Source organism: Urocitellus parryii, chromosome 10 (genome assembly GCF_045843805.1).
Source record: "Urocitellus parryii isolate mUroPar1 chromosome 10, mUroPar1.hap1, whole genome shotgun sequence".
Classification (NCBI taxonomy): Eukaryota; Metazoa; Chordata; class Mammalia; order Rodentia; family Sciuridae; genus Urocitellus; species Urocitellus parryii.
In genome coordinates this window covers 87,959,209-88,031,297 of record NC_135540.1, presented here as the reverse complement: position 1 = coordinate 88,031,297, position 72,089 = coordinate 87,959,209, and the positions used below count along the sequence as shown (strand labels likewise).

Here is a 72,089-nt window from a genome sequence, read left to right as displayed (position 1 = left end):
ATAAAATTTAAAAAACTGCTGCCCTGTAAAGGAAACAATAAACAGAGTGAAGAGACAGCCTACAGAATGGGAGAAAACTTTGCCAACTATTCATCTGACAAAGGGTCAATATCTGAAATGTATAAGGAACTAAAAAAAAAAGAACAATACAAAGAACAAATAATCCAATAAAAAATGGGCAAATTATCTTAATCAGTATTTTTCAAAAGAAGAAATAAAAATGGCCAATAAGTATATGGGGAAAAATATGCTCAATATCTTTATCATGAAGGAAATGCAAACCAAAACTACAATAAGCTCCCACTTCACCCCAGTTAGAATGGTTATTATTTAAATACATAAATAAATAAATAAATAAATAAATAACAATTGCTGGTTAGAATTAGACAGAAAGGAACTCTAAATATTGTTGGTGAGAATATACAACCACTGTGAAAATCTGTTTGGAAGTTCCTCCAAAAACTAAGACTAGAATTGCTGTAGGATCCAGTTGTCCCATTCCTGAGTATATATTCTAAGAAAATGAATTCAGACAAACAGAAGTATCTGAATACCCATATTTATTACTGCATTATTCACAATTGCCAAGATATGGAATTGGCCTACATGCCTGTCAATAGACGAATGAATAATGAAAATATGGTATGTGTGTGAGTGAGTATGTGTGTGTGTGTGTGTAGATAGATACATACATGCATACATATACAATGGAGTATTATTTAGACATTAAGAAGGACAAAATCCTGTCGCAACAAAAAGGATGGAACTGGAAGACATGATGTTAAGCAAAATGAGTCAGACACAGAAAGACAAGTTTCACATTTTTCTCTCATATGTGGAAACTTGAAAAACAAAACAAAACCCTGAAAGTAGAAGAAGGGCTATGAGGGACTAGGAAGGGGTTTGGGGGAGGAGAAAGAGGCAAAAGGGAATGAGGAAGAGGAGGGTGGGGAAAAGGTGGCAGAATGATGGATGGACATGATCAATGTACAATATACGCATGCATGGAAATATCACAATAAACCCATTGACTTGTTAATTAATATGTATTAAAAGTATAATAAAAAGGGGGTGGTCTGCAGTAAGAATATAACCCCATCTATTTTCCTATTAGAAGTAGCATTTAACTCTGCAAATTCTTTGATAAAACTCTAGTTCATACATTTAGGGTAAAGTACTAGAACCCGATCAAGGACTTATTTTGTCTGCAGCACCCAGATGGAGTAAAAATGAACACTGGATATAGATAGGAAGTAATTCATCTTAGGAAGGTGAGATGGAGGCTCTGGGTGGCCATCTGTGATCTTCCAGAGAAGCTTTGAAATAAAAACAGAAGATGACAAGACAAAAATTTGTTTGACAATTCTTGGCTTTGCAATTTTGCTTAGAGAACCCTTACAAGAATATGACTAGGTTAGTATAAAGATGGCAAAACTCCCCACTATAAATTCAGCCCACATTTCCCAGTCAAGTATGGTTCCTAACTAAAAACAGAGAGAAAGGAGTTAATTAAAAGGAGAAAGAAAAGAAAAATTCTAGAAATTACTACACACACACACACACACACACACGGGCAGATGATTATTTAAGCTAATTTTTCACCTCTCTCTCATACTTAGTTTCCAGTATTTTAAAGACATTAGGGTTTTTATTCCTCACCCTTGCTTTATATAATTAGCATGCTATATATCCAGAATTTGATGATTCAAAACAAAAGAAATGAGACCGACGGTTCAAGATTACCCACAGGGGGGGATTTTGAGGATGCCTTTAACATTAAGATAGAATGTTTTATAAAGCATTCCCTGAACTGATACCTACATACATATGAAGTTAAAATAAAAATTTAATTACCAATTCTTATTCATTTTTCTTCCCAATATCTTTTGAGTCCAAGCCAACTTCTCAAATTCCACTGTCTCCATCCATATATCTGTTGCCCAGAATATTATATAGGCTAACTAAAAGGCCACCCTTAGCCACTCTCTTGCTCATACACTCCAGATTGAATCCAGCAGGAAATCGCATTGGCTCTACCTCCAAATGGAACCACTTACACTGCTGTCTTCCTATCTTCAGTCACCTGAAGGATTGCAATAACTGTTCAGTATATCCTAAGCTCCCCTATGTTTATTCTTGACACATTTTCCATTGGGGTCCTTTCAAAAATAGGACTGGGACTCTCCTACGTTCAGAATCCACTGTGGACTCTCCTGTCACTCAGTTGATGTCCAAGCTCTTAGAAATGAGTCACAAGGCCTTTGTGATATGGCTCCTGCTTACCTCTCTGACATCATTTTCCACTGGGTTTTGTGCCTTGCTCACTCACCCCAGCCATCAGGGGCTTCTTACTATTCCTTAAACTCACAGCAGTCAAGTTGCTATTTTAGGACTCTTTATATTCTTCCAGGGATTCTCTTCCACCAGGTATCTACCTGACTAATCTGTCTGTCCCTTGACATCTTTGCTCACATTTCCCTTCCCCATTAGAACTCCTTCAAGCTGGCTCCTGGATCCCTTTTGACATACCCCTCTAGGGTTTTGAGCACTTACTTACTTTCTGGCATAAGGAACTCCTCTAGGCTCATCTCATACTTCTCTTCAGCTGCTCTCAAGCCTTCCTCAAAGGGCTGTCTGTATTCCTGCCTAATTCAGCATGTACATATTGTCAACCATAAGTGATGACATGGGAAAGTTGGGCATGAAGTGTCCAGCATTTACTCCTCCACCCACATATGAAGATATGATCTTTATTTTATTTGTTGTTTTTAGGAATACATGACAGTATGGTGTATTTTGACATTATACATACATGGAGTGCAACCATTAAAATTTTGGTTCCATTTTTGTGTTGAACATGATGTGGAGTTACATTGGTTGTGTATTCATATATGAGCATAGGAAAGTTATGTCTGATTCATTCTACTGTCTTTCCTATTTCCATTCCCCCTCCTTTCACTTCATTCACCCTTGTCTAATCAAATGAACTTCTATACTTTCCCTCCTTATTCTCCTTTGTTATGGGTTAACATCCACATATCAGAGAGAACATATGGTCTTTGGTTTTTTAGGGACTGGCTTATTTTTCTTAGCATGATAGTCTCCAGTTCTATCCATTTACCAGCAAATGCCATAATTTCATTCTTCATTATGGCTGAGTAATTTTCCATTGTGTATACATACCACAGATTCTTTATCCATTCATCTGTTGAAAGGCACCTAGGTTGGTTCCATAGCTTGGTTATTATGCATTGAGCTACTATAAATATTGATGTGGCTACATCACTATATTATGCAGATTTTAAGCCCTTTGGGTATAAGCTGACGAGTGAGATAACTGGGTCAAATGGTGGTTTCAAGTTTCCAAGGTATCTCCATATTGCTTTCCAGAGTGGTTGCATCAATTTGTAGTCCCACCTGCAATGTAGGAGTAAACCCTTTCCTCTACATCCTTGCCAACATTTATTGTTACTTGTATTCTTGATAATTGCCATTCTGACTGGAGTGATGTTGAATCTTAATGAAATTTTAATTCACAGTTCTCTAGTTGTTAGTGGTGTTAAACATTTTTTCATATATTTGCTGACCATTTATATTTCTTCTGTGAAGTGCCTGTGCAGTTCCTTAGCCTATTTAATACAAAGGGTCATAATCCAGAACCCCAGGAACTCATAATGCCTACATATGCACATTTAGGACTTCATTTGTTTTTATAAATATTTTATTGAATGAGTCTGACACACTTGCCAGTGAAATCTTTTCAAAATTGAAGGCAGGGTATGAATATTGCATTTGAATCCACATTGATATCCATGACATTAAGTGCATTCCTGAGTGTCCTCCCAACATTGTGTGGTGTCTTGGTATCCTGCATTTTATTCTTTCATATGTAAAGTCACAGATCAGAGTATAGTTTCCAATGTTAAGTAGGCTCTTAGTAAATATTTGATTAGGGAAAGAAAGAAATGGTCATCTTAGCAATTCTATGAACAATTTAGAGGAATATATTGAATGATATATAACAAGTTAGTGCGTGGCAAACGGCAGGTGTATCACCTGTATATTTCTGAAATCTGCTGGTTCTGAGATACATAGCAGGAAAAAAATTTTCATTTACTACATTTTCCAACATTCCCAACAACAACATTACAAAGTGGTTAAAATTTATGGAAAAACACATTGGATGTTAATGCTGCTCAGTCTCAAGTTTTGACCAGTTTTGAGACAACTACTTTTATAATATAATACTAAATTGAGTTTTCTTGATTGAATCAGCACAAAGTCAGTGAGTATTATGAAATTGTGACTAACTACTAAATTAAAACCACAACAACAGCTACTGACATCTGAGCAGAAAGTATAATATGTGGGAATTATGCTATCATAATTTTATATTAAGTTTATGATGACCAAAACATTAATTTGTTTTTAACAACTAAAGCATTATTATACAAAAAATATTTTTCTAGGGAAATAGCTATGCTTCTCAAGAAACAATGAATCAAAGTTTGGGATTATAATTAAATTAATTAGCAGCAGAGGAACAAAATAGTGGAGAAGCATGTAAGATTCACTAACACTGGTGAACACTGAGTTCCAGTGTTCATGCTGCAGTCGTGGGCATTTGTGTTTATTGTGCTCTTTACTGTACTCCATTCTTTACATCTTTGGTGTTTCTTTTACATCATCAATGATTGCATAATAAAACAGTACATACACAAACATTTTTGGAAACTACTGATTAACGTATCAAGCACTTGATACTTCATCTTTTAAATAGGAATGGTAAATAGTACTAGTGTTATAAAATTGCTATTAAAATTAGATGACCAGTGACTCAGGAAGCTGAGGCAGGAGGATCACAAATTCAAGGCCTACCTCAGCATCTTCACAAGACTCTCAGTAACTGAGCAAGACTCTGACTCTGTCTCAAGATAAAAAATGAAAAAGGGCTAGAAATGTAGCTCAGTGGTAAAACACATCTGGGTTCAATCCTCTGTACTAAAAAAGAATACACGAAATAATATATAAAAATATGCAGATGGACTAGGGAGATAGCTCTGTGGGAGAGTGCTTGCCTAGCATATGCAAGGCCCTGGGTTTAATCCCCAATACTGAAAAAAAAAATAGCAACAGGGTGTATACATATGTATATACTCACATACACGTATATACACATGTGTATATCTATTTTATATTTACACACATACATGTGTATATATACACATACATATATATGTAACAATACACATATACATGTGTGTATATATATATATATATCAATTATCATGTATGTATTCAGGTATGTATATATCTCAATGCCTATGTATGTATTCAGGTAGGTATGTATACAACCACTTACGGTTAGTTTTTCTTCCAACTTTTAGTCTTTAAATGTGTAATTTAGCTTTTGGTAAGTTTCAAGACATCAGGAATAAATATCACATTTGACTCCACCTTGAAACATTTCAAGCATACAAATACATTCTTGATGAAAGTTGTTGTGTCTTAACCATACATTTATACTGGAAAATAAGAACTTCACAGTTTTTTTCTAAAATGTGTATAAACCTGTGTTCTTCTAGTTTTACAAACGTTGTCTAAGGCCTTGGTCTCCATACATAGCTATTAAAAACCCTTGACTTTCATGACTAGGCAATAAAATTTTAATATTTTTAAATTAAACAATAAGCTGGAAATTTTGAGTACTAAGTGAGTCAGTTAATTATGAGTTGTGATTTTCTATACTACAATTAGATGGTCTAATTTTACCTTCCTATTTACCAGACAGGAGCATGAAAGATTTCTAAAGATTACTAAATTCAACAATCCCACATTATTTCTTCTTATGTTCTCTGAGATAAAAATCAAAATATGTAGTAGAACATGCACAGTCAAATCAAGCATCTTTGGTGTGCTTTTTTTATTATGATAATTTTTGTGGTGCTAAGGACTGAACACAGAGCCTCTTACATGCCAAGCATGAGCTTTACCACTAAGCCACATCCTTAACACCCTGTTTACTTTTGAAAGTCTATGAACACAGTAAAAAATTTTGATGTTCTGTATTTGGGGCTAAAATACATCCTCAGACCATTTTACTAAATTCCAACCTGTGTTGTTCCAAGTTGAGCTATCACTTCTGACCACAAAAACAAGCAGGCAGACTTGGAAGATGCTGGACCATTTAGAGCTGGTATTTGAATACCAATTCAGACTAAGTCAAGAAATATCCCCAGAAATTTGTTTGACTCTTTCCATTGAAAATTAAATTAATTCGGGCTGGGGATGTGGCTCAAGTGGTAGGGCGCTCGCCTGGCATGCGTGCGGCCCGGGTTCGATCCTCAGCACCACATACAAACAAAGATGTTGTGTCCACCAAGAACTAGAAAAAATAAATATTAAAAAAATTCTCTCTCTCTCTCTCTCTCTCTCTCTCTCTCTCTCTCTCTCCTCTCTTAAAAAAAAAGGTCCTTCGAAAATTAAATTAATTATTTCCATTATTTCATTGCATTGTGAGTGAAAGCAGAGATGATAATAAAATGTAGCATTAAACATGCAATGTTCATGCTATTCCAATTCTCACACATGCACACACCACACACCCATGAAGCAAATATAATTATCTTGAAGTGACTTGTCCAAGCTACACTACCACTGAGTTAAAGCAGAATATCAACCATCTACATTAATTATTCTACCATTTATTCATACAGTGCCTATCAGTTGCAGTCAATCATCAGGCATTTCTTCTAGTATTGCATTACTAGTCTAGAAGGCATTTTTCCCTGGAGAAAAAATGTTTGAGGATCTATCTTAAGACAAGGATTCGGAGATAAAAGGAAGAAGTACTAAATTAGTCATGATCTTGTAAGACCTTTAATCTGAGATTTCCTGACAGGATCTTACATGATTTACAATCTACAGTTTTTCCCTTATATTTCAGGTAGAAGAAGATAAAGAGGGTTTTGAAACTCTTTTATAAGAATTTATCAGGTAAAATGAAAAACTAAATAATTGCTACAATAGAAGAAGGAAAAGGTAAAGATTTTCAGATTTTTCTCAGCCAACTTTGCATATTATTAGGCCATATACTAACTGAAACATTGACCAGGATGATTTATTTACTACTTTTATTGAGACTAGTTTAAGAAAAATATGTAGATGTGTTTAACAGCTTTCTTGTCCATTTCAAACATATAGGGATTTTCTCTCTTCTTCTAATTAAATGAATAACTGCTCATCAAGTGGCCTCCCTACACATTAAATCATTGTCACTGTGGATTTGGGTGCAGTGCCTTCTTCTTGCTGTTTGAGTTCATTTCCATGAATGCAAAGCAGTGAAGAATATGGATTTGGAGCCACCTTGTGACAGACTTGGAAAAGACTTTTGGCTTCCCTTCCTACAGGGTGTTACTTTCCAACAAATATATTTTGCAAAAGGCTAACATATGGTGATGCCTGATTTTTACTAATGAAAAGGTGATTGCCTTTATCACAATACAGTGATTTGTTTCTATGTGCCACCACTGCAATAAGCCATCAACGTAAGTAAACACTCATAATAGCATTTGACACTGAATGATCCTATGAGGTAAGTGCCATCAAATCTCCATTTTAAGGATTAAGCAACAATGTTAGTCATATTTCCATTACTGTGACAAATTACCTAAGATGAACAACATGATTTATTTTGGCTCATGGTTTGAGACATTCAGACTGTAGGTTCTTGGCCTGGTTGCTTTGGGTCTGTGACAAGCCAAAACATCATAGCAGGAGAACATGATGGGGTGAACCTGTTGATTTCATGATGTCACCATTGATCTAACTTCCTTCCATAGGGCCCTCCTCTTCAAAGTTCCACTACTGCTCAATAGCTTTGCCAGTCTGATGACCAAGATTTTAATATATGGCCTTTGGAGACTTTTAAAATTCAAACAATCATAATAGCAATTAAGATTTAGAGAGAATAAACAATTTGGTCAAACTCATGCAGAGAGCAAGTTAAGCTCTGAGGAAGGCTCAAAATATTCCACTGGAAATGGGGGAACAGGGTGGCGGTGTTCTGCATGAAAGTACAAAAATTATATTAATGTATTAACAAATAAATCAACACATTTAATATTTAGTATAATTTTAAAGCTTTAAATTTCATTTTATGAGCATATTCTGAATTGGAGATATGAAAGAATATTATAAGAACTAATATATTAGTACTCCTATTATATCAGGCTGTCTTATACTACTATGACAGAATACCAGAGACTGGGAAGTTTATAGTCAACTGAGGTTTATTTCTCATAGTTCTGGAGACTGAGAAGTGCAAGATTAAGAGGCCCCATCTGGTAAGGTTCTACATGATGCATTCTAATATGGTGGAAAGCAACACATGGCCCAAAGAAAGAGAGAAAGCAGCTGATCTTGGACTTTTTAAGGATCCCTCTCCTGCAATACTGAACCTACTATCTCAATAATGGCATTAACCTATTCATGAGAACAGATCCCTTTTGATGTAACTACCACTAACACACACGTTCCACCTGTAAGTGGGATTAAGGTTTCAATATATGAACCTTGGGGTTCATATTCAAGCCATATCACTTATGATCTTACTCTTGACCTTTAACTATGTCATATTAAACAGAATTTTTCAATTTTGTGCTTAAAAAGAAGCAGACATTATTCAGTTTAACTTAAAGCTAAAATCTTCCTTGAATTATGCATCCTTTAATTATTCCTTTGGGTATATCGGGCAATATCTTCAAAAGTAAAATTGTTACTTTTTCTCTGTGCTGTATTCTGTATTTATTTTTCTTTTGTGTGCGTGTTTTGGGGGGTGACTGGGGAATGAACCCAGGGGTGCTCTACCACTGAGCCATATCTTCAGCCTTTTTATTATTATTATTATTATTATTATTTTGAGAAAAGTTTTCACTAAGTTGCTGAGGCTGGCCTAGAACTTGCAATCCTCCAGCCTCAGCTTCCCAAGTCACTGGGAGGACAGGTGTGAGTCACCATGCACGACTGTAGTCATTTCCAGTGCTGGCATCTTGTAGATCCCCTTTTGAGGAAGATTCTGCTGTTTCAGCAGCAGAGAGCTGTATTGCCCAAGGTCACACCCTTCCTGGGGTAGTCTGCCTCTATTATCCAATAGGGAGAAGGCCAGTTACTTCAGCTTTATTCAGGGGACAACAGTATTTGCTCTGGGTGGTCTTTGTCAGACTTACATTACAATTTGACTATTCTCTACCCAGTCGTCCATCCTTCCCCTTTCCTTCCTAGGTTTTAATCCCAATTAATATCCTTAACACCAAAATTCATTTCATAATCTTCTTCTTGAAGACCCAGTCTATGACAATATTTTATTTAATGATCTAAATCCTTGTTCAAGAGTTTTGAAGTTTTTCTTACCTTTTGTGGCAGTACCCTAGCCAGGTGTGTGGTAAAAAATTGTGATAATAAAATATTAGGAAAAATATAATGCAGAAGATTTGCAATGATCATACTCTTTTTTTATTTAAGCATTTAGGTTTTTCTTTTTCTAGACCTCAAGAGAAGTAAATAGGAATTGGTTGTCAACTCAGCTGGATGAAGAAATGCCTAGAAATTGCTAGAACACAATTTTATAAGTATTATGTGTTTCCATAACAATTAGTATGTAGATGAGTGAACTGAGGGGAAGATCTGTCCTGATTATAGGCAGCACTGTCCAATAGGCGGGGCCCCAGATGGAACAAAAGGGTGAAGAGGGGCAAAGCTTACCTGGGAATGTGTGCTTAATTCTTCTGTCGCCCCACTGACAATAGACTCCAGATTTTTCAACCTTTGAACACAGACTCACACCAGCAAATCTCTAGAGGGTTTCCAAGATGTCAGCCTTGGACAGGGGCTGCACCATTGGTCCCTCTTTGAGGGACTTCCAGCTTCTTGGACTGAGTAGCTACTGGTTTCCCCAGATCTCCAGCCTGAATAGTTACTATGGGACTATCCAGTCTCTTAATGTATAAGCCAATGTAATAAATCCTCTCTTATAATTATCTGTATACTCTCTTGAGTCTGTTGCACTAGAGAACCCTTACCAATACAATCAGCTTCTCAGCAAGGTGAACAGTTTATGAGGGGACATGGTAGCTAAACATTTTTAGCCCTAGCTATCCAACAGAAGTCCTGTTTTTTTCTCAGGACTTTTTTTATACTATGACAATTTGTTAGACATTCTGACAAAGAGATTCTATAATAATTATATAGGCCCACTGTTCTTTAATAAATGCTCTCAGATCATTGGTTTCTAACAAAATCAATTCTCCACGGTTTGTAATTACCTTGAGTTACTCAATGTTATAGTCTCATGCTTTCCTTATACACATCCAGTATCTTTGAATGTTCATTAGGGTTATATACTGTGACACTAGCAGAAAGATTCCTCTCCAATCTGTGCTTTGGTTTCCCAGGTACCAGAGCTTTCTCTAAGTAAAAAACTGCTTTTTTCTAATTTATAAGGTTTTTGTTAATGATACCCAAGAGAGAAAAGGAGTGGGCATTACTTTTATTTTTTTTCCTCATCCCTATCTTTTGTTTAGGTAATTAATTCTTATTAGCCTACTGGAGCACTAATGATGATGCCACTAATTTAGTGCACTGAAGTGGGCTTTTAGTCTGTAAGAGTACATGATTGGCTTGACCCATGGAAAGGGATCCAACTACTCACCATCCCAAGACCTTAATCCGTTGTCTGTGTTCATTTCAGTGCCTCCCACCAGGACCAGGGCCTCAGGGATGACTTTATAGTCTAGTCCTGTTTGTTTGTTTGTTTAATATGTTTCTAATATTGCCTCTCTCCTCCTTAAATTCATATTGTTAATATCAAAAATTGGTATAAGGTATTCAGTCAACATTCTCAATCTAATTAATTTTCTACAAAACACTTAATTTCCATCTTTTCCTACTTATTCTAAGCGACCATACCTTGACAAATTCTCCATTTTACCTGAACTGCCTGCAGCAATAACTTTCTGGCATCAACAAAAGAAATAGATTTATATACATTCATTTAATTAATATATGTGTGTTTTGATTATATATAACATATAATGACTATATTTTTATAAATTTTATATAATTTATATATTTCATATAAATTTATACATATTATACATTGGTATCTAATACATCTATATATAAATTTTTAAATTTTAGGCAATTTAATGGCAAGTATGAACTTCTATGACTTCAAAAACAAATTTCTGTAATGATAGCATACAAGAAATAAAATACTTAAAATTTTCACCCATTTCAACTTTGATTAAAAAATCCAAAAAGTTATTGGAGATGTATCTTTGAAACCAGTTTTGAACTGTGGTAATCACTTTATATGAGTTTAAACATATTATCAATGTGTAATCCATTGAGCCACAGAGCCAGTTTATTCAAGTATTTTCAACCAAACTGCCCCCAAAGTTCAACCTGGTAATTTTAATTAGAAATATTATATTTATATGTACACACATATGTCTGCATATATATGTATATATGCACATATATATGATAAAGCAAAGTCAATTGTGATAATTATATTGGGGTTTTATTTATTCAATATATTTTTATATTTTTTCATTGGTATTTCAATATGGTAAATTACACTGTACAATTTTCATGCCTTAAATCAATCTTGCATTGCTTGCTATATTTTTTAATTACTGATTTTCAGATTTTTAGTACTATATTTTTAAAAGAAAATTTTCACTTATTTTTATAATTGAGATTCACCTGAAAACTTTCTTTCTGAAACAGTTCTGAAGCAGTTGGGGACCCTCACAAAAAAAAAAAAAAAAAAAAAAACTGATCTTTGGCATTAAGGGATTAAAATCTCTCAGGGGAAATAACACAGCCACAGCACACTAGCTCTCAGTCTTATGGAGTTAACAGCCATGCCAGAAAAACAGGAGTAGAAAGCTACAGGAATAAGATAACACTCTAGGAGATGGAAGGCTGAGAAGTTGGCTCAGCTTTTGAGATTATGTGGTCAGCAGAAACACCACAGAACTGGAGCCAAACAAAATAAAATCATTAAGATAAAGCCACTGACCTAGGGAAACAGTCTGTCCTGTTCTGAAAATAATGTTTGGGGTTTTCCCAGATGATAAGGAGCAACTGCAGATGGTAAGGGGCAAACACAGGCATAGCACAGTCATCAGAGTAACCCACAACCACCTTTACCTTATTAGAGTAGCAAAATACACACCTTTAGGTGAAGACTTAAGGTGGAGGGACACACGGGTCATATGAAGAAGCACAAGGAAGAGCACAGGTGCACCTATAACCCCACCTCTCCATGTGATGAGATCAAGAAACTGGGGCCCTGCTACCCTGCAGATGTCCCCAAAGCTGTACACCTTTGTACTCTGAGCAGGCCTGACCCCTGGTCAGTGCTGTTTCTCTTCTGGACAAGCTGAATCCTCCAAGGAGGAGCTTGGTTCCTGTTATGCTGTTCCTCTGCCTGATTCTTCTGGCACACAGCACAAACCCCCACTGTCCCGGGAACAGTTCTTATCAGTTTTTGATATTGAAGATATACTAGTCATAAGTAATAAGTTGTAGAAGGTTCTACCATTTTAAAGAGGGGGACAAAAAGGGGAAAAGGCTAAGAACAAAAAAGTCAAAGTCAAATGGAAAAAAAGAAGCTTCGGCCACCATCCTTAATAAAAAGGGCTCTAAATGGAGATGCTTAGGCCAAGAATGCAGGTATGTTTTTTAGCAGGACTGGTGGGGAAGTAGGGTTTTGAGGGAGTGAATAGTCCTTTACAGAAACGCCCTCCACAAAACAGCAGTGCAGGAGCTATACACCCAATCTATATGAGGAGGCAGCGTCCTCCCATGAGGCCTTCCCAGCAGACTTGTCCCTGCCTATGGTTGAACCTGAGAAAGCACACTTTCACTTTGGTTTGCAGCCAGATTCCTCAACTGCTAACTACCAGCCCAGAATCCCATCACACACAGTTCTTGACTTGAGGGTGGGTTATGGTTTTGAGTCATGTCGTGTACAAATGTACATGACAAACTTATGTGATGGCTCACATGTCTCTAAACATTTTCAGGCAAGAGTTCTTTTTTGTCCTTTCACTTATCTATGTTCAGTGCAGACAATTTTCCTTGCACAACCTGCAATGACTAGATCCCAGAAATTAAGGGTAAAGGCTTTCGTGTTTAATCTTTTATGAGGGGTGGTAATATTATTCGATTCCCTTTAAGGCCCTGGACATTGTCTTCTTTGCTCATATCTGAGAGGAATGGAAAATTGGTGCTAAACATGTGATACATTTAGTCATTGCCCAGCTTCAATACTCTGTTTACCTCATAAGTCTTCCTTTTGATTTTAAGAGTTTACTGATGGAATCAGAAATACTTTAAAATAATTCTCAATATAGCTTTTAAAGTTATTTATGGAGACCATGCTTGTTCCACTTGATGGAAATAAAAATTTAATTGTGTATCATATTGAGACAGGGCAAGGGACCAGTAGCTGATTATCAAAGAAAAGGAAAAGGAAATGGGAGATAGCCCTCTCCCTTCAACTAGTTGCTCATACCTCTGGGAGAAAGGAAGGATCACACTTTCCAACAAAAGGGATTACCCCCTGGGGCTACTCTTTCCTTCCTTCTTGAAAGAAAGGAAGTGAGGGTCTATAAAAATGTAAGACACTTGGCATTATATTCTCCAACTCCAGCCATTTACCTGCAAATGCCGTGATTTTGTTCTCTTTTAATGCTGAGTATTATTCCATTGTGTATATGTAAATGCCAAATGTCTTCTCTGATATAAGGATGTTGATTCAGAGTGGGGATGGAGATGGGGAGCATGGGAGAAATAGAACTTTAGATAGGGCAAAGGGGAAGGAGAGAAAGGGGGACCATATCCTGGTAGGAAAGACAGTGGAATGAGATGGACATTATTACCCTAACTACATCTATGAAAACACACATGGTGTGACTCTGCTTTGTGTTCAACCAGAGACATGAAAAATTGTGTTGTATTTGTATAATATGAATTGAATTGCATTCTGCTGTCATAGATAACTCATTAGAATAAATAGAATAGAATAAATTTTTAAAAAGAATAAAGAGAAAATTGTTAGCATATAAAAAAAAAAAAGGCAAGATGCTCCCAGTCCCGCAGGTACTAGCTCTGGGACCCAGGCTCTACTCCAGAGAAGTCTCTAGTTCTTGCTCTCGCTTTCACTCTCTCTCTGATCTGTCTCTTAAATAAAATTTACTTTCTACTTTTGCCTCAGTGTTTCTCAGGTATTTAATCATCTACACAGGGGGAACAAGGACCCAATCCTGACTTGCAAGACCTGTATCAATATTTCCTGAAGGCATGACAGTATCCACTCTTACAACCTATGGAAAAGTTAGTTTATCTTTAGGATATGAAAAACAAGTATGAAGAAAAGTATCGTTCTGGTTATTGAAAATGGTTATTCAAGTATACCCCTAATCTTTTCCACCCAATCCACTTAGGACAGTATCTTATCTATCTGAGAGAAAGTATATATATATATATATATATATATATATATATATATATATATATATATATAAATATAATGAGACCCTTCCCTTCCCAAAGGTCAAGAATCGGCCCCCAAACTTTAGGGAAAGTATATAATCAAACTGAAGAGGAGTTAGATTTCAGGAAGAAGTGATCTGTTTGAAGCCCATTTGTCAGTAGAAGTTACCACATGGCCGTATTTTTAAACCCTGGTTAACCATATATGCAATCCCTTTAGCTGTCTTTTTTTTTCTTTTTTTTTATTGGTTGTTCACAACATTACAAAGCTCTTGACATATCATATTTCATACATTAGATTCAAGTGGGTTATGAACTCCCAATTTTACCCCAAATACAGATTGCAGAATCATATCGGTTACACATCCACATTTTTACATAATGCCCTATTAGTAACTGTTGTATTCTGCTACCTTTCCTATCCTCTATTATCCTCCCTCCCCTTCCCTCTCATCTTCTCTCTCTTCCCCATCTACTGTAATTCATTTCTCTCCTTGTTTATTTTCCCCTTCCCCTCTCAACCTCTTATGTGTAATTTTGTATAACAATGAGGGTCTCCACCATTACCATGCAATTTCCCTTTTCTCTCCCTTTCCCTCCCACCTCATGTATCTGTTTAATGTTGATCTTTTCTTCCTGCTCTTCCTCCCTGCTCTGTTCTTAGTTGTTCTCATTATATCAAAGAGACTTGGTATTTGTTTTTTAGGGATTGGCTAGCTTCACTAAGCATAATCTGCTCTAGTGCCATCCATTTCCCTGCAAATTCCATGATTTTGTCATTTTTTAGTGCTGTGTAATACTCCATGGTGTATAAATGCCACATTTTTTTATCCATTCATCTATTGAAGGGCATCTGGGTTGGTTCCACAGTCTAGCAATTGTGAATTGTGCTGCTATGAACATCGATGTGGCAGTATCCCTGTAGTATGCTCTTTTAAGGTCTTCAGGGAATAGTCCAAGAAGGGCAATAGCTGGGTTGAATGGTGGTTCCATTCCCAGCTTTCCCAGGAATCTCCATACTGCTTTCCAAATTGGCCGCACCAGTTTGCAGTCCCACCAGCAATGTGCAAGAGTACCCTTTTCCCCACATCCTCGCCAGCACTTGTTGTTGTTTGACTTCATAATGGCTGCCAATCTTTAGCTGTCTTAAAATAAACAATAGGAGGAGGCAGCAGTGAGGACAATGAACTCTTCAAGTGCTATGGATCCACAGTCGTCAGAATCCCTAGCACCATCAACATCCTTGATAGTCTAACAAGGTCTACATCATACCAACTTGCAATCTGTATGATACCGTCCAGGTGTCCTGAGGTAGCAGTATAACAGCATGGTGTTTAGAACTAAACATACTGAGGAGACTCAGTATTTACTTTTTGTTTGAGCTTCTACATGGCTTTACTATTCAATTACTACTCAGATATATAACTAATTACATAACAAGTTGCTGAACTTCTTTGAGCCTCAATTTGCTCAATAGTACATAATGAGAATATAATAATATACTTCATGGCCTTATTATGAAGAATTAGCAAACAAACTGTGACACAAACTGGATGCACAATAAAAACCAGTAACTTTGCCCTGAGGGTCTTACAGCTAGAGGATTTCTTTTCTTTACTTCATATGTGTAAATTTTGTTTGCTTATATTTGGCTCATAAACTCATCCTCATTTGCATCCCTTTTTCCCTACCACTGAGAGGGAAGAGAGCTAACTCCTGCTGAGAACAAGTCATCAGTTGATCCATAGTATGAAGTCAGCCTAGGAACAATGAGCCTTTTTTTTTTTTTTTTTTTAATGCTTGATAGTAAGGACTTGAGTGAGAAAACATTTCACCACTGAGAGACTCAAGTATATAAATTTAAAAATTCATTCTGGTGGAATTCTGTGTTTTTATATAAAGGTTTTAAAAATTCATAGAAAATTTTAAATTTCATAATTTAAAATGTGATAAATAAAATAAGAAGTGATTACTAAAATTTGCAGTTACCAGGAAAGAAGGGAGAAAAGAGTGAGCAAGAGAGCACATAGAACAAATATGTTTATTTCCAAACTTCCAAAATGGTAGGGGGGAAAGAAATCTCTCTTTGAAAGACATTTTATTTAAAGTGGAATAAATAAAATTCAGTTTGGACAAAATATTCACTTAAATAAGATAATATTGGCCTATGATACATTTGAAATAATTTTGAGCAGTTATTGTTGAGAGAGTCTTTACTATTTTGTTTTTCAAATCTAATGAAACTATGTTAGGAATGGTGCTCTAGCACAAGGGTCTAACAGTTCAAGCCTTAAATGAATAAAAACAAAAGACAGAGTAAGCAAAGTACCAATAGAGAAAAGTCAGAGCAGCAGCATTGAAAGTTCTCTAATATAACATTATTGTCTAAACTAAATATAAATATTCCACCAGGTTATTAAAATATTTTCTTAAATTTTTCTTTCTACTTTGTCTATATCAGCATGCAGTATCTCTATATGAGTATATTATATAATTTTTAAATTAATTTGCATTTGAAACTAATATTTTATATGACTCTTTAAAAACAATTCAAAAACGGTTTTACATGGCCTTTCAATACTCCTGCGTGACAGAAGTGCCACATTTCTATACCAGTTCAGAAACATAAGAGAAATGAAAGGTTGATTTACAGTTCCACAAAGTAGTCAAAGCTGTTTTCTTGGTTTGGTGTCCCATAAAAACCACCAGATATGGATTACAGTATAAGCTGTCTATTGTGGAAGCAATTTTGGAATTTGTGAGAAGGGTTATGGTAGTGGAAAGAGAAGGCAATCAGTAAAGTATCGGGTAAGGGACTGCTGGGAATGAATCAGAGCTTCCTGGATATGTTCAGTACATGCCTCAGTATTGTCCCATCTGAGGAAGGAAGTTGGAACACTTAACACCACTCTAGTGGATAATTAGGTAAAGTCTGCTTCTAAGGAAATTAATTTCCCAGAATTTTCATCCTGTGGCCCTGGTTGTATAAGGAACTCTGGTGGCAGGAGAAAGTCCTTTGAAGAAGAACCTGTGAACAAGCACTGAAGAGGTACAGATGGGGTGAAATGGATCGGGGACCACAGCAGAGGCTACAACTCTGAATTTTGTTTACTTAAAATTTTGTTAGCACATTCACTAAGGAATTTGAGGGAACCATGGAATAATTGCCCTTATAAATTTTTATTATTCACTTTTTTCTCATCCCTAAAAACAAAACAAAAAATTGTAAATTAATAAAAAAAAATAAAGAATTTTTAGGGGGGTATCAGGGATTGAACTCAGGAGCACTCAACCACTGAGCCATACTCTAGCCCTTTTTTGTATTTTATTTAGAGACAGGGTTTCACTGAGTTGCTTAGCACCTCACTTTTGCTAGGGCTGGCTTTGAACTCAAGATCCTCCTGCCTCAGCCTCCAAGCCACTGGGATTACAAGAGTGTGCCACTGTGCCTGGTGAGAAATTTTTATTATGCTTTTTTTTGAGAAATTATTACTCTTTGAGGTTTACTGTTTTTTCCTACATTTTCAGTTATTTAGAAAGAAAAACTGCTCCTGCTATTTTTTTCTGTTTAAAATAGCATACGTAAAATTATTGAGCTTACTTTTCTTAATATTCTCTATTAGTTCCATGACAAAGAATTTCAATTGAGGAAATGAACTCACCTCCTCAGAACTATCTGGCAATCTTCCACCTGCAGGTCCAGGCAGAATTCTCTTCATGAATAAAATTCACACTAAAAAGAGAAAGAGACTATTGAGATTGTTTATCTGGTTTAAGATTTCCATTTGCCATTAAATCATGGTCCTTTAATGCTGTGATAAACTGAAGAGATCTCAAGAGGATCTCTTCCCAATTTTCTCAGAGCCCCAGGTACCTCACTTACAAAGGCCAGTGGATCCCAGTATCATAGTGAAGTGGATTCCCAAGGTAACTATAGTCAGATTGCCAGGGTGAGCCAACATACGCCTAGATCTGCTTCACTGGAAGTAATTCTCAATTTGAATTTAGTTATCACTTCAAAAACTTTCTCCTGCTTCTCTAATTGCTTTAACTCTGCAGAATGTCAGATTAGTCAGTTTCCCGAAGTGCATTTCAAGATCTGCTTATATCAAATAAATGGAAGGTTTGTTCCAAAATTCAGAAACAAAGGGGCCACAATAGCTAAAGGGAGATGGATGATAGATAGTACCATCTTAAATTTCACAGACATTTTATCTTGATGTTGTTTTACCCCTGTATACTCAGTACCTGCTCTATATTTGCAGGAGCAATATGAAAGCATTTACATGATATCTTGATGTTTATAGTCTGATCCACTCTGAATCATTCTTAGTTCTTTGATAAATTTGGCATGGAAAAGTGTGAAGAATGTGTTGGATACACAAGCTTGTACTCACACTTGGCACAGTAGCAGTAGTAAAAACAGAAATGGATGAGAGATGAATTTTACCAAAGGACACAATTCTACTAGATATTTTTTAGACTCAAACATGGTGATTTTGAGGATCCTGGGAAATGTCTTAATTTTAAGAAACAAGTGACTAGAGATAGCAGACCTAACATTAGGCCAGCCTTTGATATTGATTGTCTTTCTTACTGTTTTGAATAACTTCCTATATAAACAATAATATTTATAGTTTTTAAAGTTAATATTGAATTTCCATATGGCACTTTTTTTCTTTTTGATTTTTGCAGTTCTTATACTGTGAAAATACAATGCTATTTAGAGGAGGGAAACTTTAATTTCATCAACAGAGAAATTACCTTTAGAAAGACTAAATAGAACACTGAGTATGACATAGAAATGCTCCCAAACCAAACAAACATACAAACAAACAAACCAACAAAAAACTTCAGTGTTGACAAAAGAAAAATACAAATAGAGAAGCCTTATGCTAAAACCATACTATTTGTGATAAGTAAAATTCTCTGGATGGTCTAGGGGTCATCAGGGGTCTTCAAAACAGGAAATTATTATTGTCTGAGTCTTTATCAACAGAACACTGAGTAAAAAGATGCAGGCTTTCTGGTTCACTGTTCATAAGCAGTAATCATCAACTGCATACTCCTAATGAAAGATAGTACTCATAAATGGTTATAAGATATGTCATGATTTATAGGTCTTTCAATTTGGCTAACATTTGGACATATAAAATATATGTGTTATCAAACAAGCTCTGAATTGTATTAATCATGCCTACATAAATTCAAACATTTTATTGAATGGTATAGATGTGGGAATAAATAATTTAAAATTTAACACAAATCAGGACTGACTTAGGCATTAGCCATAATGCCTATAGGACCTGGGGCCCACAGTAATTTTAGAGGCCCATGAACATTTTTTTTGGTGGGGAGACTGGGGATTGAACCCAGGGGCACTTTACCACTGAGCCACATCTCCTGTCCATTTTATTTTTTAATTTGAGGCAGGGCCTCCCTAAGTTGCTTGAGGCCTCACTGAGTTGCTGAGGCTGTCCTCAAACTTGTAATCTTCCTGCCTCAGTCTCCTGAGTTACTGGGATTACAGGTGTGCACCACAGCACCTGGCAAAAGATGCTTCGATTTTGCCTAAAACAGAAAAAAAAAAAAATACATTTTGAAGTATTATGGTGGAAGGGTCCCACAAAGGTAAAAGTATCCAGGGCCTACAGAAGTCATTTTGCATTTTGCAGTCCTGCCAACATTAAATGAATAGAAGTAGAAGGTTTTGTTTTGTTTTGTTTTAATAGGCAAGTCTCTAAGCATTTTGGATAGCCTTGGTTTTTGCAAACATTGTTAGATAAAAGAAAACATTGATTAGAACATTGTTCTACCTCACAAAGTGAGAAACTGCCAAGAGAACAGTTGAGCAGGAGCCATTTGGGAAGTCATGTTAGGCTGGAGCTATTTTTCACTCAGTTTCCCACAGCCTTAGACATTCTTGATATTCTCTGAGGACTGTGCAGGCTGAAGTGCTCCTGAGACTTTTTACATGATTGCAACACTAAATGTGTGTGAGCCTTCATCCTTGTACTGCATTACTGGAAATTACTCAAAATCCAATATGCACCCTGCACTTTGCACCTGTACCTGAACTCACTCTGACAGAATTAAATGCTTCATGGTCTTTTAACTATTTTTCACAAGCTCAAAGTTTAACCTGATTTAGTATTATATTAACTAGATTGTTCTATGTACATACCTCTCAGTTTGATTGTTTTCATAATTTATATCCATAATTTTAATAATATTTTGAAATGACTTTAAAATTATAAAAGTTTAAGAAGAGTATAAAAATTCCAGAATACTTTCACCCAGATTTCCCAGCATTTCCTAAGAACAAGAAAATTCGCTTAAGAAACCCGAGTATGATTATCAAAATTAGTAAATTAATGGTGATATAATAGTAATTAATTTATAGTGCTTATTCAAATTGTGACAACTATCTTTATATAGATGGATGAAAAGCTGGATGAATGAATGGTTTGGTTGGTAGGTAGGTAGGTAAGTAGATAGATATAGATAGATAGACAGATAAAGATAGGGGATGGACTGTCCCAGGATTCAATTCAGGACCGCATATGGAATTAATTTGTCTTGTCTCTTTAGTCTCCTTTATCCTGGAACATGTCTTCAAACTGAATTTGTCTCATGTTTCTTTATGATTTGATTTGTTTGAGGTAGTGATACCACAGGATGATTTTTTTTTTTTGTACTGGGAATGAACCCAGGGGTGCTCTACCCTGAACCACATCCCCAGTCCTTTTGATTTTATTTTCAGACAGGGTCTCACTAAGCACCTTAGTACCCCACTAAATTGCTGAGCTTGGCCTCAAACTTGTGATCCTCCTGCTTCAGCCTTCCTAGTCACAGGGATTACAGGTGTGCGCCACCTCACTTGGCTCTATATTGCGTTCTTTTCAATGTGTTGTATCAGGATATATTCCTATCTCTGCATACATAAAGAACAGATAAAGGAATTTCACCACAAGAAATAGAACATAGAAATACCAGTTTATGCTCTAGGAGGGTAAAAAAATTGGTAAGAATGTTAGTTTCTTAGGACTAGCATAACAAAATACCAGAGACTTGGTGGCTTGAACAATAGGAATCTATTTTCTCATAATTCTGGAGTCCAAAAAAAAGGAGGGGGGTTTTGATAAGTTTAGTTTCTTCTGAGGGCTTTCTCCTTGGTTTGCAGAGAGCTGCTCTCTGGTTGTTCCCTCTGTGTGCATGCATCCCTGGTACCTCCTCTTCTTCTTACAAGGTCACCAGTCAGACTGGATTAAAGACAACCCATGTGACCTACTTTAACCTTAATTGTCTCTTTAAAGATCTTATCTCCCCAAACAGTCACATTCTAAGATGTACTGGGGGTTCAAATTTCAATGTATGAATTTTTAGGGTAAAAAATTCAGTCCATAACACCAAGTGAATCTTCTTTGCTCAGCCCAAAGATGAACCACTGTTGTTCATCTAGTTCTGCAAGACTGGCTTTAATGCCCAGGTATAATAAGCAGAACATCTCTTGAAGTAGTTACAATCAGTAAATACTTAATTTTGATCAGTGCCTTTATTCTTTTCCCAGACTCAAGTAACGGACAGGTGCTCACAGAAGCCATGTGGACACAGGGTGGAGTAGAGGTGGGTAGGGAGAGTGTAAATGTATATTAATTTGCTCAAGAAAAGCAAAGCAAATGTTTATTTTCTAAATATTTAGTTCCTGATATTTTTGACTTTTTGATTTATTCTGAACCTAATTTATTCACTAATTCAATGTTATTTAATAAAATGAGTATTATTAATAATTTAATAAACAGTTTTTCAACATGGGATGGACCAACACTGGTTCGTGTTGTTAGTGTAACTGTGAATAGGATGTTTCTTCCTGTCCAGTGAGGCTATGCACAGGCTGGTAAACACGCAGCTTGTGGAGTGTTATGGCATAGCAGAGGACTCAAACAAGCACATGGACAGGACTTCTCCCCTGTCTTGGAGGACTTGATTTAGAAACTGAGCATAGAGTTTTTAAAGGGAGGAGTTTTTAAAAGAGAGCCACAATTCCTAGCCTTTGGACCCAAGTGCTCTTTCCTTCAGAAACTCTGGGCCTGCTGCAGAGGCAGCTCTAGCGAGAGAAGTCATTGGATGGGCTGCAGGTCACTTATTCACTTTTCACGGAGAAAGGTCATCCCCAAAATTTGAACCTTCACTCATTGAAGCTATCAATCTTATATCTGGATCCTCCCATATATGATATTGCCTGTGTTTTTTTAAGCATTACTGTCATTATTATTCTTAATGTAATAATGATTATAACTGTTCATTTTCCAAGGACTTAGGAAAAAATAAGCAGCTGCCAAGGTAGTTAATAACAGGGTGTTTCCACAAAGTTCTGTTTCACACATTAAAATACAAATAGCCAGGGCATCAAATGCTCTGAGTCAGTGAAGCAGAGACTAGGGCTGGACATGCACTGGACAGAGCTGGGTAGCCAGTCATAGGCCTCAAGCTTTCTCCTCCACTGTTCACTCACTTCTACCAAATGAAATTTCTACAATGCAAATCTAGCTATGCCTTTCCCTGGCTTTATCTTCAGTGTCTATCCATGTGCTATTCTCTTCTGGATAGAATTTACAATTCTGACCCTGATAACAATTTTTGTCTACTTGTCCCCCCCAGCCTCTTCAGATTCTTCTCTGGATCTATCTGTCCCTCCACCCACCCTTAGCTTTAGTCTATCAAATTGTCATACCTTTTTTCAGTCTTTCTCATCTGATTCTCTCTTTATGGAATATACTTCCCCTTCTTTGTATATATAATCTTTATAATTCAATCAAGGTAGTGTCCCTGCTTGGATGACTTCCTGCAAGCTCATTAATTCAACCTCCACCTCCTCACATAGGTTAAGATAACATGGTCTACTCTCCCCAGCCTAGAAGCTCTCCTGTAGCTAACTGTTCTTATCCCTAAGGGATTTCTTCAATTTTTACCTCTTAAAAATAGAAACTGAACCTGAATCCCAAACACCTCACAAATACAGAACATTCAAGAAAAATCTGCTGAATGAAGTTAGTCTCTCACAGTCATTCTGGCTGAGCAGACAGGAGTTCCCATGTCCAAGGCTTGTTTCCTTCTCTTGGCCCCATTCTGACCTCAGTATGCCTGACACATGACTCACTAATTCCTGGACAACATCATTAATTCACATGGCTAGAAAGCTCTAGCCTCCTATGGAATTCCCCAAGGATTTCAGAATCTCCCTTTTAAATCCCTTTCCCTAAGCATTTCATACAAATGCTGCCAGAGGAAAAAAAAAAAGTTATTGGATATCGTTAGGCAAAAGATAAATCAAATATGTCCTGCAAAAAATTTGCTTTAAGGAATTACAAAAGAGAAAATCAAATAAGACTTGGCTTACAAATTTGATGAAATAAAACTTTTTCAAATTTTAATATAGAGGACAGGAAATTGGTTTGAGTTGGAGATTCAGAAAGACAGATGGAAATCTATGTGACTAGTTCAAAATACCACTTTAGTGCCAAGGAGAGAAAAATCTCTTCAAATTGAAGCTAACGGAAGCTTCATAATATCATTACGATGATGTAGGTAGGCATGAGTCACCATTTTGGCTATGTAACAGAATCTTCTTACGCTTGTCACTGTTACTAGTTACTAATGTCATGGTTACTAATCAAAAGGAGGAACATTTTTACATAATTTAAGCAACAACTGCTAATCATATGGATCAGAAACTTATTACAGTCAGAGGTGAATGTACCATGAAGCAGATTAACCCCTTGCTAGTTCAGGGGTTTGTCAACGCCTTGGGAGGGGCCCTAGTAATGTGCTCATGTGCTCATATCCTTTTTAAATTTATTGATGTCATACATTTTAAGCAAATTGATGAGGATTGCTTTTTCTCTCTGTCTCACTTCCAGTTCCCTTCTTGGCACTTCTCCTTATATTGGGTGACGCTGGAGTAGCTGTATTTTTGATATCTGGCTAAGGGGAAGTTGAGTTGAGGATACTCATATTTGGGTTAGGTTTAGTGATAAATATTGGTTCACAGTCATGTTATGAATGGTTCTGTTTTTACTAGATCCTAGAGTGAGAATAGCATCTCATTGTACACCTTTGTTCACTGTGTGCAATCACCCAGCTTCCTGATGCTGACCTCAGAATGGGCCCTAAGGTACATACACTCCAAAATGACTTTGGTGTGGGAAAAACAAGACTCCAATAGAGATAGCTGAAAGCTAGTCTGAGAAAAATTCTTTCTGTCATCAGAATGAAAATCCATATGCAGAGTATTGAGCTAGCGTCAATCCTAGACAAAATAAACCCTTCCATTTCAGAAATATACTCAACAATTTGACTACAAATGTTTTCTTACTTTTCCCCCTGTTTTATTGGAATGATCATATTTGACTGGAATTTAATCATGTTACATAGAATCTATCAGAAGACCTCTGTTTGCTGAGGATGCTCCTGTAGTAAAGTGGACACACAGGGGGTAAATTTGTATGTGAAGTTGCATGCTTTATGCACCCAAGTATTTAATAATAGCTATTTTTTTCATTGATAAAACCCAATGTCATTTAATATCATAATTTCCATCATTAATGTACAAGAGCATTTCTTTTACATTACAGATTAACAGATACTAGAAACACAAAGAGCAATGCTATTAAAGGAGCAGAGAAAGTTTGGGAAATGACTCTGAAACAAAAGCAAGATGCTCTCTATTGACAGCCAATGGATTCCTGATTTCTGTCAACCGAAGGCACCTTTGCATACACAGAGCTCTCTCACAGTGGAGGAATCGTCCACTTTACCTCCTACCATCTTCTGGTAGGGTGGTCATCTGCTCTGCATAAACTTATACGTCACCATTAGGATACACATGAAAGTTGAGCTGCATGCTGACTTGGGAGGCATTCATAATCATAATGTCTATGGAAGACAGATGACAATGATTTTTATTCTTCACTTTAGTGTCTGGACCTAGAACTAAAAGTTTCTTCATTCCTTTCAATGATTGGAATGAATAGCAGTTATTTGTTTTTTCAATAATAAAAACAAATTTTGATCAGATATTTAAAGGAAAAACTGAAATATCTTTCTATTCTTTGTATAGAAAATTATCTTAAAAATCATTGCTATATAAAGAGGAAATCACAAGTATGTAACCAAGAATGTAGAGTAGAAGTATTTAGAGGTGGTATGGACAGTCTTTTTAAACACCTAATTTTGAAAATATAATTTAAGTTCAACACAACAAATAACTTTCAATATAATTAAAACTTGGGAGTGATTTTACTATTATGGGTGTGCTTTTCTGTTCATCCATCCATCCCAAGGTAGTGCACACAAAGACAAGGATACATGCTGATCTCATTCACTGTTGAGACTTTTCCTTTTTTTTAAAATCAAGTTGTTGCTGAAAATCCAAATTTACACAAACAGACAATTGTGAATGGTACATTGTGGATAGCAATACACTTTCTATTTTTTTTTTAAACAAAAAGAGAGAGAGAGAATTTTTTGATATTTATTTTTTAGTTTTCGGTGGACACAACATCTTTGTTGGTATGTGGTACTGAGGATCGAACCCGGGCCGCACGCATGCCAGGCGAGCACGCTACCGCTCGAGCCACATCCCCACCCCATACACTTTCTACTTTTGAAAAAAATTCCTTAAGGTTAATCCAAATTTATGGTAAAATTAGTATTAAAATTATTCTTCAGTATAAATGGAGGCCCACTCTGTAATATCTCATTTATGTCTTCATACTCAAAATTGAATGCAATAGTCTCCTCAGGGCTTTGAAAATCAAGTATATCTTTTACCTACATGCTCTTCTTAATCTTTCAAATGATTAAAAGTTTGAAATGGAAAAAGGTAATATCTCTAATTTTGCAATCTTCAAGTTGTTATTGAAAGTTACAATAATGCTGAGAATATATAGTAGCTCTGACAATCATTTTATAAGTCTCACTTGTTGTAACACTGGTTTCTCACTTCAGAGATATCTACTTTGCTATATCATTGTTTTTGTGTCAGATTTCAACTTACTAAAATGGCCCAAAATATTATTTAAATTTGCTAAATCTCTAATTCAAATATCACCTTTACCTACTTGATGTGACAAATACCACACAGGGAGTTCTTTAATGAAAATCTATTTTGTAATTTGTTATTTTCTTCTCTTTTGTAATTTGTCATATCCTTTTCTTATTCAGAATAAGTGTTCTTTTTGTACATAATTCTGCATTGTCATTTCTATTCTTTCTTTAAAAGAGGCCTGTGATGGTATGATCTTCAGACTCTATGAAACTTAGATCTGACTTGTGATTTTTGTAAGTTTCATGCACAAATTGTTCCACTGCAATCAGGTCTATCTTTAATAAGATGATCTTTGTCCCCTCACATGAAGTCAGAGAGCAGCAAGGTATCCCTCGGTATGGAAGAGCTTGGTGTACACAAGGTGGTCCTGCCTGGATCCAAATCCCACATCTCCATACTATTCACTGTGTGACCTTGCTCCTCTCTCTCTTTCTCTCTCTTTCTCTCTCTCTCTCTCTCTCTCTCTCTCTCTCTCTCTCTCATCCCCCCTTTCTTTCTGTCTCTCCCTCCCTACCTCTCCTCCACCACACACACACCTTATGGTAAAACCAAGACAAAAGAAGAAATTTTTTTAAAAAAGGAGTAAAGACTACTTAAGATATCTAGCCCAGTATTTATTAATAAAATATGCTAAATTAATAATAGTAATGATTATTAAGGTGCCACCAAAATTCAATTATATATTACACATAAAATAATCATGATTTTTGCTAGACTTACATCTATTTAAAGTGCTATTATAAATGCAATCTCAAATCTGTTAATGTTAGTGTAGTCACTCGTATATGAAAATAACTGGGATAACTAAAAAGTAGCTTTTTTCAAAATACAAATGTTTGAAAGGAAAGTGACCATGACACTTGGAGCCACCAAGAGATCTTTATCACAGTGGTGTCTGATCCACCAGAGGAAAAGAGGAGAGAGAGAGAGGGCCTGGCAGGAGAAGGTTTTTGTTTGTTTGTTTGTTTGTTTTTTTGCGTTTCTTCTTTTTTTTATTGGTTGTTCAAAATATTACAAAGTTCTTGATATATCATATTTCATACATTTGATTCAAGTGGGTTATGAACTCCCATTTTTACCCCAAATACAGATTGCAGAATCACATCGGTTACACATCCACGTTTTTACATATTGCCATACTAGTGTCTGTTGTATTCTGCTGCCTTTCCTATCCTTTCCTATCCCCCCGCCCCTCCCCTCCCCTCCGATCTTCTCTCTCTACCCCATCTACTGTAATTCATTTCTCTCCCTTGTTTTGTTTTGTTTTGTTTTTTCCTTTCCCCTCACATCCTCTTATATGTAATTTTGTATAACAATGAGGGTCTTCTTCCATTTCCATGCAATTTCCCTTCTCTCTCCCTTTCCCTCCCACCTCTCATCCCTGTTTAATGTTACTCTTTTTCTCATGCTCTTCCTCTCTGCTCTGTTCTTAGTTGCTCTCTTTATATCAAAGAAGACATTTGGCATTTGTTTTTTAGGGATTGGCTAGCTTCATTTAACATAATCTGCTCTAATGCCATCCATTTCCCTGCAAATTCCATGATTTTGTCATTTTTTAGTGCTGAGTAATACTCCATTGTGTATAAATACTACATTTTTTAAATCCATTCATCTATTGAAGGGCATCTAGGTTGGTTCCACAATCTAGCTATTGTGAATTGTGCTGCTATGAACATCGATGTAGCAGTATCCCTATAGTATGCTCTTTTAAGGTCTTCAGGGAATAGTCCTGAAGAAGGGCAATAGCTGGGTCAAATGGTGGTTCCATTCCCAGTTTTCCAAGAAATCTCCATACTGCTTTCCAAATTGGCTGCACCAATTTACAGTCCCACCAGCAATGTACAAGTGTACCCTTTTCCCCACACCCTCGCCAGCACTTGTTGTTTGACTTCATAATGGCTGCCAATCTTACTGGAGTGAGATGGTATCTTAGGGTGGTTTTGATTTGCACTTCTCTGACTGCTAGAGATGGTGAGCATTTTTTCATGTACTTGTTGATTGATTGTATGTCCTCCTCTGAGAAGTGTCTGTTCAGGTCCTTGGCCCATTTTTTGATTGGTTTATTTGTTTTCTTATTGTTTAATTTTTTGAGTTCTTTGTATACTTTGGAAAGATTTATACAATGAAAACTACAGAAACCTAAAGAGAGAAATAGAAGAAGATCTTAGAAAATGGAAAAATATACCCTGTTCATGGATAGGCAGAACTAACATCATCAAAATGGCGATATTACCAAAAGTTTTCTATAGGTTCAATGCAATGCCAATCAAAATCCCAATGGCATTTCTTGTAGAAATAGATAAAACAATCATGAAATTCATATGGAAAAACAAAAGACCCAGAATAGCAAAAGCAATTCTAAGCAGGAAGTGTGAATCAGGAGGTATGGTGATACCAGATTTCAAACTGTACTACAGAGCAATAGTAACAAAAACAGCATGGTACTGGTACCAAAACAGGCGGGTGGACCAATGGTACAGAATAGAGGACACAGAGACCAATCCACAAAATTACAATTATCTTATATTTGATAAAGGGGCTAAAAACATGCAATGGAGGAAGGATAGCATCTTCAACAAATGGTGCTGGGAAAACTGGAAATCCATATGCAACAAAATGAAACTGAATCCCTTTCTCTCGCCATGCACAAAAGTTAACTCAAAATGGATCAAGGAGCTTGATATCAAATCAGAGACTCTCCGTCTGATAGAAGAAAAAGTTGGCTCCGATCTACATATTGTGGGGTCGGACTCCAAATTCCTCAATAGGACACCCATAGCACAAGAGTTAATAACAAGAATCAACAAATGGGACTTACTCAAACTAAAAAGATTTTTCTCAGCAAGAGAAACAATAAGAGAGGTAAATAGGGAGCCTACATCCTGGGAACAAATCTTTACTCCTCACACTTCAGGTAGAGCCCTAATATCCAGAGTATACAAAGGAGAAGATTTTTATAGCGCTTTGCTGTGCTGCTTAAGTCTAATAGGGTCTGTGGGTCTGCAAGCTGCCTTGTTGGCATACAGGGATTGGGTCACACAATAGTTGCTAAGGGTGTCATCTCTGCCTTCAAGCAGATTGGGCATGGCCTAGGCATGAGTTTCAAATCAAAAACCAACAAGAGGAAGTAAAGGGAAAGGAGCCAAATAATTGTCTCCAGAAGGAAGGGCTAATGAAGGGTGGAGGTTGGGCACTCAGTTTTACCCTGCAGCTAACATTTATCCAGCCTGTCCTGCAGCTAACACAATTCTTTCAGAATGCCTCCACTAAACCCCCTCTTGGGGAAAAATGTCTTCAATTCCTTGTTTCAGGGAAATGGTATTTCAATAAACACTGTGATCTTGTAGTGGGCAAGGGCAGCAGACTGACCAGTTGAAAGAGAATAGGTGTAAATCAAAATCCTCCAAGTTAGGACCCCAACCCATCTACTTGCTGCCTGTGATTCAGGATAGCCTCTTGGAATCCTGGTTACTCCCTCTAAAAAGAGCTAATAATCCTTTGTGAATTTAGTGTGATAATCAAATTAATTCATGCATAGAAAAGTCAGGATACTGCCTGGCCCACAAAACAGATCCTCCATATGGATTTTAATTGTCAGTTTCTTAACAGCTTTGCCCAGCAACTATTCTTTATCATGACCTCCTCTGTAGCCTAAAGACCCACAAACCTAGACATGAATGTGAATATTAATAATTTCCCACATTTACAAAACAATTTGGATTTTTCATAATCATCTTTCATTGGTAAAGGAAATGCTAACTGGCTCACCTGAGGTCATACAGCTAGTCAAGATAGAACAGGGCCAGTGGAATTCTTCTTTAGACTACTCCCTCCCACACAGCCTTTTGCACAGTATCCAGGGCATATGGCCAACAAGAAGTTCTTTTGAGAGAGTGTGCTGGGTCCATGAATTATGACTTTGGCCTAGAACATTTCAACATAAAAGCCTGAGGCGAGATTTAAAGTCACAAGAGGAAATCACTTCTGTTTTTCTGCCCTCTTCACTACTTCTCAAAACAGGTCTTCACCTAGGTTATCTGACTCATGTCCCTTGCTTCAGGCTTCTGGCTTTTCTAGAGCACTGTGAAGCTTCAAGAACCAGAGCAGACAAACCACTAGGAACATCCAGACCTGGGCATACACTGGAGAGTAAAAATGTTTTAAAATCAGAATGTTATAGAAGATAAAATGTGTGTTTGCCAAGGGTATTAATCTATGTTCTTTGCTATAGTGAAATACCTGAGGATGAATACTTTATAAAGAAAATAAACCTATTAGCTCACAGTTTTGGAGACTGAAACTCCAAACAGCATTGCACTGCCTTTGGCGAAGGCCCTGCTGATTGTACTACCTAACAGAGGACGGCATCATGATGGCAGTGTGTGCAAGAGAGAGATAGCACAAGGCAAAACAAGAGTCTGAGGTTCCATTAGAACTGTTAACCCCTTTTCCAAGGGCATGCTCACAATGACCTAAATACCTCCCACTAGGCCCCACCTCTTTAAGGTCATACCACCTCCCAATACTACCACCCGGGAGACTAAGAAACTTAATCTCCAACACATGAACAATTGGGCAACACATTCAAACTATATTCAAAACCATAGCACCAAGTCTGTAGAACAACGCACAGCCAGACACTCCCAGGGCAGATATAAAACATAAAGATCTTGACTCTATCCAAATAGTTCATTACAGATACTAACTTATTTGTTCTTACAGTCTGTTCTCCAGTGGAATGTGTCAACTGCTAATTCAGAAATATCAACAACAAGAAAAAATCTTCTGATAAGGAAAAGCTAAGATTATTTAATTTACTCAACAAAGAAGGTACATTGACAGTCTTAATGTCTCAGAGGACATTAGGGGATCTCGGCTCAAAAGGTTTAAAATCATTCTGTCAAGGCAGGGAACTAACTGGAATCAGGAGAAGTTGCTGGCACAACAGTTTAGGATTGGTGGATAGGAGAAGTGAGGGTCTTGACAGGGACCCTGGTAATCAAACTTCTGTCTGAGAAGTGAGCTACTAGGCCAGATGAGAAATTTGATGGCCTGGATAAAGTGATGGGCAAGAATTTCCTGCAGCAAGTAGTAAAGTTTTCCTTTGAACTACAGTTTTATTTCTATGTAAGAATTTTCCTGGAACAGAGTTGCCAAGTTGACATAGTCTCAATTAAAAAAGAAAAAAAAAGGCTCTAGGAATTTGTAGCCTCAACCTCTGGAACAGTTCCTACCATCCTACCATAAAATACACATTGTCTAATTATTTCTAACCCCGTGATTAAAACCATGAACGACCTCTGATTATCCTGGTCCTAGGATATGTGAGGTTTGCTGAAAATGTGCACAGATTATGGGCGCAATGTTGTCTCCTTCCATTCAGTTCTAAAATCTTTCCCCATTCTCTCAGGAATATTTAAGCCCTCTGAAAAAATGCACACTTTACTTCTGCGGCATACAGGCATGCTTCAGTTTCTGCTTAGGAAAAAACAGTGAGTTAGAGGATTGGAGCTGATTGACAGAGCCAGTCACCGAGAATTTCCATTTGTTGTCTCTTAATAGTAATTTGGGGAACAAAAGAATACCTCCCCAGCCCCAGGACATGTATCATGGGATGCCCAGATTTATGATCCTGGAGGGGGGAAAAAAAGCCCTCATCTTGTAGTATTTCATTCCTAGAAACTTTACTTAGGCTTAAAAGTAGTACTCACTGATCTGTCTAGTGAGAACAAACTCCTAAGAATCTATATAGTGTGTGATAATCGCCTTAATGGTTAAATCAGGAAAATAAACAATAAATTAAAGAGAAAATCAGCTAAGGGGAAAAATGTACAGGGGATCCCAGTAGAGGACCATGGGGATAGAAAACAGAGACACTGGAGAATCATGTTCATGTAAACCATGTTCCTCAGAGCTATAAGCTATAGTGTGCTGTCAGATTAACTCTCAAAAAGAAAAAAAAAGAAAGAAATGACCCAGATTTGTACCACTTACTGATTTCTGTGGTTTAAACACTCTCACTTGGGACAAATTCCTGATACCAATAGTAAATCAGCTAACAAAGTTCCTGATAACTTAAAAATAAGCTCTTGTGAGTCCTGTGAACTGGCTTGAGCATGAGAGGACTAAAATTCAGCCTGACCCGGGGAATGATGACGCTCCAATTTAAAATACTTACTTTTTCTAGGGTTTTCTTTTCTCTTAAAGAAATTGTCACTGTTTTCCTTTAGGGAGTTGGTGTTTATATCCTGTTAGTCAGAAGAATATTTTCAACTACAAGCTTGGATAAAGTGAAGTGCCAGGCTCCTCTGTTCCCAGGATAGATAAACACTATTCCTTCAGTGAACCCTAGCCACTCTGAGATGGGAGGCGTGGGGAGGAAGGCTGGTGAGGTCAGTGAAACTGTCTCCCTCTCTTTCTAACCCTGCTCTGGGACTCACTCACAGCCTTCCATCCCAAACCTTGGCCTTTGTTAAATAGATGCCCCTTGGCCCCAGCTTGCAGAAAAATTGGAAGGCAGACTTTAAAATAAGTTAATATCAACCATAGCCTAGGCCAAAGAAAACTGAAAACATTTGGCACCAAGAAGTCCCCTTCAAGACATGTTGTATTTGCATAAATTTGTCAAGGGCCTGATTTTCAATAGGAGGAAAACCGCATGACCTTGCATCTGTTGGTATCCTGTTACCTTTGCAGCCAAGGTCAGGTTGTCTCTCTTCTTCCTTCATCTCTGCTCCTCTGAGTGGACTGAAGACTGGTTCATCTGAGGCTGCTGCTGATCATATTCACAGTCGCATGTGCTATGTGTGAGCAGCCTAAGTTGTGAAACAAAATTACATTTGTCCAATATTTCAGTTTGTTGAGTCATAAGCCTGACAAATAGCTACAGCCAGCCCATGAAGCAGTATTTCCTGAGTCAATGCATGTGAGAAACAAGCTGCAGCTAAAGGTTGAGCACAGCAGACACTTGGAAGATGATCCGATTCCACAGCCTTGCTCTAGGAGATGGATTCCTCCCCCCTCTCAGATCCATGGCATTGTTCCCATAAATTCAATGCAAATCTCAGACATTCAGGAATGTATCCCAAAACACATGTTGAAACTGCACCTGGTATTCAGCCTTCTCTTGCCCCAACTGTGAAAGTGTCCCACAGGAAATGACAATGGCTGTTAGCCTATTAATTCATGAGCAATTTGATTCCTCTTACATGATAAATGCAAGTTAAGAAATAAATTTGCTGCTTTTGAAATTCCAGTATCTTCCAGTACTTAAAAAAACTGAAATAATTAACTTTAATAATGGAAGAGACTTGCTTAAAACCAGACCAAGTTATCTTTCTTTTTAAAATTTTTTATATTTTGTGTGTCTTCATACATGTACTTTGGACAAGCAAGGTGAATGGATTAAGTTCTTAAACTTCTACAAAATATGGCTGCCTCCTAGTGCACAAGTTTTGAGGATACTTTTGAGAAACCGTTAATAGCAAGACAGCGATTGTTTTCCCTTAATTATGTTATATTGTATTATCTGATCAAGAACTGATTATAAAGACAAGGATGTTCACTCTCACCATTCCTGTTCAGTATAGTACTTGAAATTTTAACCAGGTCAATTAAGCAAGAGAAAAAGTAAAACATAAACAAATAGGAAAAGTAGAAGTCAAATTATCCCTATTTGCAGAAGATAAGATTCTGTATGTACATAACCTTAAAGGTTCCACACAAGACTTCTAGAGCTGATAAACAAATTCATTAAAATAGCAGGATCCAGAGTCAATATATGAAAATCAATAGCTTTTCTATGCACCAATAATGAACCTGTAGAGAAAGAAGTGAGGAAAACAATTTCACTCATAATTACTTGAAAAGAACACCTAGGGATAAATTTAACCAATGAGATGAAAGACCTTCCCATGAAAATTATAGAACACTGAAGAAAGATATTAGAGAAAACCTTAAAAGATGGAAAGCCTTCTATGTTCATGGATCTGCAGAAGTATATTGCTAAAATTGTCATATTTCCAAAAGCAATCTACAGAGTCAATGCAATTCCCAACAAAATACCAAAAAAAAAAAAATCTTCACAGAAAGAAAAAATAATTCTAAAATTCACATGGAAGCAAAAAAAGACCCCAAATAGCCAAAACAAACGTGGAAAAAGAACAATGCTGAAGGCATCCCAATATCAGATCTCAAAATATACTACAGGTCCACAGTAGTAAAAACAGCATGGTACTGGCATAAAAACAGAAACAAAAGATCAAAGCAATAAAGTAGAAGACACCAAGACCAGCCAATGCAGCTACATCCATCTGATCTTTGACAAAGATGCCAAAAATATACATTGAAGAAAAGAGAGCCTCTTTAACAAATGGTGCTGGGATATATATATGTAGAAGATTGAAACTAGATCCCTAGCTCTCACCCTGTACAAAGCTCAACTCAAAATGGATCAAAGGCTTAAATGGAAGACCTGAAACTTTAAAAGTGCTACAAGAAAAAGCAAGGGGAAAACTTCAGGACACAGGCACAGGCAACAGATTCCTAGATAGGACTTCAATGGCTCAGGAAATAATGCAATAATTGACAAATAGTTCTACATCAAATTGAAAAGTTTCTGCATAGCAAAGGAAGCAATTAACAGAGTGAAGAAATAGCCTACAGAATGGAACAAAACCTTTTCCATCAAAGCATTAATGTCCAGAATATATGAAGAACTCATCACACACACACACACACACACACACACACACACAATAAATGGGCAAATGAACCAAGCAGGCACTTCTCAAAAGAAGGAAGTGTGAATAGCTAATACTTACAAGAAAAAAGCTTCAACATCTTTATCCATCAGGGAAATGCAAATCAAAACTACACTGAGATTCCATTTCATCCCAACAGAATGGTTATCTACAAGAACACACACACACACACACACACACACACACACACACATTTTAATGCTGGGGAGGATTCCAGGCAAAAGGAAACTTCATATGCTATTTGTGGAAATATAAATTAGTATAGCACTATAAAGTATGGAAGTTATTCAAAAAACTAAAAATAAAACTGCTGTATGATCCAGCTATCCCACTCCTTCGTATCTATTCAAAGGAATTAAAGTTGGCATACTGTAGAGATAACTGCATATCCATGTTAATCATGGCAAATTCACAATAGCCAAACTACAATACCAGCCCTGGTGCCCATTGACAGATTCATTTCTCTTTTGCTCATGCTATAAGGTCCAAACTTCTTAATGTGGCACATAAATTGATTTTCAAATCTATGAAATAGGTACATGTTAGGTATGTATTTCTTGGGTTACTGTAAGATGTTATAAACACACATGCATGCACAATTTCAATCCCATATTACATACAAAAAATGTATAAGTATGTTTTTATTTTATGTTAGTAATTATTAATACTTAGAATTGTCATTTTTATTGTATTTTATGCTACCATAGACAGTCTGGTAGACTGAATCAGACATCTAGCAAAAATATTTTGGTAAAAATCAGCAAAGAATGTTGGAATATGAGTACTTCTGTTGATATTTTGAAAAAATTAACACACTGGGAAATGGAATACAGTGGTAAGCTATGATTTTTTTTCTTTATTTTTCTTTTATACCTACTAAAAGCAACATTTTTGGTTGGATATAATGCTTAGTAGGTGTGAACCAACTGAACAAAGAATCAAAACAAATTTGCTAAGTCAGTCAATGCTGGTGCCATGTCAATATTTTAACTCTGTTGAGAATGTTGCCAAGCTACAGCTCTTATCAGCAAGAGCATCAGAAGCAGGCACTCCTGCCTGGAAAAGTCCAGGTTGTATAACACTTTACGGTAGATCTCTATTGAGAAAACTTTCAGAGAGTGATGACATTAGATTGGAATGTGCTTCATTATTTTTCTTTTTTCTTTACTGGAAATTCTCAGCAGTTAAATTCTAGAAGCAAGCAACTCATGATATAGTCACAGGCTTGATCAATGGAGCTAAATCACTGAAGAAAAGCTGAACATTGTGGTGCAAACTTGCTACACCAGCAACTGGGGAAGCTGAGACAGGAGGTCCACATGTTCCACATCAGCCTCAGTAACTTAATGACACCCTGTCTCAACCAAAACCAAAAAAGGGCTGAGGACATAACTCCATAATACAGTGCTTGCCTAGTATGTGGGAAGCCCTGGGTTCAATCCCCAGCACCATAAATAATAATAATAAAATTAAATAAATAAGTGCAATTAAAATTAAAGCAAAAATGGCTATAGATGTAGCTCAGTAGAGCACCCTGAGTTCAATTCACAGCACTGGAAAAAAAAAGAAGTCACTGAAGACACATTTTTGCTCCCAGAAACTTTTTTTCCCTATATCTTCTGCATCAGTCATTTAGTTTTACAGAATTACTCCTGTTTATAAGACACAAGAAATATCACAATATAATACTTTGTGATTATATTGGGTTAAACAATTGTGATACCTTATAATATGTTCTTCTTCTAAAAATATTTGTATTTTATTCCATTATGTTTTAAAGAATGTTTATAACCCAAAAGTTAATTGTATGACTCCTAGAGGATAATGACTTGTAGATATAAAGTATTGCTCTCATCTCTTTGACAACAGAGCAAAGAGTTGTCATGTTGGAGTCTCTCTTCTTATTAGTGCTATCTAAGATAATTTGAGAGCCAATAGAGGTAAGATTCAATTAGATTGTACCTACCATCTGCCTCCAATCTCAATATCATATCCTGATCTACTATCAGAGAGTCGGGGAAATTCACTGGTGCAGCATTTGGTGTTGAGATGATAAAGTAAGCAAGAGTAACTCAGTCAGTTTTCTGTCACTACAATAGAGTCAGAGACTAAAAAATTTATAAAGAAAGTAATTTTGTCTTTCTCACGGTTCTGGAGACCAGAAGTCCAAGAGCATGGTGCTGGCATCTGGCAAGGGACTTCCTGATCCATCATAATATGGTGGAAGAGAAAGAGAGCACACGAAACAGAAAGTTAGCTCTGCTTATGCTTTTATTAGGAACCCACTCCTATTAAAACCAACCCCTTCTGAGACAAAAGCATAATCTATTCATGAGGGTGGAGCCTTCATGACCTGAGCACCTCTTAAAGGACCCACCTCTCAACATCATTATCATAACAATTAAATTTCAACAGGAGTAAAGGAGATGTTCAAATCATAGATGAGTACCTCCAGGCTGTTGAGAATCTTGTGGCAGCTAGCTGTCATGGCCACATTTCTGTTGGGTTCCTAGTAGAAACTGGGTTGAAGATTAATTTAATGCTTTGCTGAAAAGAAAAAAAAAATCTAAAGTATACCCCATAAACTTAATTAAGATTCTTTGATCTTGTCTTTTCTTTCTAGTCACTTCTTCTCTTATATAGGGAAAGACTGGCTTTAAGGCAATGGACTTCTGAGTCAGTCTTGGATTTGAATAAAACTCCACCTGTAAGACCCTGTCAGTTTTCTTTACTACAAAGTAAGAATCATACTAACCTCCTCCCATTCTTGAAATTATTAACATGACATTATAAATAACTCAGGAATTGAACTCATTGTTCAAGAACTGGAACTTACTAAAGAAATATGATTTTCCTTCTCCTTTCTTGGTGCTTTACACCCAGAGCACATACTTCAATCAGCTGTGGCTACAATCTGGAGCACTTACTAAGGAAACACAGGTGAGAAAGAGTTTTCCTTCAGCAGGACCACAATCCAAAGCTGAGGTACTATAGTCAGTAAACTTAATACAATGAATATAAATGATGTTTGGCAGAAAATCAAAATTTAAAAGCACAATTTTCAAATCACTATGTTGGTAATTTTATGAAGTATTCATAATGTCTGATAATGAGAAGCAATTGTAACTCTCTCTTTAGTGAAAAAAAGAAGAAGAAATAAACATAGGTAATCATATCAATTATTTATTTCTTCACCAGGTCAAGGGGATTAATTATATCACTGTTCATGGTATGGTGCACCAAAACTTGGAAGAAAGCAGTCATTAGGTATAAACAAAGTTAGAACTAACAAAGTTCAATTACCAATACTGTTGGCTAATTTGTCTTCTAGTCTGTAATTCCAAAGCACCATATTTAAAATCCCACTCAGATTTCTCTCTACTATCCATTGTAATTACTTGTTTATCTTCCTTCCCCTAGAGGAGCAAATTTTATGCTCCCTCGTGTATCTAACATCTCAGAAAAAATGTCAACTGCAGGAGATGCTAAAATATATTTTCAAATATTCATCAAGAGGAGGAAAATAATGTCATTAATGTGAAATTTGGTAAGGACTATTTTATTGCTGAGATAAGTAGCCCAACTAAGAATTGATTAACAGCAGTGATGCCACTAAGTGCCTTATTACTGCCATGATCTGGTTTTCATCTCTCTCATAACAGTTTACAGATATGGTACTTGCTCACTATGCTGTTATCAGCAGCAATGTTTCTAATTTCAGTGAGAAGAATATGTAAGAACTTTCAGGGACCTGCTGAAGTTTCCCTTCATCTGGCCATCCATATCCTCCAATAACAATCCTGCAATATCAAAAAATATGTTCATTAAGTGATTTAAATGCATATATCCATATTTAATGTGAAGTATGCCAGAGGTGACACATAATTAAGTCTTTCTCCTTCTACTTTCTATCATGGTTACCTTCCACCTGTCCTAATTGGATCCCATGACTTTAGCCTCCATTTTAACACCTTCAAATGACACATTAGCTCAATCCCTAACAAGTAAGAGCCTACCTTTGACATCATTATCCTCAGGATGGTGTCACATCCAAGATCACAGACACTGAAAGGCCCTTTCCACAACATTTTGTCCACAACCTCTTTTAGCTATTCCACTCACAAATTTATATTAAACATGTTCAACTTCCCATCTTCCTTCAGAGATGCCCCATTTGACCAATCTATCATATCTTCTATTTCACCTACTTCCATCGTAGTCTGACTTACGGGTAGTCATTTCTGCAAATAACTCTGTTTACACTTCATGCTCATCCCTAATCCTTGCTCACTCTGTCTTCTTTCTGTTTTTGTCCTCAAGCTTCAAAATATTACTGGAGGAATGAAGTCATGTGAATTGGGGTCACTATAGTATAATGCTTTCTAACTTTAGCTGAGATTTCTCTGATATTTTGCAATCCTTTGGATTGCAATGTCAACTACAAATGTCAACCTTTGGACTTTCATAGCTGTTGGCCCCAAATCCTATCCACTCCTCTCAAACACACAGCCCTATCATTAATCTGTTAATTCAGTAAATAACCTGCCCTCCTACTTTACAATAATGATCCCTAATGTCACCTGCCTTCACCTTCAATATCTTTCTGTATCATCTTATTATATATTGAGAAAACATTATCCCACCCTGATGTTCTTTGCTAAGTAGGAGCATTCCATAAAAATAACCTCAACTATGGAAGTCCAAATTTATTTATGACTTAGTCCCTTAACTTTTATTTTACTTTCTTTTTATTGTGGTAAAATGCACATACCACAAAATCATCTTAAGAATGAGTTTATTGAAATTGAGTAAAATGTATAAATCACCAACATTCATTTCCAGAACTCTTTCATCTTGCAAGACTGAAATTCTCCATCCATTAAAAATAATTGTCTACTTTTACCTCACCCTGGCAATCACCATTCTACCTTTTGTGTCTATGTCATTCCATTTGTGTGATTGTGTGTGTGTGTGTGTGTGTGTGTGTGTGTTTGGGAATTAGACCCAGGGGCACTCTGTCACTTAGCTACATCCCTAGGTCCCCACACCTTCTTTTTAACTATGATAACAGAGTCTTGATAGGTTGCCCAGGCTGGCCTTGAAATTGTGATCTTGTCTCAGCCTTCTGAGACACTGGGATTACAAACATGCACCAACATGCTGGCTTCCTTCTCCTTTTAAAAGATAATTTTAGCTACTTCATTATTTTTCTTTACTTAACAATATTATATATAGATTTACTTTCATGCACATTCTATAAGTGTTAGCTTATTTTATTCTCAACAATTCTATGAAAATTATTTTTAAGATATTAAAAGGAGTATAAATGTTTAGATTGACTGTAAACAGGTGGAATGCAGAAGAGACAAAATAAATGAGACAGAACCAAGGAGAAATGCATGGTCCAAGATAAACAAAATAAGCTATATTCCTAATTTTCTAAGTTCCATCCTTGAGCAATGACTATTGCTATCCCCTGCCCTAGAAATCTATTGACTTCTCTCTGACTTTTTGTGTGCACCCAATATCTACCACCACCATCACGAATTACCACCAGCTTACATACCTTTTATTTTGCTTTTGCTGGTTTGATAAGATTTCAATCACTTGTATCCAAACAATTCATTAATAAGACAAATATCAATATATCAATGAGAGTTGTGTACTATGAGATTATGCATATGATAAAACGTAAAGAAGGTTTACACAACATACACATACACACACAAAAAAACACTATATTTAAATGTCACCTCCAAAACTGATGTCAAAAATTAATTGTCATTGTGATAATACTAAGAGATGGAACTTTTAATAGGTAATTAGATTATGAGAACTCTATTCTTATGAATGGACTGATGTCATTGTTGTGGGAGTGAATTGGTTACAGCAAGAATGGAGCTCCTGATAAAAGGATGAGTTTGGTTCAGTCTCTTCTCTCTCATATGCTTGCTTGCCCTCCTACCTTTCTCCATGTGATGATAGCAAGAGGACCTTTGCCAGCAGTCTCCATGACTGGATTGTACATTCCTCTCCTGCCTCCATTTATCCCCTTTCCCTATCTCACAGTTTAAGTTCCAGATATATGTTCTGTTCCAACCATGCACAATGCTTGTTCTAGCTTCAATGCCTTTGCTCATTTGATTACTATCTTCTGGAACTTTGTCTTTACCCTTCAAATTCTCCCATTTTCTGGGAAAATCCTACCCATCCTTTAAGAATCAACTCAAGAGTCATTTTCCAGAGATGATTCTCTGTAACTCTTCTCAAGATTCTGCCTACCCCTTTGAGAAACAAGATTACAAACAGTTATTATAGGAACACCTCTGTGCTCCTATAATACTCAGGACACATTCTAATATGGAACATGCTAGGCTGTTTCATATATTTTATTAATACATCTGTCTTTCTTATTAGACTGATAGTTTGACAGTACTGGAATTCATTTTATACCTTTTTTATTTTTAGGAGCTATCTTGATTCCTAATTCATGAATGAACAGATGAATGAAATGATTTAATGAACATAGAATGAAAGGAAAAGCTCTAAATAATGGAGAGAACAATCTGTGTTAGAAAGATAATGTTAGAGCAACATGAAAAATGGAAGATTTTAGTTATGATTCTAACTATGAGTGATAGAACTTAAATTGTCTTAATGAAAGCATATATTAGTATACAATAATGAAGGTCAATGGATCAGATAAGGTAAAGCTGGATTCAGGTGTTCAGCAATGACCCCAGTAACCCTACCTGTGTAGGTGAGGGCTTTCCTCTGTGCTTGCTCCATTTTTGGAAGTCTCTCACCAACAGTGTCAAGCCCCCAGGTTTTCATAGCTATCAGTTTAGTAATTTAAGCAAGCACTGAGAGCCTGTTAATTCCTTTTACTCTGGCACAACCATTTGGTCTCAGATTTATCGAAGCTTGGCATTTGCCTCACCTCAACCACATGGGCTGATAAGGGTGGAGTCATCTCACCTTAACTACCACATAGGCTGATAATGAATGGCAGAGGTAAGGATTTGTGATAGAAAATCAGAGTTCTGTTTTAAGAAGAAGGTGGAGGGGTGAGTACCAGACAGGGACAAATTTAGAGACTGGAGACTGAAGACAATGCAGATTGGAAGGGAAGTTAACACTGACACTAACCTGAGTGAGCGTCCTTGGAAACAGAAATGGTAGATCTTGTAATCTACTGACATGTTCAACATTTTTATTTTCTCTTCCAGAACAGAGCTATAATATAATGAGCTATGGGTATCAAGAAATGAAAGAGAAAGGATGGCAGTTATGTTAACAAAGTCCTCAAAGTGAGTCAGGAGAAAGCAGGACTGCACCACTCACTCTTGCTACCCAAGCAGCAATGCTAATTCTCAGCATGGAGCACTTTCCCTAGATTGTACAGGCCTATCAGATTGGTGAAGGCGCTCCCCCTCTCACTGTCTTGACAAAGTCACAGTGAAGATAAGTGCTGGCAAAGCCGCTCTCACACTGTCTTGACAAGGTCACAGTGAGGATGAATGCTGGCAAAGCAGCTGGCTGGTGGGAAACCAAAACATGAGACCCTTTTTTATGTAACTGGGACTTTTCATTTTCATGCTCATGTTCGTGACAGGAGGCATGAGTATGTTAAATGCTAAACCAAATTAAATTTCAGATAGTTCACAACAGGTAGAACACAACAGGTAGCTCATGCCTTGAAGGCTGTTCTACTACCTCTCAGCATATCAAGGATAAAACAGAAGGCCGGTCTTCTATCTCAGTACATTGAGGACAAAAGTGATAATGGACAACAATCATTCTCCAAAAGGTCACGAGAATTTTAGGCACCACATTGATTATATCAACTAAGAATCAAGCCCATATTTCTGGCCTCTTAGAAAGCCTATTCATTATGCTGATTGTACAAAGCCCACCATATGTAGTTTTATTTTTGATTAAGGAAAAGTCATGTTATACACTTAGGAAAGTTAAGACATATAAAGATACATTCTCCTCTTTTCTATAAACCCTCTTTTACTTCACATAGGGCTTATGATGAGCATAGTTAACATTGGCGGTAAGTGGATTGATGTTTAGTACTTGATTTTACTGAGTTTACAAAGATATAAGAACTAATGCACCTTGACTAAGAAACAAAGAAACTCTTTGAGAAAGCAGCTCAACCAGTTTTATGAGAATGAATGTGGGAATTAATTAAAGTAGTTTTATAAGATATATTTTTAGAATAATAGAAATATTATTTTATTTAGATTCTTGGGTTTAGAATTCTTAAGTTTTTAGCTGTGTGGGTTTCTGATATGTTTTAAGAATGGTTTCTAGGCTTTAAGAATGCTTCATAGACTTTAGGATATTTTAAGTATAAGATCTAAGGGGACTTCTTTAGATGGGAAGTTTAGATTAGAAATAAGGTGCAGGTGTACTTTAAACTTGAAGATTAATGATAGGTTAGGAGACTTAGAGTCTGGTTACGTAGTTTGGCATTAGTTAATAAGAAAATAGCATATCTTGGGAAAAATAGTACATCTTGGGAAAATCTGAAAAATGTAAATTAGTGATGTATTTTATTAATGATTCTGTACTCTTTTAATAAGTGATGAGTAAATGTCACATCCTGGAAAAATGTAAATTGATGTTACATTTTTCTATACCCCTAATGATGGTTAAGGAAATGTCACATCTAGGCAAAGTTTTGAAATTGTATAATCAATGAAGTATTCTGAATCCATAATGATGTGAAAAATTGCAATAAAAGATGACCCAGAGAAAGCTACATTAGAGCTCTCTCTTTGGAGATTGCTGCAACAGAATGACTCCTGTCTCATCCTTTTCGCCGATGCCACTCATCCTTCATGACTCCCTGAACCCCGCTAGGGCAGGACCCCGGCATCAGATGATACTAATCAAATCTGAAGGAGATCATAAAAATTACAGGTAAAATGGAATTTACTCAAATGTGCTTCTGTTTCAGGGATAACTTCATAAAGTTGTGTGTGTTAATAGTGGCATTCAGCGCATGTTAAAATGGAAGAAATTTATCACAGTAAGTAGGCCTCATAACACTGGTGGCTCTTGAAATTTTTTGAAGCATAGCATAAGACTCTCATCAATTAAATAACAGAGAGTAGAAGAAGGAAAGGAAAAAAATCTTTCTACTTCTTTTCTGAAGGCAAATGATCTTGGTTAAACATGTCCCTCGGAGTATCATAGATAATCCTACACATAACAAAGCTGATTCTTAACATGTCTCATTTTTTTGACAACTACAATAGATAAATTAAAATTATATTCTTCCTGAGAATGTACTTATATAAGTACTTGAGTAGAATTTTACTACATTTTAAAAGCATCCCCCCAAAGCTCCTATGTTAAAGAATTGGTTGCCAGTCTATGGTACTTTTGGAAGGTGGTAGAATCTTTAAGAAGTGGTGTGTGGTAAAGGGGAGTTAGGTTGTTAGAAGCATGCCCTTGAGGAGGCTATTGGAACAATGACTCCTTTCTCTTTCTTTTTGCTTACCAGTTGCCATGGGATGAACAGAACTTCTCTATCATGAGCTCCCACAATGAACTATGGCCTTACCATAGGCCCAAAATAACAGGACCAAGCAACCATGGACTGAAACCTCTGAAACTGTGAGTCAAAATTTCCTTCTTGTAAGTTGATTATATCAAGTATTTTGTCACAGTAATGGAAAACTTGCTTACACAGACCTGGAAATAATTTCAGTTAATAATTCAGTTAATAATATTTATATTCCTCAAGTATAAGAAATAGATGAAAAGTTTGGATACTCAGTTGTTAATGTCACTGACAAAGAAACAGTCATTTCTCAAATCTTCCAAAATTTGGGGGGAGGGAGAATTTACTTTCCTTCCTATTTTATATAGGAAGTTATAAAACTGAACTTTCAAACAAGCAATAGATGAAAAACAATGTAAGAGCCCTTAAGAATACAGATACACTCTTCTTTCAAAATTTTTGATGCTGAAAATTTAAAAGATTAATTAGAAGATGTTTCTTTGGAAACACTGATTTTTTTTGTTTATATTAGGATTCACCATAGGCTGTTTAACTTTAAATTAATATCCTAACTGTCTACAACCATAGACTGAATGGCTTAAACAACCATTTATATCACAGTTTTGGAGGCTGAGAAGTCTAAGTTCAAAGTGCAGGCCAATTTGGTGTCTGGTGAATGCATGCTTTCTGGTTTGCAAATGGTCAGCTTATTGCTGCACTATGGGTACATGTGGAGAGAAAAAAGAGAGAAAGAGCAGGAAGGTCTCTAGTCTTTTCTTATAAAGGCATTAATCCCATCATGAGTTTGCCCCTACCCCCATGACCTCATCTAAACCTAACCTAACCCGGCAAAAGCTCCGCTTTTTAATACCATCATACTGTGGGTTCCAGCTTTGACATATGGGGGGAGACAAAAAGGTCATTAACAATAAGGTTGTAAAACACCATTTCTATTTTGTTTATTTTCCAAATATTTACCTAGCACTTCAAATGTACTGATGGTTTATAAATATAGCATATTTAATAATACCTGAGAGGCAGAGGCATTTCTATTAGCTGAAAGGAACCATAAGCAAAGGGAAGTTAGATACATTGCCAGCTATGGTCCAGAAGACAGGATTGCTAAAATTTTAATCCTGACAGACTTTACCAATTTAACTCTGCAACTCTGCATCTAGGGAACACGCTTTTCCTGGAACTAACAGCTTTTTCATCCAACTGCTTCCCTACCCTGCTCACAGCAGTGAAGAAAATTTCACACATCCTCAAATTTAGCAATTACCCTGGAGAATCAATGCAGTCCACCAAAGTTCAACATTAAAAAAAAAAAAAAAAAAAGAACATTGGAAGCTGGACACAGTGGTGCACACCTATAATCCCACAACTCTAAGGCAAGAGGCTCTAGAGTTCAAAGTCAACCTCAGCAACTTCGTGAGAATGTAAGCAGCTTAGGGAGACCCTGTCTCAAAAATTAAAAAAGTGTTGGGTATGTGGTTCAGAGGGTAAGTGCCCCTGGATTCGGTGGTTCATCCCTTGAACAAAAAGGAGAAGGAGAAGGAGAGAAAGAGAAAAAGGATAAAGGAAGGAAGGAAGGAATGAATATTGACACTAAACTAAAAGTGAATTGCCCAGTATGAAGGTATTAGCTTTTACTAATATTCTTTGAGGGCCCAAAGTATGTCAGCATTTGTTTATCAGCATGGAATCAATCATACAATGCAGGTAAATTCAGATAATTATCCAGGACAATACTAGAAAGAGTGGACCTCTTGAAATCAACATGACCCTTTGCTGCTCCTCAAAGGGCTGAATGAATGAAGAAATAGCTTCTAATACAACAAAATGGTGATGCTCATGACTCCTACTAGAGTTTGGGAAGTTCCAACAGTTAAAAAGAGGACAGATGGGAGATTAAAAGGGGGTCTTCCAAAATACACCGAATTCACCTCTGGCACTGGTAATTCTTCCCCAACTTACCCCCATCCCCACTGCAGGAAAAAATAGTTCAAATGTGATTTGAGATCACAAAACACTGGGGAAAAGAAAACGTTCTCCTGTGTAATTTGAGAAGACAGATGTATTTTTATAGTGTGTGTTTATTTCAGAGACGAAAGAAATCCGCAAAACTAGAGCCAGAGGAGAGAGTGAAGAGATGGCCATTCCCCCAACAGCCATCCCAACTGAAGTCTCTTCCAGAGAAATCACTGTACATTAAACCCTTGGCTCCAGGGCTGGGGTGACAGCTCAGCGGTAGAGCGCCTGCCTGGCACGTGTGAGGCACTAGGTTCGATTTTCAGCATCACATAAAAATAAATAAAATAAATAAAGGTTTTGCGTCCATTGGAAAAAAAAAAAAAAGTGGCTCCGACCCTACCTGCGTACAGCGGGTCTGATCACCACGTCCCGCACATCGGGGTCCCTGGCGCCCAAGGTCCCCCCTCGCAGGTGGCCACTCACTACCGTTTGGGAATCTGGGGCATCAGGGTAATATCCCGGGGTCACAGGGTCCCCAGAAGCTCGGCAGCAGGGCCAGGCGGGCAGCGTCAGAGTGTTGTCCCCTCGCCAACCTCCAGCCAGGGGCGGGGCAGCGACCTCCTTCCGCCCGCGGGGAAGCACCCGGAGCTCCGGGAATTTCCCTGGCCAGGGGCTCTGGCCTTTCCCGCCAACCATGCATAAAAGGGGCTCGCGGATCCCCGAGAGCCACAGAGCCAGCACAGCAGCCCCTCGCCACAAGCTCTTGCACTCCAGGCTCCGCCGCCATCCTCCCGCTGAGTCCCATGGCCCGCACCGCCTCCGCCGTCCCCTGCGCTCCGCGGCTCCTCCAGGTCGCGCTGCTCATGCTGCTCCTGGTAGCCGCCTGCCGGCGCGCAGCAGGTGAGACCCGCGTCCTGGGGTCCCCGGGAAGGGACTGGGATTGAGGGTACGGGATGGAGACTCCTAGGATGGGGACAGCCCCGCTAATCCGGTCTCTTCTCTCCCCAGGGGCGCCAGTGGTCTCTGAACTGCGCTGCCAGTGCTTGCAGACTGTGCAAGGAATTCACCTCAAGAACATCCAAAGTGTGAAGGTGACGTCCCCAGGACCCCACTGCACCCAGACAGAAGTCATGTAAGTCCTGCCCTGAGCTGCTTGAAGCTATGACTTGAGTCGCCCTGACCCTCCTGCTGCTCCCCAGCTGAACCTCCTGCCTCACTGGGATCCTCCTTTCTCTCTGCAGAGCCACTCTCAAGAATGGACAGGAAGCTTGTCTCAACCCTGAGGCCCCCTTGGTCAAGAAAATCATCGATAAGATGCTGAACAAGTGAGTTATGGTTTCTATTTACCCATGTGACAAGGGTTGTGTTGGCATCTGTCTCTTTAAAAACTATTTCAGGAAAACTCAAGGGTGGCTTTAAGACTAGAAATTACAATCGGTATTTTTATACTCAACTGAACTATAAGTTCATTAATCTTCTCTGGTGTCAGAAATATTTCCAATGTCCTCCATCCCCATGCCCAAACTCTATTCAGTGAATGCAGGTAAATGTGTGCACCTATAGGAGGAAATAGAATTGGCACTGGTGGTTAAACAAACAAACAAACAAAAAAGCCTCCAACTATTGAGGAACCATCTGTACCTCAGTGTCTAATGAGTTCAAAACCTGGTCTTGGTCAGGGTGTGCCTCTAAATTTTCCCGGTCAAGAGCAAGGACTTTGAGTGAGATTTCCCTGAATTCAAGGCTAGAATCCCTGTGGATGTTATTTAATGAACTTTAACAAAAGGCAAATAACAGTAGCTATTTCATAGGCTTGGGGGGCTGTTTAAGGGAGGTCGCGCAGGTAAATTTTTAATTCAGTGTGACAGACTGTGAACAATGTTTTTTCCTCTTTTGAGCCAATGATATATTTGACTCCACTTCCTGGTTTTTCTTCTATAAAAACATTCAGGAGCCCAAGTTCTCTGCTGTTCAGGGAAGCTTTAGGTCAGACCTCCACTGGGTAGAGGGGAAAGCAGGAGACTGCAATGCAGAAATCCCTTTAACTTTCAGGACCCAACTAAGAAATGAGTAGCTTCCCTCAGCACCGTAACACTAACCTCTCCCATCACAGGAGCAGCACCAACTGACCTGGAATGAAAAAGCTCCCCCTGCTGGCTTCTGCTGGGTGGTCCCTGCCTTAGAAGACCTGAAAATGGAAGAGAGCAGCCAGCTTCTGGGGACAATTGGAAAGAGCTGGATGTCTTTGACTATTTCTTCTGAGAGTTCTATTTATTTATGGTTCTATTTATTTATTTTTCAAAGCTTCTATTTTAATATTTATGTTAGTTTTTTAAGATGTGAATGTGTTTCATGAAATATGACTAAGTCTTGATTGTTATTTAACTTAAAGATGATGGGTTTAAGCTGTCTCATTAAATTGATACTTATTGGGAGAGAAGTGCCAGCCACTGTGATAAAAGACGGTGGGTGGGGATCCAACCGATTGCACGGTGTGATCAATATTAGAGTGAGGGAATGTGTGCACATCTATTTTTGTACTTTTTAAAAAGAATGTCGGATGTTATTTATTGAAAGTCTCACACATTATGTAGTCAACATTCATATGTTGAAGTTTCCCTTGGACATTTTATGTCTTGCTTGTAGGGCATAATGCCTTGTTTGATATTTATTATGAAATGTTTCTCTCTTAGAACAGAGAAGTTATAACTACTGTCATTTTTACAAATGAAAATAAAAATTTTACTGAAAAATAGCATTCTTACCCTTTGTTTTATTTTCCTTCACATCTCTAGGCTATAAGTAACTGCATGCCTGCTTTTAGGGCTGGCACTTTCCTTAAATTTCTCTTACTGGTGAATGAATACTTGACACTATTGGAAAGTACACACTACCCACTTCCAACCACTATGATAATTCTGGTTTCATATAAAATATTGTTGTTTTCACAATTACCTATTATTTATTAAAAAGTAGTTTTTATAAACTTATGGATTTTTATAAATATTTAACAAGGGCTTCCATTACATGCTTTTTGGTAAGGGGTTTTGCAAACAATTATGCAATTCTTTTTCTTTTCATAAGGTTGGGAGTTAAAGATGGAAAAGTGGATTCTACCTAAGAACTTAAAAATCTGTGCCATTTAAAATAACAATAATAATCATGATCTGTGGAGATATGAACCTACTATAAAGTAAAATAGATGTCCAAAAAAGCAGAAAGGATATGTAAGGAGATAAATAGATTTAAAATATAACATACTTATTCAATTTTTAGAGAAAATATTAAATTAAGGAAAATTGTAATGGAGTAGAAACATATTGTAATTTCTAAGGTGACCCTAAAAAAGGAAATGCAAAATTTAGGACTTAAAAATCTGAAAAAGAGATAAAAATAAAATGAAATAAAACATGTAAATAATGCAAAAGAAGACAGAAAGTTCAAAATGATGGAGGAGTACATGGGACATGAAGAAAGGATGAATCTTCCTTACGGAAGAATTCCTAATGAGTACAGTCTCTCCCTTCCTGAAGTGATGCTTAGTTCCCTATACACAGGAGTATGGGCAAGTTGCTTTCAAAGAAAGGATTAGGAAAAGGGGAAAATAAAACCATTCCAGGGAAGAAACTTGGCAGACTCAATTTCAATAAAGTGATCAAGATTATTATTACCAGTCAAGGCACGTGAATGAATATCATGCAACCCCTGATAGAATATGATGGGAAGGGCACTTAAACTCCATTTAAATGCTTATTCATAATCCAGATTCCCAGAAGAGTCACGAAAAAACATTAGAAAAATCAAAATTGAGGGATATTTTATAAGACACCCAACAAGTATTTTTCTGAATTGCCAAGTCAGGGGAAATACAACATTAATAAATTGTTACAGATCGGAGGAGACAAAGGAGACATGAGGGCTTATGCAATGTATGTGTTGGGTGGAATCCTGCAATAGATAGATAAGGGACATTGATGGAAAATTGATGAAATCTGAATAAAGACTGTAGTTTGGTGGTTAGCAATGTACCAACGTTAATTTCTTAGTTTTGACAAGTGTACTACAATTATGGAAAATAAATGAAAAAAAGGTCTGATGCAGGAACTTTTAGTACTATTCACATAAATACTTTGTAAATCTAAAATTATTCCAAAATGAGTACTTGATTTTTAAAAATACAGAGCAAAAGAATAGTAAAACAATTGGCTTAAATGCAACTATAATAACAATAACAGTAAATTTAAATGAAATAAGCACTCCAATTAGAAGTCAAAGATTGGGCTGGGACTGTGGCTCAGCAGTAGTGCACTTGCCTGGCAAGTGTGAGGCCCTGGGTTTGATTCTCAGCACCATATATAGATATATAAAATAAAGATCTATCAACAAGTAAGGAAAAAAAATTTTTTAAAAAAGGCAAAGATTATGAGATTGTACCAGACATCTATGTTACTTAACAAAATTCACTTTAAATATTAAACCCTAGGTATCTTAAGATTAAAGAATAGAAAATGCTATATTATGCAAAACATAACTAAAAGAAACCAAATATAGCTATATTAATGTTAATTATTATTAACAACTATGAATATGTTATTAATGTATTTATTAATAATTGACCTATTTTTGAAGGTCCATTTTATTTATATATCAGGTCTATGCAAAGAAGTAATCTTAGAAAGAAGGTTGATTCAAAAAAGGCAATTCTACAAGAGTCAAAGCAATCATTAAATTTTATGAAATTCACAATATTATCAAACATACCAAGCAAAATGGAGAGACCAAAAAAGATCCATAGACAAATACATATTAATAGCCAAAGCTTCTCTTTCAATACTTAGTGGATAAACAGTAAAAAATTCAATAATAGTGTGGAAGAGTTTAGCAACACAATCAACAAATTTGGCCTGAGTGATGTATAGATGCTTCACGCCAGCAATTGCATAAATTGCATTTATTTTTTGAGGGCGTCGGAACATTTTCTAAAATAGATTAAAGCTAGTGTGCTGGCCCCTACCTGGAATCCCAGTGATTTGGAGGCTAAAGCAGGAGAATAGCAAGTTTGAGGCCAGTACCAGCAACTTAACAAGACCCTGTCTCAAAATAAAAAGGACTGGGGATATAGCTAAGTGGTAAAGAGGCCCTGGATTCAATCCCCAGAATCAACAAAATAAAAACAAACAAACAAAAAAAAAATAGAAAAGAATACATATGGGCCATGAGGATTGCAGCAAAAATTTTCAAAATGTTGAAATGTTACAGAGAACGTTTTCTGATCATCAAAATTTTATGATGATTTGTAATTTTCCTAGTTGAAATGTGTATATCCATATGCGTGATATGTTTGCTGTGGTTTATAACTCATCACTCAACTTCCTAAATTTTGCTTTCAAAATATCAAAGTCATCATGCTGTTTTCATATCCAGTATAACCATCTAGTACAATAATATTTTCGTGGAGATAGTTCCTCATTTCTTAAATTTTTTTCTAACATATTTTTGTGTAATTTTTGGCATCCCTATCTTATTTGGATTACACTACACAAACATAATGCAATTTAACGACTCAATAGTGCACCCTCAAAATTTTTAAAAATGATTTTAAGAAAATGGAAATGCAAAGTTTATATTACAATTTGTTTTTGTAAAAGTATTATGGAATAACATCCAAATCTAATGTAGTAGATAGTGTTCAATGTTAATTAAAATTAATTTAAATATCTAGATATTGTTGAAATCATGAGGACATCCTTACTACAGGAATTAAAGAGAAGACTATGTTGCAGAAATGTGCACGTTACATTATTAAAGAAGAATTTTCTTTCTGTTTTGACTTCTTCTCTTACAAAACCTATTACTCCTTTGTATGTTGTCTGTGTCTCTTAAAGGTTGTTCGAATTTAATACCTACCACTCCCTAATTTTGGTACTGACTTAAGCTTGCATGTTAAACCAATCTTCCACCTACCACAGGGTGGATAATCAATAAAGGTCACCTTGTGGTCTGAGGAAGTGGATCATGAAAACACCTTGAGATGCAAGTGGAGGCTCCCAGTGGAAATAACATCCAAACCAACTGTCAAGCTAGAACCTGTAGGTATATAGCTTCCAGTGCTGGAGAGCCCTGCTTCCCACTCTTCTCAGTGCCCCCAGGCTGCTTCTCAACACAAGGACATTGCTCACTGGATCCTCTCCTTCTGGACTGTTTTCCATGCCTCAGAGGTCCTCCTTTCACATGGAAAACTATTTATTCTTTAAAACTTACAAAAGTGACATTTTCAAGAGATCTTCTCTGACACCTCTCACAAATCCACACTGTAAAAATTGTATTAGGTCTCCTCTCTTTTTCTAATGCCTTGGGAGTAGTTTATTGTGGAATTTACCAGCTTTTCTAAAAATCTGTTTCTACATTCATGTCCCCGACTGCATTGAGAGTTTGAGGGTAGCAGTCTGTCTTAATCCTCTTTGTATCCATGGCAACCAACATCATTCTTATGTTAAAAATGCTGGGTAAATGGTAAATGAAAATGCTGAAACAAATGGAGAAAGAAAGGAATTAAGCTCCAGTTGAAACGCCCTTCTGGTTAGAAAGGTAATTCTAACAGCAAGTGGAATCAGTAACAAAAATTCAATTTAGATTTGCTCAATAAAAAAGGAAATTATTTCATTTCCCTGTGAAATGCAAAGTCTGGTTAGTAGGTGAGATAAAGCAGAATCCTGCAATTCAAAAATGCTCTTTGGTGGTCAGTGGTCAGTCTCAGTCCAGATTTGGCAGCTTTTCTCTGTGCCTGGCCTCAGTGTGGACAGGCTCTGCTTAAGCAATTGCAGAGCTCCAAGCTTCTGTCCAACTAGCTATGCCCCAGCAGGAAGTAAGAGCTTATTTGTCCAACTTTTTCTGACAAAAAGGACTTCAGGGAATTATTCTGACTTGGACAGGATTAGGTCACTTGCCCACTGCTGAGCCTACCAATGTTACTGGGGTTGGACTTGGACAAGAATTGGCCAGTATGACTTGGGATTGTGAGAGCTCTCCTGGAGATTTGGAGGAGAATCACTGCCTGTACCCCAGACTGGGAGGAAGGAGGGATGACAAGGAAAGGAAAAGCAGGGTTCTGCTCTCAGAAGTAGGGGGCAGGGACTCAAACCAGGTATAAATGACAAATGCAATAGAGATAGGACAGGATGAAAGACAATACTCAAAAAGCTTTGAACTGTAGAAGTGGATGTGTCCATGGATTTAACGCCACATTCAGGCAGCTTCATCCTTTTCCTCTTATTGTCAGAGTCATTCATTGTATTAAAGTAGTAATTGCAACAAAATAGGTCTGGCAGCTTAGATGGCTTGGCTCCCCACAGCAAGACTGAGCAGAGCAGCTCTGCACCACCTGCCCATTCCTGTTGCTTCATCAGTGCGCTGGATGTGGCTGCAACTCTGGATTTAAAAGCCTATATTAGTGAAAATAAAAACTACAAGATATAATAAATATGATTACTTAAAAAGGAATTATAAACCAATGTTTTTATTTTAGTAATGACTATTTTTTTCAGAGTGGTGATTGTATGACTTTAAAGTTTGGACATATTAAACTTTTTACTTAGCTCATACAATGAATAATTGGCTGAGGAAGGCACTTATTCAAATAAAAAATGTTTGGATTATTTTAGTATAACAACATTGCTTCTTAAGTTTTCTTTAAAAAAAGAAAATATGAGGTGCTGGGCATGGTGGTACATGCCTGTAATCCCAGCGATCTGAGAGGTGAGGCAGAAAGATTGCAAGGTCAAAGCAAGCTCAGCAATTTAGTAAGGCCCTAAGCAACTTAGAGAGTCCCTGTCTCAGAATTAAAAACAAACAAACAAAAACATGAAAAAGGGTTAGGGATGTGGCTCAGTGGTTAAAGGCCAAATGGGTTCAATTCCTGGTACAAAAAAAAAAAAAAAAAAAAGACAAGGCTCTAAGGAATTAAATTATGAGAACTGGTATATTGTAAAAGGGAAAAAAAACTCTTTAGTATTTCATCTTGTAAGCAATTGTTTATCATGTAAGTCTAGGTACAAAGTTTTAGATTATTCTTCAAATATGAGCCTGCTTCTTTAAATGTTCCATCCTTTTGGCAACTACTATACATTTTTTAATGCTTTATTCACTCTGATTGTTTGCTTATGACAGTACTTGGATTGAATCTGGAAACTGTTAAAGCAAATATGTCGTTTTCTTAGTCAGAAGGAGAATAAATATCTGGAAACCTCCTTTTAATGCTGAAGGCAAAATATTTCAGTTATTAAACACAATAAAGTGCGCAAACTGGTTCAGCAGAACACTGTGAATGTTAAAAAAAAAAAAAAGAGAGAACACTGTGAATGTTGTCTCACGAAAAATAAGAGCTGACTAAAATACTTATTTTCCTTTCTAGAAAGTTCCCAGGGTAGAATATTCATTCCTGCTGACCTAATTTTTTTTTGGAGGGGAATATATTAATTTTGAAAAGTGGGTGAATAAGTAAATAGATGTAGATTTTATTAAATTAAGTATACATATGCCACAAAATTTCTCTTTGTTAGAGAAACAAAAAGTGGAAACATTTTAGAAGGTAAAGTTGAACCATGAGATAATAAAGACAAAAATCAAAGAACTCTCCTGAAGTTATAAATTACTTATTTCAGAAAAATATTTTTTGTGTGTAGTTGTTGAAGCCATGTTGCCTAGAGCTCAGATTCTGAATTTTGTCAACTATAAGACCTGGACAAATTATTTCAATTTCCTTCCCTTCTATTTCCTTATAAATTACAATTTCAACAGGGGGTACTTTATGAGGCAGTTGAGAAGATTAAGATTAAAACATTGCCTTTTGTATCAAAGTGTTATGAATGATCACACTCTAACATTTACTCAGCATCTTATAAATACATAAAACATTTCAGTTATTAGGGACATCGAAGACAAAAGCAAAGTTCTGCTAAAGTTTGTTCCCTAGATGAAAGTTTAAAAAGTTTACTAAATAATCTCTTCATCTTTTGTACTCTTTAAATTTTTCTACAATAAGCAGGTATACATCTATAATTAGAAAAATGAAAATATTTTAACTTAAAAAGAATAGCTATTATAAATTGGCAAATAAACTAAAGATACACTTCTCAAAAGAAGAAATACAAATAGTCAACAATAGTTTTAAAAAGTTCAACATTGTTAGCAATTAGGCAAATGCAAATCAAAACCACACTGAGATTTCATCACACAGCAATCAGAATGGCAGTCATCAAGGATACAAACAATAATAAATGCTGAAAAAAAATGTGGAGGAAATAGAAGACTTTTACACTGTTTGTAGGATTGTAAATTAGTACAACCATTATGGAAATCAGTATGGAGATTCCTCAAAACACTAAGAGTGAAACCACCAACTGATTCAACTACATCACACCTCAGTATTTATCCTAAAGAATTAAAGTAAAAAAAATTAAATAAAATAAATTAATCAGTACTTGAGTTAAGTTTGTTGATATACAGAATTTACAATTTTGAAGCTTTGATTGCACCCTGAAAATCATTCTAAATTGATAAAATTAAACCAGTATTTTTTGAACCAAGTCAATATATATGTGTATTGGTGATGAATAAAATTGTTAAACACTTGACAAAAAAAAAGAATTAAAGTCAGACTAGGCACCATGGCCCAGCAGCTCAGGAGGCTGAGGCAGGAGGATTATGAGTTCAAAGCCAGCCTCAGCAATTTAGCAAGGCCCTAAGCAAATCAGTAAGACCCTATCTGGAAATAAAATATAAAAAATAGTTGGGGATGTTGTTCAGTGGTTAAGCACCCCTTGATTCAATCTCTAGTACCAAAAAATAAAAATAAAAAATAATTAAAGTCATCATATTATATAATATGTGTGGACTCCTGTTTAGAGTAACACAATTCGAAATAGTTAAACTATGGAACCAACTTAGGTGTCATCAATGGATGAATGGATAAAGAAAAAATGGTATACATGTTCAGTGGAATTTAATCAGCCATAAAGAAGAATGAAATTATATATTTTTCAGGAAAATGGATAGAACTTGAAATCATTCTTTTAAGCAAAATAAGCCAAACTCAGAAAGTCAAGGATCGTATGCTTAAGTTAGAAAACAAAATAAAAAAGAAAATTGAGCGGGAGGGTGGACCATCTCATGACATGACTGAGGAAGATTAGTAGAGGAAAGGGACTTGTGAGAGAAAAGAGAGGAAGGAAAGAAGGAAAGGGGAAGTACTCAGAAATAATATTGGCCAAGTTGTATTGTTATATTGTGTGTGTGTGTGTGTGTGTGTGTGTGTGTGTGTGAATGAACTGGTAACAATGAATCCACCATTACTTACAACTATAGTGCACCAATTAAAATACCAAAAAAAAAAAAAAAGAAAGAAAGAAAGAAAGAAAAAGAAAACAAAGAATGGCTACTTTGTTTTGAACTACTGATTATTTCAAGAAACAGAATATTTCCAACTAAGAATCCCAGAAATATAAGAACAACGATAGTAGGATTGGCACAAATACTCAATCATTGATGAATTCATCATATTTTATAAATTTTAGCTTATCTTTCACTTCCTACACCTTCTTAAAATATATATATATATATATTATATATATAATATATAATATATTATATATATATAATCTTCTATAAATTTGTTTTATTTTATACTGGACAGTACTGAAAATCACTGGGAAAAATCTAAAGACAGAAATCTAGTTACTCATAATTCTTTTTGTAGTAATTAAGTAATTACTTTCACTCACATTTTGCAGTTGAAATTACTAAAACATAGGATTAGAAATTAACCCACCAATTAAACTAGACAACAAGACTCATCCTATTTCCTCTTAAAAAAAATAAAACTAATAGAAAATCCTTAGAGAAGTGGCGTGATATGAAAAAAATCAATTCCTTTCATTTATTTATAATTATCTATAGCATTTAATATGTACTGGCATTTTACATATGATAACATTCATGGTAACAACCTTGCCAGGTAGATAGTACCACATATGTCCGTTTACAGACAAGAATCTTTACATCATCAAGTAGACGGTCATGCCCCAGTAACTGGCAGAGTTGACTCCTCTCAGGGTGCTCTGGTGAAGGGTCCTGCTCTGTGCCTTTGTAGCAGCTCTGCAGCATCCCCTCCCTCCTCTTGCAGCTCTTCCTCACACCTCTGGAAAATCTGGAACCACCCCTAAACTCTCTAAATCCGACCTATAATGTGATGCAGAGAATTAAAATTGAGAGTGAAAAAGGAATTGCTGAATGAAAGTCTTGTGTTAACAGTTTTAAAAGGTTTATTAGAGATCAGTAAAAGCAAATAATGACGATGATTGTTTTTCTAGAAGGGAAATCAAATTACTGGAGACAGGAAAGACCATATAAGGTGGAAAAGAAATAAATTTTGTTTTTATAAAGCAAAGTAGGACAAGATTTATGATCACCATGTGTATATTTCACAAGAACACATCCTTTTGCCACTTAAGATGATCAGTGGGTGCTATTCCCCCCGGGGCATAACTGATATGGAAAAAAAATCAATTTCTTTCATTTATTTATAATTATCGATAGCATTTAATATGCTATACAAACCTAGGAACTGTGCACTCTGCAAATTCCAATGTAACACTCCCTCCCAAGAACAGCTCCCTGACCACCAATAGGTCATTATTTTATGAACCCATCAACTCTTTCATACATCAAACTGTGGTACTCATCCACTTACTCCAGCTTTGGAAATTCCAGAATTTCACAGAGAAAGGAAGTTATGTAGGATTTCGACACCGTTTTCTAAATTAAACATTGAATTAAACTCTTGACACTGTCCTTTCCCTGAGCTGTGAAGAAAGGTATGACACAAAAGTGTGATGTATTTGTGCTTGTTAAATACCAGGAACCCAACCCATACTCTTATGTGTAATCGGAGAGGGATATATTTCAAAAGAGAATATTATGCAGACCCAAGGAAATTCTTCATCCAGAAGATATTTATGGGTATAGAACCAATAGAAAAGCGGGTATTCCACTTCCCATCTTCCTTCCTCCAATCCTGATGACTCAGGTTCCTCACACTGACCAGTGTCAGCTCATGACGCCGCCTCCTAAGGGAGTCTGGGGGCCCACAGTCCCGCTGGCAGGCGGCCACTCCCTCTCCTTTGGGAATCTCGGGCAGAAAGAGAACATCCTGGGGGTCACAGGGTCCCCGGAAGCTCGGCAGCAGGGCCAGGCGGGCAGCGTCAGAGTGTTGTCCCCTCACCAACCTCCAGCCAGGGGCGGGGCGGCGACCTCCTTCCGCCCGCGGGGAAGCACCCGGAGCCCCGGGAATTTCCCTGGCCAGGGGCTCTGGCCTTTCCCGCCAACCATGCATAAAAGGGGCTCGCGGATCCCCGAGAGCCACAGAGCCAGCACAGCAGCCCCTCGCCACAAGCTCTTGCACTCCAGGCTCCGCCGCCATCCTCCCGCTGAGTCCCATGGCCCGCACCGCCTCCGCCGTCCCCCGCGCTCCGCGGCTCCTCCAGGTCGCGCTGCTCATGCTGCTCCTGGTAGCCGCCAGCCGGTGCGCAGCAGGTGAGACCCGCGTCCTGGGGTCCCCGGGAAGGGACTGAGATTGAGAGTACGGGGTGAGGACGCTAGGATGGGGACAGCCCTGCTAATCCGGTCTCTTCTCTCCCCAGGGGCGCCAGTGGTCTCTGAACTGCGCTGCCAGTGCTTGCAGACTGTGCAAGGAATTCACCTCAAGAACATCCAAAGTGTGAAGGTGACTCCCTCAGGACCTCACTGCGCCCAGACAGAAGTCATGTAAGTCCTGCCCTGAGCTGCTTGAAGCTATGACTTGAGTCGCCCTGACCCTCCTGCTGCTCCCCAGCTGAACCTCCTGCCTCACTGGGATCCTCCTTTCTCTCTGCAGAGCCACTCTCAAGAATGGACAGGAAGCTTGTCTCAACCCTGAGGCCCCCTTGGTCAAGAAAATCATCCATAAGATGCTGAACAAGTGAGTTATGTGAATGGAGTCATGGGTCATACTGACGTCATCGTTTAACATTTTATCAGGGAAGCTCAGGGTTTTGCCAAAGAACTAGAAATTAGGATTATTTTCATAAAATAATCGTGCCATTAAGATGATTAACCTCTGGTGCCATAAAGATAGCTCCAGTGTTCAAATCTGTATTTAAATATGTGCAGGTAAATGTGTGCTCCTAAAAGAGTAAGAATTGACCAGTGATGCTAAACAAACAAACAAACAAACAAAGAAAAAAAACTTCTACTTATTGAGCAACAATGTATGTCTCAGCCTCCCTTGGGCTCAAGTCCTGAACAGTGGAACACCAGGTTTGGGGCAATATGAGCCTAAGCCTTCCTGCTGAAGAGCAGGGTGCAGTGACAGAACACCTGCTAGTGTAAGTTTAGGTCCCACCTCTTATTATCCTGAGTCTCAGTGAAATGAGAAATAGCTGCTTGTGGTGTTTCTCTGAAGCCTAAATGAGGTCATGCATGTACATTCTTACCCCATTGTAATATTATTCTGACTGAAGTTCATGATACAATTGTGATCACAGATCACCTATTCCTAATTAAACAGTAACCTGGTGTGTTTTTTGCTATGCAAGGCAGCAATACTATGGGTAGTAACTACTTGGTGCAAGGCTAAGGAATAGGCTAACATTTAGAAAAGGCTAACATTTAGAAAATCCTAGACTATCAGGGATTAAGGCCATGCAATCAGTTTCTTAAGTATCTACAAACAATAACTGTTTTTTTCTTTTTTTTTCCCATCACAGAGGCAGCAACTGACATGGAGAAAAGGAGGAAGCTTGTCTGCTACTGTTTCTGAAGAAGATTCTAAAAGGAATCGGAGTGAAGAGAGAGAAACAAATAGTACCTCAGGGGCATCTGGACTATGCCTGGTGTGTTTGACTATTTTCTATGAGAGTTCTTCTATTTATTTACATATTTATTTATTTATTTATTTTCATGCATATATATTAATGTTTGTTCTGATATTTAAAGATATGAATATGTTTGGTAATTCACTGTACTGGTTTTTTAAAAGGTAATTTTTTAAAATGTTAAATCAAAGTTGTTTCAGTCCAGTTGTTTGGTTTAAATCATTAAGCTTTTTGGCCACTGTAATGGATGCTGGGGATAAATATTGGGAGATCAAAGACAGTCAGATCACTGATAAAGTGTGGGAATGTGTGTATGTCTATTTTTGTAGAAGAATGTCAGCTGTTATTTATTGTAACACTTTCACAGTATGTGGTCAACATTTCTGATGTTGATGCTTTAAGAACTCTAATGTTCTAATTATCCCTTGGACATTTATGTCTTCTTATGTAAGGCACAATGCCTTTATTTAGCATTGATTATGCAATGTGTCTCTATTCTTGGAGTAGAGATGTTTATATATTGATGTATTTTTACAAATAATATGAAAATAAAGCTTTTACAAAAATTCCATGCTTAGGTTTGTTTTATACATCCAAGCTTTTGTTTCTCCAGAGTAAAGGAGGTATGAGGAATCCAGAAGGGACTATATAAATCATTCCACTGGCTGCCACTAGTTGACACTTCCCTTTTTCCCTTAAGAAGGCATATTTGATGCATTTTCAAAGTCCATGCAGGCTCCCACCTTTAAAAACACTTTTTTTACATAAAATGTTAATTTTGCTTCATGATAAACAATCTGCTCTTCTGTTCTAGAGTTTTAAATTGCTTTGAAATTTTAATAGGTATTTTTCAAAGAGCTCTTGTTTACATTAATTTGGTAAAGTTTTTTCAAAAAATTAAGAATTAGTAAAATGGATTCTTCCTCAGTACTCAAGCAGCTCATGCAATTGGGAAAAAAATAGAAACACTGAGTGGCTGAGTACTTCATCTGCGAAAGGGACTAGTGAGAAGGGTCTCATTCTCTAAACTTTAAGGGGAAATTATTAAAGATGATGCTATTTCAATGCTTCCCAAGTATGATAATGGTTTAAAGGCTCTAGCCTGCACATTTGAATTTAAATTGCTGCAAAATGACAGGTGACTACCAAACCTCCACCAGAGAAACCAAGGTGGTCATCTCCAGTTAGGAAAAGATGCAGTCCAGTGGAAAACACTCTCTGGACCCAGAGGGAGAAATTGTGTGTACCAGAAGAAAGAAAGGAGTAGGGAGGGTAACTGAGACAGAACCTGTTTCTAGATTTCAAATCCTAATTTATAGCCTCCACAGTGGAAAGAGGCCCTGGCTGGGCTGGTGGCCCACCCTAAGCAGATGGACAACTGCAGCAAAAACCAACTATTTGACTATCCAATTTTCCCCTGAAAAATAATTATAGTAGTCTCTTCATAACTCCAATGTTATTGCTTAGAATGAATGAGATAAGGTGAAATGACAATTTTTGCACTGCATAGAGTTGAACAAATGCAAATCATTCCGGACCCTCCAAAAATGAATTAGCTCCCTAATGTGTTTTAGGCTGTGGGAAATAACACTTCCTTAGATCACCAGTGTTCTGTGAAAAGTCCTTTCCCCTCTATGAGAATTAAATGTGTAGCCTTTTGTCTAGTTAATTGCTCTGATCCTGGAGGAGAAACATTTCTAATTTGTCCCACTCAAAAGGCCCAAAGGTTACATCCAGTACTAGGTCACTAGTTAGGAGCCAGGTGCTGGAGAAGATGTGAGCGTTCTCTCTCTAGTTATTTATCTGTCAAAAGAGATGAAGCCACAGAATTTAGTGACTCCTCTGGGTCTTAAAAGGGGAGAGAAGTCTCTTGGAGAGAATTTATTTGCATATCTAAAGGTCCGAGGCAAATTGTAGTTCATTGGAGAGCTCTTCTGGGAAGAACTGAGGCTTATTCCTTCTCTCCTTCTTTTGGGCAGGAAAAAAAAAATGTTTTTCCTAGTGTGTGGAGTGTCTGACTACTAGTGTAGGACTATGGATGTGACTTTCACTCCATTACCCAGGGATAAAGCCCAAAGCAACTGTGAGTTATTCAATAATAAATCTCTCTCTTATTCAGAGTACCTTGAATGTTCACTCAGGATAAATATCTTAAATTATAAAGATTAAAAACCCAGCATAGACATAGCTTGGTGTATATAAAAAAAGATAAAGGAGATGCAGCCAGTTCTACCTAGGTTATGAGGAATTGAATGGGTCTGGGAGTGGATTCTAGTTCTACTCCCTTGTAACTGTGATGTTGGCTCAAATTTCTTGATAAATCTAAACTTCATTTTCTCCTTTCATTAGAGAAGTACATTAATACTGTTTGGGGGCAGATAGATGTGAATGGTGGGAACATGAGGTTAAGAGAATAATTCTATAAAATGGGCCCATGGTGTTGACTCTCACATGCTTTCTTTTCCAAGAAGCATTTACTTGCAGCCTTGCCTGGCCTAAGTGGACAGGATATGTCACATCCCTCAGCAAAGTACCTGTTAGCTGCAGGAGAAATGCAGGCCCAAGATAATGTTGATGGGAAGAACCGGGGAGATATTTGTGACCAGATCATGAATCTCTGAGAGATAAGGATTGGATTGTTCCTCCTAACCATAAAATCTGTAAGAATGTATGTTTAAGAATCTAATTAGAACCAGTCAGCACGGGCCAAGGTGACCTAGAGTTTCCATGGCAGTAGGAACTTGAAAGTCTGATGTCACCCTGCTATCAGTCAAAAGTCCCTGTATGGGACTGTCTGGAAACTTCTCTGGGATCTCCAATAAAACTGGAGTGCAGAAGAAGCACATTGTCCCTCTCCTCTCTGAGAGGACCCACTCACTCCCTTGAGAGTATCCTCTTCCCCTTTTCCCTATCCTTTCAATAAACTCATTCCTGTTACTCTGAGTGACATGTCTGAAATATTTCTTTCTTTTTTTTTTTTATTGGTCGTTCATAACATTACATAGTTCTTAATACATCATATTACACGGTTTGATTCAAGTGGATTATGAACTCCCGCTTTTACCCCGTATACAAATTGCTGTATCACATCAGTTACCCTTCCATTGATTGACATATTGCCTTTCTAGTGTCTGATGTATTCTGCTGTCTGTCCTATTCTCTACTATCCCCCCTCCCCTCCCCTCCCCTCCCCTCCCCTTTTCTCTCTCTACCCCTTCTACTGTAAATCATTTCTTCCATTTGTATTATCTTGTCTTACCCCTCCTTTCCTCTTATATGACATTTTGTATAACCCTGAGGATCGCCTTCCATTTCCATGCAATTTCCCTTCTCACTCTCTTTCCCTCCCACGTCTCATCCCTGTTTACTGTAAATATTCTTCTCAAGCTCTTCGTCCCTACCCTGTCCTTGTTTACACCCCTTATATCAAAGGAGTCATTTGGTATTTGTTTTTTAAAGATTGACTAGCTTCACTTAGCATAATCTGTTCTAATGCCATCCATTTCCCTCCAAATTCTATGATTTTGTCATTTTTTAATGCAGAGTAATACTCCATAGTGTATAAATGCCACATTTTTTTTATCCATTCATCTATTGAAGGGCATCTAGGCTGGTTCCACAGTCTTGCTATCGTGAATTGAGCTGCTATGAACATCGATGTAGCAGTGTCCCTGTAGCATGCTCTTGTTAGGGCTTTAGGGAATAGACCGAGAAGGGGAATAGCTGGGTCAAATGGTGGTTCCATTCCCAGCTTTCCAAGAAATCTCCATACTGCTTTCCAAATTGGCTGCACCAATTTGCAGTCCCACCAGCAATGAACAAGAGTGCCCTTTTCCCCGCATCCTCTCCAGCACTTATTGTTGTTTGACTTCCTAATGGCTGCCAGTCTTACTGGAGTGAGATGGTATCTTAGGGTAGTTTTGATTTGCATTTCTCTGACTGCTAGCGATGGTGAGCATTTTTTCATTTACTTGTTGATTGATTGTATGTCCTCCTCTGAGAAGTGTCTGTTCAGGTCCTTGGCCCATTTATTGATTGGGTTATTTGTTATCTTATTGTCTAATTTTTTGAGTTCTTTGTATATTCTGGTTATTAGGGCTCTATCTGAAGTGTGTGGAGTAAAGATTTGTTTCCAGGATGTAGGCTCCCTGTTTATCTCTCTTATTGTTTCTTTTGCTGAGAAAAAACTTTTTAGTTTGAGTAAGTCCCATTTGTTGATTCTATTTGTTAACTCTAGCGCTATGGGTGTCCTATTGAGGAATTTGGAGCCCGATCCCACAGCGTGTAGATCATAACCAACTTTTTCTTCTATCAGATGCCGTGTCTCTGATTTAATATCAAGCTCCTTGATCCATTTTGAGTTAACTTTTGTGCACGGCGAGAGATAGGGATTCAGATTCATTTTGGTGCAAATGGATTTCCAGTTTTCCCAGCACCATTTGTTGAAGATGCTATCCTTCCTCCATTGCATGCTTTTAGCCCCTTTATCAAATATAAGATAGTTGTAGTTTTGTGGATTGGTTACTGTGTCCTCTATTCTGTACCATTGGTCCACCCGCCTGTTTTGGTACCAGTAACATGCTGTTTTTGTTACTATTGCTCTGTAGTATAGTTTGAAGTCTGGTATCGCTATACCGCCTGATTCACACTTCCTGCTTAGTATTGTTTTTGCTATTCTGGGTCTTTTATTATTCCATATGAATTTCATGATTCTTTTATCGATTTCTACAAGATATGCTGTTGGGATTTTGATTGGCATTGCATTGAACTTATAGAGAACTTTTGGTAATATCGCCATTTTGATGATGTTAGTTCTGCCTATCCATGAGCAGGGTATGTTTTTCCATCTTCTAAGGTCTTCTTCTATGTCTTTCTTTAGGGTTCTGTAATTTTCATTGTATAAATCTTTCACCTCTTTTGTTAGGTTGATTCCCAAGTATTTTATTTTTTGGGGGGATATTGTGAATGGAGTAGTTGTCCTCATTTCCGTTTCAGAGGATTTGTCGCTGATATACAGGAATGCCTTTGATTTATGCGTGTTGATCTTATATCCTGCCTCTTTGCTGAATTCATTTATTAGCTCTAATAGCTTCTTTGTAGACCCTTTTGGGTCTGCTAGGTATAGAATCATATCATCTGCAAATAGTGATAATTTAAGTTCTTCTTTTCCTATTTTTATGCCTTTAATTTCTTTTGACTGTCTAATTGCTCTGGCCAGTGTTTCGAGGACTATGTTGAACAGAAGTGGTGAGAGAGGGCATCCCTGTCTTGTACCAGATCTTAGAGGGAATGCCTTCAATTTTTCTCCATTCAGAATGATGCTGGCCTGTGGCTTATCATAGATTGCTTTTACAATGTTGAGGTATGATCCTGTTATCCCTAATTTTTCTAGCGTTTTGAACATGAAGGGATGCTGTACTTTGTCGAATGCTTTTTCTGCATCTATTGAGATGATCATATGGTTCTTATTTTTAAGTCTATTGATGTGGTGAATAACATTTATTGATTTCCGTATATTAAACCAGCCTTGCATCCCAGGGATGAATCCTACTTGATCATGATGTATAATTTTTTTGATATGTATTTGAATCCGATTCGCCAGAATTTTATTGAGGATTTTTGCGTCAAGGTTCATTAGAGATATTGGTCTGTAGTTTTCCTTCTTTGATGTGTCTTTGTCTGGTTTCGGAATCAGGGTGATGTTGGCCTCGTAGAATGAATTTGGAAGTTCTCCCTCTTTTTCTATTTCCTGAAATAGCTTGAAAAGTATTGGTGTTAGTTCCTCTTTAAAGGTTTTGTAAAACTCTGCTGTATACCCATCCGGTCCTGGGCTTTTCTTAGTTGGTAGTCTTTTGATGGTTTCTTCTATTTCCTCTATTGTTATTGGTCTGTTTAGGTTTTCTATATCCTCCTGGCTCAATCTGGGCAGATCATAGGACTCAAGGAATTTATCTATGCCTTCACTATCTTCTATTTTATTGGAGTATAAGGATTCAAAGTAATTTCTGATTATCTTCTCTATTTCTGAAGTGTCTGTTGTGATATTGCCTTTTTCATCCCGTATGCTAGTAATTTGGGTTCTCTCTCTTCTTCTCTTTGTTAGCATGGCTAAGGGTCTGTCAATTTTATTTATTTTTTCAAAGAACCAGCTTTTAGTTTTGTCAATTTTTTCAATTGTTTCTTTTGTTTCAATTTCATTAATTTCAGCTCTGATTTTAATTATTTCTTGCCTTCTACTTCTTTTGCTGTTGTTTTGCTCTTCTTTTTCTAGGATTTTGAGATGAAGTATGAGATCATTTATTTGTTGGTTTTTTCTTTTTTTGAGGAATGAACTCCAAGCAATGAATTTTCCTCTTAGAACTGCTTTCAATGTGTCCCATAGATTCCGATATGTTGTGTCTGTGTTTTCATTTAACTCTAGGAATTTTTTAATTTCCTCCTTGATGTCTTCTAAAACCCATTGATCACTCAGCAACCTATTGTTCATTCTCCAGGTGATGCTTGATTTTTCCTTTCTTCTTTTATCATTGATTTTCAGTTTCATTCCATTATGATCAGATAAGATGCATGGTATTATCTCTACCCCTTTGTATTGTCTAAGAGTTGCCCTGTGACATAGTATATGGTCTATTTTTGAGAAGGTTCCATGTGCTGCTGAGAAAAAAGTGTAGCTACTTGATGTTGGGTGGTATAGTCTATATATGTCAATTAAGTCTAGGTTGTTAATTGTGTTATTGAGTTCTATAGTTTCCTTATTTAACTTTTGTTTGGAAGATCTGTCCAGTGGTGAGAGAGGTGTGTTGAAGTCTCCCATGATTATTGTATGTTGGTCTATTAGACTCTTGAACTTGAGAAGAGTTTGCTTGATGAACACAGCTGCACCATTATTTGGGGCATATATATTTATGATTGTTATGTCTTGTTGGTGTATGGTTCCCTTGAGCAGTATGAAGTGTCCTTCTATATCCCTTTTGATTAGCTTTGGCTTGAAATCTATTTTATTAGATATGAGTATGGACACGCCTGCTTGTTTCTGCGGTCCATATGAGTGATATGATTTTTCCCAACCTTTCACCTTCAGTCTATGTATATCTTTTCCTATCAAATGCGTCTCCTGTAGACAGCATATTGTTGGGTCTTGTTTTTTGATCCATTCTACTAGCCTGTGTCTCTTAATTGGTGAGTTTAAGCCATTAACATTTAGGGTTATTATTGAGATATGGTTTGTTCTTCTATCCATATTTGTTTATTGATGTTACTAAACCTGATTTGTTATCCTCTTTGACTACTTTCCCCCCTTTACTGTCCTACCTCCCATTGTTGGTTTTCAATGTTATTTTCCATTTCCTCTTCCTGTAATGTTTTGCCAAGGATTTTTTGAAGAGATGGTTTTCTAGCTGCGAATTCTTTTAACTTTTGTTTATTGTGGAAGGTTTTAATTTCATCTTCTAACCTGAAGCTTAATTTTGCCGGATACACGATTCTTGGTTGGAGCCCATTGTCTTTCAGTGTTTGAAATATGTTATTCCAGGATCTTCTAGCTTTCAGAGTCTGTGTTGAGAGATCAGCTGTTATCCTGATTGGTTTACCCCTAAATGTAATCTGCTTTCTTTCTCTTGCAGCTTTTAAAATTCTCTCCTTATTCTGTATGTTGGACATCTTCATTATAATGTGTCTAGGTGTGGATCTCTTATGATTTTGCACATTCGGCGTCCTGTAGGCTTCTAGGATTTGGGATTCTGTCTCAATCTTCAATTCTGGGAAGTTTTCTCATATTATTTCACTGAAAAGACTGTTTATTCCTTTGGAATGGAGCTCTGTGCCTTCCTGTATCCCAATGACTCTTAAATTTGGTCTTTTGATATTGTCCCATAATTCTTGGATGTTCTGCTCATGGTTTCTTAGCAGACTTGCTGAGCTGTCTATGTTCTTTTCCAGTTGAAATACTTTGTCTTCATTGTCTGATGTTCTCTCTTCTAAGTGATCTACTCTGCTGGTAGTATTCTCAATTGAGTTTTTAAGTTGGTTTATTGTTTCCTGCATTTCTAGAATTTCAATTTGTTTGTTTTTTATTACCTCTATCTCCCTGTGAAATTGATCTTTTACTTCCTGGATTTGTTTGTCAATGTGATCTTTCATTGTCTGATTTTGCTGTCTCATGTCTTCCTTGAGACTCCAGATCATCTGAAGCATATATATCCTGAACTCTTTATCTGATATTCCATCTGTTGCAGCTATTACCTCTTCTAAAGTTGAGTTGACCTGCATTGCTTGTGGTCCTTTCTTTCCTTGTCTTTTCATACTGCTCGCGTTTCTTTCTGCTTGGTGCAACTGTTGTGTTTTGAAATTTACCCCCTATTTATTTATGTTGCTCTTGTATACTTGAAAAGTCTCCCTTGCAGGTGCGGGCGGCGGCTGTGCCCCTACTCCAATTGGGGTGACGTGTCTACCACGCTGGCGGCTCTCTGGGCCTGTTCCGGGAGTGGAAGGCGGCTCTGCTCTGTCCCTATTCCAATTGGGGTGTCGTGACTTCAATGCTGGCAGATCGCTGGGCCTGTTCCAGGCGTGGGCGGTGGGCTTGGCTGGCGGGATTCCACCTAATGGCAGTCCCTAACCTCCCTGCTTGCTAATTAATGGCTTCTCTGAGGCGCCACGCCTTCTGTAGCTGCGGGGCAGGCCGCGCGAATCAGTTGGCCTGGATCTCTGGGGTCCTGCTGCTGGCTGTTTTGATGTTGCAAGCTGTTGGAGAGTGGTGGTGTATTCTTCAGCTTTCCCGGATGGTGGCCCCTGACTGCCTGGATGGAGTGTCCGCTGTTTTGATGTCGCACTCTGAAGGAGAGTGGCGGTGTATCCTTCAGCTTTCCCGGATGGTGGCCGCTGACTGCCTCTGTGGAGTGTCCGCTGTGGGGGATGGGACTGTACCGCTTCCTTCCCCTTCTGAGATCCCGTGCTCGGCCCAAGGGTCCGTGTGGGCTTGGCTGGTGGGATTCCACCTAATGGCCTTCCCTAACCTCCCTGCTTGCCAATTAATGGCTTCACTGAGGCGCCACGCCTTCTGTAGCCGCAGGGCAGGCCACGTGAATCAGTTGGCCTGGATCTCCGGGGCCCTGCTGCAGGCTGCTGGGATCCCTGGCACTCTATCTGAAATATTTCTTTGTTGCAAGAGTCGTGGTCTGAAGAGCGGGGTCTTCGAGCTGCCTCAGTTTCTCAGAAGGCCCCAACTCCATAACAGTACTATTATTGTTTGTGGTGATGACTAGACTTCTGAGTTATGATATGAGTGAAGAGCTAAACAGTGCCTGAGAGACTGTAGTGGCTTTGGAATTTCCAGAACACAGGTGCAGGCACATTCCTTTGAAGGTAGAGGCAGTGAATTCATTTTCTATCATTGTTGGAGCAAATTACCACAGTTTAGTGGCTTAAAACAATATAAACTAATTCTCTTACAAGTGAGGTGACCAGCAGATCAAAATCAGTTTTACTGGGCTAAAATCAAGGTGTCTATAAGCCTGGTTCCTTCCAGAGACCCTGTGGGAGAATCTGCTTCTTTAATTTTTCTAGCCATCAGAGGACATATCTCCTGCTACCTGGCCCCTTTCCTGCATCTCCCCAACCAAAAGCATAGCTTCTTCAAATCTCTCTTTTCATCCTTCTTCCTCTTCCCAGTTACCTTCTATCTGACTCCTTCTGGATCCCTTTAACAAATACCTTGCAGTTATCTCAGGCCCATCCAGGACAGTGCAGTATAGTCTCTACATCTCAAGATCCTTTATTTAATCACTTGTGCAAAAATCCCTTCTATAATATAAGGTAACGTATTTACAGTTTCTAAGGATTTGGACAAGAGCATCTTTAAGGGTCATTATTTAGCCTATTACAGGGGCTTGAGGTCAGCATTCAAAATACTTTTTGTTAAGTTAAGAAAATACACATATTTTAGCAGGAAAACTTGAGATTGTGGAAAGAACTAAAATGATTCCAGCACTGCTAATGTTCAAGCCATGAAGCTGTTGTTAATGTTCCTGTATTAAAGGAATACTAATTTAGGTATTTTCTCTAGCCCCGTGACTTCAAAACTTCAAAGCAAACAAACAAAGATATTGCATAATCAGTGGGCACTCATGGATGACTAGAAGAATAAGAGGGAGGAAACTTCCCCTAGTTCTGTGTTTATTGTTGAGTAGCTAATCTCATTGATATTGACACATTCACGGGGCAAACAGAAAAGGCAAGAGTGAGTACCACATTAAAATATCTGTAAGACTTATGAGTATAAGGCGAACCTCCATGGGAAACATCAAGGCAGGGAGTGGGGAACAGATGTATTTGAGGAGAAAGTCACTAGACCATGAGGGCAGGAAAGGGGTGTTCTTTGCATTCAAAAACCAGTCTTAGAACACTGTAACACAGTGGCCATATGACTTTCAGAGACCACCAGGAAACAGCAATGGCAGTAGTACTGGAGGTTTTCTAGGCATAGAAGCCAGAACATTTTCAGACTTTTTCTGAGATGTCTTCTAGAGACTTCCAGAAGTTGGTGGGATGTAAGAAAAAGGAAAGATGAAAGTTCTGCAATAGAATCCAACTCTCATTGGATTATGAGAGATGAAACCTAATCAGTCCATCCCAGTTTGAATGGACTGGCGGGTGATAATTATATGCAGGTAGGACTTGGTTGGAGAAAGTGGGTCATTGGGGGCATGCCATATTAGAGTGATTCTTCCCTGTGATCCCTTCATACCTCCTCCCCCCAGTCTCTGCTTCATTGTTAGCTTGAGGGGAGCAGATTCCCTCCACTATATCCTTCCTTCCTGATGTTTTGCCTTATCTTAAGCCCAGAGCAATAGAGTTGACTACCTATGGACTGAGACCTCTCACACTTTAAATCCAAAATAAACCTTTTCTACTCTAAGTTGTTCTTGTCAGATATTTTGGTCATAGTGACACAAAATCTAACTAAAACAATGGGGATTTTTTTTTTCTGCTGAAACATAAAAATTAAAAGGTAAGGATTTGCTTTATCTTAGGTTTCCAATAAAGCAGAGCCCAAGGCAAAGTTTACAATTTTTTTACTTTTTTTATATTAACATAGTGTATAAATTATAATTTCTGATGGTAAACATAAAATACATGTATATGTTTTCTTATATTAATATAAAACATTTTCTTATATTAACATAAAATAGCGAAAGGCTACAAATTAAATTACCACCTTTGAGAAAATAGAGAAATGCATGAGGGAAGAGGAGGTA

General features: G+C 37.3%; 2 protein-coding genes across 2 annotated transcripts; both read left to right on the top strand.

Moving 5' to 3' along the window:
- The first annotated feature begins 47,673 nt into the window (after positions 1 to 47,673).
- Positions 47,674 to 49,514, top strand: LOC144257282 (growth-regulated protein homolog alpha-like). The gene is made up of 4 exons (XM_077803466.1): positions 47,674 to 47,830; positions 47,939 to 48,062; positions 48,172 to 48,255; positions 49,044 to 49,514. The coding sequence occupies exons 1-4, from the start codon at positions 47,734 to 47,736 to the stop codon at positions 49,057 to 49,059; spliced, it is 321 nt and encodes a 106-aa protein (XP_077659592.1). The 5' UTR covers positions 47,674 to 47,733; the 3' UTR covers positions 49,060 to 49,514.
- A 9,863-nt stretch (positions 49,515 to 59,377) lies between these two features.
- LOC144257289 (C-X-C motif chemokine 2-like) lies at positions 59,378 to 60,816 on the top strand. Its single transcript, XM_077803491.1, has 4 exons — positions 59,378 to 59,518; positions 59,626 to 59,749; positions 59,859 to 59,942; positions 60,730 to 60,816. Exons 1-4 carry the CDS (start codon positions 59,422 to 59,424, stop codon positions 60,740 to 60,742), a joined length of 318 nt encoding a protein of 105 aa, XP_077659617.1. The 5' UTR covers positions 59,378 to 59,421; the 3' UTR covers positions 60,743 to 60,816.
- Positions 60,817 to 72,089: the final 11,273 nt, after the last annotated feature.

Bases quoted from the DNA above. Each gene is read 5' to 3' on its own strand.
- LOC144257282 (XM_077803466.1), top strand. From the start codon at position 47,734: ATGGCCCGCACCGCCTCCGCCGTCCCCTGCGCTCCGCGGCTCCTCCAG. The intron at 47,831-47,938 runs GTGAGACCCGCG...TTCTCTCCCCAG, and splicing joins CGCCTGCCGGCGCGCAGCAG to GGGCGCCAGTGGTCTCTGAA. The intron at 48,063-48,171 runs GTAAGTCCTGCC...TTCTCTCTGCAG, and splicing joins TGCACCCAGACAGAAGTCAT to AGCCACTCTCAAGAATGGAC.
- LOC144257289 (XM_077803491.1), top strand. From the start codon at position 59,422: ATGGCCCGCACCGCCTCCGCCGTCCCCCGCGCTCCGCGGCTCCTCCAG. The intron at 59,519-59,625 runs GTGAGACCCGCG...TTCTCTCCCCAG, and splicing joins CGCCAGCCGGTGCGCAGCAG to GGGCGCCAGTGGTCTCTGAA. The intron at 59,750-59,858 runs GTAAGTCCTGCC...TTCTCTCTGCAG, and splicing joins TGCGCCCAGACAGAAGTCAT to AGCCACTCTCAAGAATGGAC.